Genomic DNA, 72,089 nt, shown 5'->3' with positions numbered 1-72,089 from the left:
GTTTTGACACAATGTGTACAGTTTATGCACCAGAATGCTAGAATTGTTAAAGAAAAGTGAGAGGCAAGAGAAGTAGGCATTATTGTAGCTGCTTCCATGGAGGAGAGCCCTTGGAAGACAAGGCATAGAACTGTGGTAGTTGTGGACAGTTGCTGTGGGATAATCCTTCTGTATCATGCGAATATGTATTGCTCTCATTGGTTAATAGCAAAGCTGATTGGCCTATAACAAGTTAGGTGGGACAATCAAACTGAGGATTCGGAGGAAGAAGGGCAGAGTTGAAGGAGACACCAGCAAACGGCCCAAGAAGCAAGATGCTAGAGGACAGGAAAAGCCATGAGCCATGTGGCAATACATAGATTAATCGAGATGGGTTAATTTAAATGTAAGAGCTGGTTAGAAATAAGCCTGAGCAATTGGCTAAGCATTCTGTAATTAATATAAGCTTTACTGTGTTTATTTGGGACCAGGCGGTTGGGACAAAAAACTCTGCCTCTGTTTACAGATAGTGTTTTATGACCAGCTGTAGAATCACCGTGGACAAATCTATTTCCCCAGCCTTGTATCAAAACACACATTTACTTCTAGTTGGGCTGAACTGTTCAAGATGTTGATATGTTTTTATTTTTTTCTAAATTTCACTCTACAGTAACTCATTTGATACTAATTTGACCAAAATGGTATTCAAAATATTGTGTATAAATGTCCACCTGAATTTATTTCTCCCTTAATTTCTAGCTTTTGAGGCTGAGTGAAGAGATTTTATGTTAAGGCTTATTCACACCAAGGCAGGATAGCTTTTGTTGCCAACTAGTTATGATTCAGGAGGACTGCAACCCAGGCTCTAGAGTTTTCTTTAATTGGAGAATTATTGCTTGGATTCCAATTTTATGGCTCAAGCCTGTAATAGATGAATTGCCCTACTTCTGAGGGAACACATTTCATGGAGGGTAAATCTCTATGTGGGTGTTTATTTTTTGAATTTACATAGTTCATACTTTATCATAAATGAAGAACTATTAAAATGTTGATTGGAAACTATGTCATCAAGCTTAACTATCAGAAGAATGAACAAAGGGAGAAAGAGTAGGGTGGGAAGGGAGAGGGAAAGACAAAGCAAACCAAGGATGATTATCAGCAAACACGTCAGCTTAGCTGCAGTGTAACCAATGGACTGTGTCACGAGGTATCTGACTTCTGTGCTGCATGGTAGTGTTCCATAAGTTTCTTCAAGAAAAGAGATTTCATTACCCAATGACTCTTGCCACATTTTATTTAGCAGATTTAAACACATCTAAGTATTGTTCAGATTTGTATGAATGAAATTTTTGTGTTGTAAATGTCTCGATTTTTGCTTTCAGTCATGTAAATAAATGGAATGAGTATGTTTTATGGATAAACCCTCAGCAACTCTTAAGTCTGTCTGTATTAAAAAACAAAACAAAACAAAAAACGGCTCCTACTCTTGAAGATCTAGCCATTTAGCTTGAGAGAACATCATATGTGAAAATCAGGGAATAACACAAAACTAAATAAAAGTGTGTGTGTGTGTGTGTGTGTGTGTGTGTGTGTGTGTGTGTGTGTAAATCCTAAGTCACATGGTTGAGAGTTAAGTATCTTTTGGAAATTGATAGATCATTGTAGGCTAAGTAAAAAAGTCAATGAAAACTCTACAGTTCAAGATGCACGTTGGAGTTTACGAACTAAGGTATAGGATGAGAACAGCATCCACACAGAATAATGTGAATCAAGGTATTAAATGTAACTAAACAAATTTCCAAAATGTTTTGATATGGAAAAACAATAATTAAAAGAAAATCTTAATTGGGTAGGGTAAACACATACCTGTAATTCCTGTTGCTTTGGAGCTGAGGCAGCATTATGAATTTAAGGCCAGCGTATGCTACACAGTGAGATTCTTTTTCAAAACAAAAGCATAAGCAAACAAACAAACAAACCCAAGATAGTCTATCTAACAAAACTACAGTGTCAGGAATTGGAACTTCCTGTGACTTGCTGGTCAGGGAGCATCCAAGAGACTCTCCAAACAATATAGGTTATTGCCCTTGCCTTTGATTGTCTCAGTAAGACCCTGGTGCTGAAGACAGCATCCTACTATGAAAGACACCACACATTTTGGACACAGAACTTGGAGGAATGAAGTTGGAACTGATCTGGAAGACTTTTCCCTGAAGACTAGCTCTTGTAAGACCTGAAGGTATGATGCAAGCTGACAAGGAAGAAAAAATATTCATCAGTAGTTCTGTCCAGCTGCAAAGTCTACAAACCACAATGACCAGCACAGAAAGATAAGCCCCCAATGATGCAATAGCGTTACTTCTATCTTGAGAGTAACCAGCAGTTGTCTATTGGACTTAAATACAGCTCAATAGGAGAGAATTGATGCCAACTTATGGTTATGGAACTCACAGACTCTAGAGGAGCACCTACTACTGACATTTTCCTAGACCAATATAACTCCTAATTGCATTCTAAATACTTATCCTTATACCCTCAGGTAAGTGTAGCTCTCATCCCTCATCTAAGAAGCTTCTTTTTACAACAGATGAAGATTATTAAAGAGATCCACAACCGATCGAAATGCAGAGACTAAGTGACCGTAGGGTACCCAGACCCAGTTGTATAGTTACAATGCAACCTCTGTACATAAGGCTCGGGGAACATCAGGAGAGAGGGGATAGAAAGACCGTAAGGGCCAGAGGCTAAGATTCCTGTGACAAGACAGTGTCTTCTAGGCATGTCAGGGAAGATGCACCCATTAAATCTCAGCAATATGGTTGTGTAAATAAAACCCACATGATGACAGTACTAACTGACATGCCAACTCGGATGGGTAAAATCCCACAAGGGTAGTTTTATGTCAGCTTGACACGGCAAGAGTCATCTGAGAGGAAGGAACCTCAAGTGGGAAAATGCCTCCATAAGACCAGGCTGTAGGCAGACAAGCCTGTAAGGGCATTTTCTTAATTAGTGATGGATGAGGAGAGCTTAGCGCATTGTAACTGGGGACACCACTGGGCTTGTGGTCCTGGGTTCCATAGGCAAGCAGGCTGAGCAAGTCAGTCAGCAGCATCCCTGCATGGCCTTCAAATTCCTACCCTGCTTGAGTTACTGTTTTGGCTTCTCTCAATAGACTGTGACCCAGGGTATGCAAGCCAAATAAACCCTTTCCTCCCCAAGTTGCTTTTGGCCATGGTTGCTTTATCACAGCAATAGAAACCTAAACTATGAAAGCCTCACTCCTTGAGCTGTAGACAGTCAATGGCTACTGAGAGAGTGGGAGAACCAGTTTTCTCCAGGGACCGGCTCTCTGATGTTATTCAGTCTTAAGTGGTCAGCCCTAAACAGATGTACATCTGAACAACACTGAAAGGGATCAGTGGAGTGGTTATCATCGACAAACCAAAATCAACCAGGTAGGTGAGGATGCAGAGAAATTGAGATTCTGTCACACTGGTTAATGGAACTGTAAGATAGTGTGGCTATATTGAAAATAGAATAGCGGTTCCTCCTAAATTAAAAAAATAATTACTATACAATGCAGCAATTTCACTCCCATAAATACGTCCAAAGAACTTTAAGAAACGTCTCCAAGGGATTCTGTAATCCCTTGTTCACAGCAACAGTGGCTCAAAGATGAACTGTAGTACCCAAGTATCAATCAACAGAGGAATGGATAAACAACTTTTGTTATGTATATGCCACTGTGCGGGGAGGGTGGTGGTGGTGGTGGTGGTGGTGGTGGTGGTGGTTCCCCTGACCCCACCGAAGACCTGCAGCAGATCTTGAGTGAGGAAGGGTAGTGTGCCACTGGCCCATCACCCAGCCTCCCAGTACCAGAGACAATCAGAGGCAGTGAGGAACCATGTCAAGCAGGAACTCATTTATTAAGCATCAGCACACCCTTTATAAAGCACCAAACTGCAAGCCAGCTTTCCTTCTACCAATCACAACAAAGGTCACATATCCACGAGCCTCTCCAGGCATAGCTCAGCATGATCATGAGGAGATCATGCACCTACGTCATCTCTCCTGATCCCAAGAGCCAATCATAATTTTTGGTAAACAAGTTAGGTCCCCGCCCAGCTCACTTCCTCTCAGTGCCATCCTTGGCTTTTGCAGCCTGACATGTGCTCAGCATACCTACACCACTGACTGTTACTCAGTCTTTAAAAGGAACATTCGGGACAGGTGCTACACTGTGGGTATTCTAGACATTAAGGACATTGTGCTAAGTGAAATAAGCTAGTCACAAAACACCTGAACTGTATTGTTTCATTTATAAGTGGAATCTAGATTAGCTAAAATGATAGTAATAGACAATAGACATAGAATAGCAATATGCAGAAGCTGGAGTCAAGGAAACATGACCGACTGCTTAGTGATGTTTAAGTTTTGCAAGATAAAACATTTACGGAGGTTGGTCACCGATAGGATTTCTGTTAATGTTAAATAACAACAGTTACCTCTGTGTACTATGAGAAAAATAATTTCTGTCATGTGATCATGAAGTCTCCAGAAGTTTTCCATTTTCAAAGACAAGTAAATATCTTTCAGTAAGAAAATTCTTTGGCTTTGCTCTGAGATAAATCTATCTGCAAGATTAAATGCCTTCCTTTGTTTTCTGGAACTAAATAATAGACATGGCCATCTCTTACAGGACTCATGACTACTACACACGCAGAAGTTTCCTTTTGAGAGAACTATTTCAACTCCATCTTACTTCCTAGCTATTTTCCAAATTTTATAACTTTTATTTATACAGTTTCTACTCTAGTTTTCTCACTTATTTTTTAAAGTGTGTGTGTGTGTGTGTGTGTGTGTGTGTGTGTGTGTGTGTGTGTGTATGTGCATGAGATGTGTTGGGGAATGTGTGCCATAGGACATATGTGAACAGAGAATAACTTTATGGAGTAGGCTCTCTCCTTCTGCCCTCATGTGGGTTCCTGGGATCAAGTATAGGATGCCACTTGTTGGGTAGCAAGCACCTTTAACCAGTGAACTCTTTCTCTAGACCCTTGATTCTCTCAATAATGGTTCTCAATGTTTGTCATACCTATTTCTGAGGTTACAGTGTAAGAGGAGGTTTGAGTTTTTCTTCTTGCTGTTATCTCAGAAATACCCAACTCTTAAAAACATGTCTTGCTTATTACAAGTTATTGCAAATACACATTCAGTACTATACCTATTTTATTATTGATAGAGTTGGTTTGAATTTGAAATTGTTAATCACATGAGTCTTGATCAGAAAGACATGAACTGTCATCTGAGGCTTTGACAAGGGTAAAAGATCTAAGCAAGGGTAGTAGATCATGGGTTTGTCATAACTGCTTGAGCAGTGCAAGCTATAAATTATTCAGTCTAGACACTAGGTAAGTAACAGATACGGAAACTAGACTCACACTATTTTCTTTTTTTAAAAACAGTTTTTAAAAGACTTATTTTATGTATATGAGTGTTTTGCCTGCATGTACATATATGCATCACATGTGCCTGGTGCCTGTGGAAAAGGTGTCAGAAAAGGGTGTCAGATTCCCTAGAACTGGATGTATAGATGGTTTGAGCCACCATCTGGGTGCTGAGAACTGAACACAAGTCCTCTGCAAGAGCAACAAGTGCTCTTAAGCATTGAGTCATCTCTCTAGCCCACCACACTCTTTCTTACACACATTCTAGAGTCTGAAAAAACAGAGACTGTCACAACAAGGGTGTGATAGGTACATTGGTACAGCCTGGCTTAGCATGCACAGCTCACCAAGTGCATAGTATCTGCAATAAGATGTTTCATGCATCACATTCATAAGATCATTTGAGCTAAAACTGACTTGATGAAATATGTACAGTTGAAGGAGACACTAATGACCAAGTGAAGATAGCCCACGCTGATGTCACTCTGATTTCAGTGGATCCTAACTAGTATTCTTTTCAATGATGAGATATTTTTCAAGATAATTTTTTTTGTTCGTAAAGTTCAACATCACATATTGTGGATGTAACAAATTCATATTCATGTAATATCAACAATTGTCAATAAAGTAACAAATACTCCAAATTGTGTCAGAGAGAGTGATATTTAGCAAATATTTCTCAATTTTTCAATTTCCTACCTTTATTGTCAGTGTAAGCATGAATATTTATATCCAGACAAGTGATGCCTGCTGCTTCTGTGAGCCAGATGTAGCTAGCCAATCTCTCCTCCTGAGGAGGCTGTGGTCAAGTTTACTGAGTCACCTCTGCCCTGGCTATCTCTGAGTGACTCACTATCACCACAGAGTGTGAGGGAGAAATAAAGTTTACTGTGGGAAGGTATGAAGATTTTGGATTAATTTGCTAATGTAGCATATGTAGTATATTATGGTTAATAGATGAATTAAAAAATTGGAAAAAAACAGGAAGCTCACAGAAGAAATGGTGATGACTAATAAGTGTATTAAATGATAGGCAAATGGAACGATCATTGAAATATTTTGACCAGTATAATGGACAACATGGAAGATATTGGTCCTCTGAGTCTTGGATGAGTGAGAATCAGGGGCTGTCACAGTAGAAACCAATCTAGAAGTAAACACAGCTTTTTTTTTTTTAATAATTGTATTTATTCATTTAATTTTTACGTGCCCTGGTATTTGGCCAACATGTATGTCTGTATGAGGGAATCAGAGCCACTGAAAGCTGAGTTACTGAAAGCTGCCATGTGGGAATTGAATTCAGGTCCTTTGGGAGAACAACCAACACTCTTAACCACTGAGCTGTCTTTCCAGCCCCAACACAGCTTTGGGGATATTTTGACAATATCAAATTCTATGCTCGTGCACACACACACACACACACACACACAGCATGGTACACTTTGAACAATGAATGTGATAGTCATAGCTTTGTCAGAGAGAAAAAACCCTATAAATGTTTATTAATAAATACTTAAGTTATATTAGTTTCACTTTGCACCATGTTATTAAAATATTACAGAACAGTAGGGAAAAGTTCAGGTTTTATGTAGTAGTGATTTGGAGCCTTCTTCAAGATACCAAGTTAGGTAAAAATTCAAGTTACAAAAATTACTTTTTAATTGTTCTGATTATTTGAGACAGATTCTCACACAGTAGCCCAAGCTGGCCTAGAACTCACTGTCATCCAGCCTGATTCCAATCTGGAGACATCTTCCTTCCAACTTCTGAGGTTCCTGGATGAGTCATAAACTCAGGGGAAAAAAAAAAATCAAAAAACCATTTCCCAGTGTGACTTCAAGGCAGTTAATCTTTGTAGTTACGCACATAAAGAGATATTTGTATATATTTTTGGTTAAAAGTAGGAATCTAGGACCTGAGAACTTCTCAGGCTTATTGTTTATGTTAAATTCTATGTATTAAAATTTCTTGCGCCGGGCGTTGGTGGCGCACGCCTTTAATCCCAGCACTCGGGAGGCAGAGCCAGGTGGATTTCTGTGAGTTCGAGGCCAGCCTGGGCTACCAAGTGAGCTCCAGGAAAGGCGCAAAGCTACACAGAGAAACCCTGTCTCGAAAAACAAAAACAAAAACAAAAAAAAAATAAAATTTCTTTTAGATTTTATGTGCATGGGTGTTTTGCCTGCATGAATGTTTGCCTGCACGAATGTCTTACATTGTATTTTGAATATCGTTCAGTACCTACAGAGGCTAAAAGAGAGTGTTGCATCCTAAGGAAATGGAGTTACAGAAAATTGTTAGCTGCCCTGTGGGTGCTGAGAACTGAACCTGGGTCCTCTAGAAGAGCAGCCAGTGCTCTTAGCACCACCCCTCAACTCCCCAGACCATCTCTCCAGCACTCCTGTGTTGGGTTTTGTAACAAGCCTATGTTCACGTATTACTGTGGACTCAGGAAATTAGAGGCTGTTGCAGAGTATTTGTTTTTACTGTAAAGATATGTGTCTGCCTAAGGTGCCTTCTGATTGGTTTAATAAAGAGCTAAATGGCCAATGCCTAGGCAGGAGAGAATAGGTGGGACTTCCGGGGAGAGAGAGAAACTGGGAGGAGGAATCTAGGCATGTGGCTCGACTTCCCCGGCAGACTCAGAACAAGTCAGATGTTCAGTACCAAGAAGAGGTAACCAAGCCATGTAGCAGAATGTAGATTTAAAATATATGGGTTAATTAAGTTATAAGAGCTAGTTGGGATAAAAGCCTAAGCTAAGGCCAAGCTTTCATAGTTAATAACAAATCTCCAGGTCATTATTTGCAGGTTGGCCGTCTAAAGATAGTCTGACAAGAAAACTTGCTGTCAGAGACTGTTCAAACAAATTAAAGATACTGTTTTAGTGAAAGAAAAAAAAATCTCACATGTGCATCAGCCACCATTCTGTTTTCTTGTTTTGTAGAAAGGGACACGTGATGAGGACAAAATAGAAACTATCAAACAGACCGGCAAGCAATGGTTCTCCGGGACCCACTGCCTGCTCACCCTGACTCGGCTCCCTCCACCGCTTCTGCCTTGTCTAAGCCTCCCGCTCTTGTCTAAGCAGGAACTTTCTCACTTGTACCAGTCTGCTTAGGCTGCTGGAACAGACACAACCTAGATGGCTGATCAACAGCAGACTCCTGAACGATGGAAAGTTGAAAGTTGGAGATCAGGGTATTGGCAGGCATCTGATGAGGATCCACTTCCTTGTTTACATCATAGATGGCACCTCTTCACAAGGTCCTGGCTGGCTTTCTTGCTCTACACCGTTCTTTATTTATTTCTCCAAACCCACCACCTAATACTGTCACTTGGGGGATAGGACTTCAACAGATGAAACTGGTATGTGCGTACGTGTGTGTGTGTGTGTGTGTGTGTGTGTGTGTGTGTGTGTGTGTGTGTGGTGGGGGAGGGTCACTAACATTCAGATCACAACTTCTAAAAATATCTAAGTTGTAAAAAATCTGAAAACATGGTACTACGATTCAAGATGGCGGAGACAAGTAGACACAGGTAGGCCTGTGGCAGCGGCCCGTGGAGGTAGACGGGTCTGGCGGCAGTGGCTGACAGGGACATTTAGGCCCAGTGGCAGCTGGCGGAGACATTCAGGCCCAGCGGCGGCCCACAGAGGTGGACAGGCCCTGCAGCAGAGATAAGCAGAGGGAGGTGGACGGGCCCAGCGGCGGCGGCCGACAGAGACATTCAGGCCTGGTGGCGGCCCACAGAGGTGGACAGGCCACGCGGCGAAGACAGGCGGACGCAGGTCGGTGACTTGCGGAGGTGGAAGGGCCCGTTGGCAGCGGCCGACAGGGACATACAGGCCCAGAGGCAACCAGCAGAGACATACAGGCCCCGGGGCAGTTCGCAGAGGTGGATGGGCCCCGGCAGCAGTGACAAGCAGAGGTAGGTAGGCCCACGCGGCAGCCGGCAGAGACATACAGGCCCGTTGGCCGCCCGCAGAGGTAGACAGACCCAGCGGCAGCTAACAGGGACATACAGGCCCAGCGGCGGAGACAAGTGGACGCAGGTGGGCCTGTGGCGGTGGGCCACAGGGGTGGACAGGCCCGGGGACGGAGAGGGGCGGACACAGCTTGGAACGGGGACGCCCCTAGCCCCAACACCTGGGGAAGAGGCTGTCTCCGTGGGTCGGAACCAGGGCGAGTCTGGACACTCCGTCTGGGGACAACCCAGGGTCCAACTGCTGATCCTGTGAAACCCAACAACTTGGAGGTGTTGGTGAGACTACCCTGCTCAGCTGAAACCCATCTGGGAGAGGATTCAGATGCCTACAGTTTGAAGTCTGAAGAAACAAGATCAGCTGAGGAGTTGACAAATGAACAAAACGTGACCTGGGAACACAGAAGAAGGCGCTACCCAGCCACCAAACCAGATCACGAGAATCATAAGTATATAATTCACCGACTGAAATCAGCTGTCCCTGAAGAAACAGCCCAATAGCACCAATTTAACCAAGAACCCCTACTAAACCAAGACTAAAAATTAGAACAAGAGAGGCACTCTCAGACACAGACACCACCTGCACCGCACAGAGGAAAAGATGAGTAGACGCCAGTGCAAAAATACAGGCAAAAACATAAAGACCTATATGGCAACATCAGAACCTATTGATTCTACACCTGCAAGACCTAAACATACCATGACAGAAGAAACAGAAGAGATCAACCCTAAAAATGACTTTAAGAAGATGATAGAGGCCCTTAAAGAAGAAATAAAACATTCCCTCAATGAGGAAATAAAAACTTTCCTTAAAGAGAAAATGAAAAACTACCTTAAAGAGGAAATAAAAACTTTCCTTAAAGAGGAAATGAAAAACTCTCTTAAAGAGGAAATAAAAACTTCCCTTAAAGAGGAAATGAAAAACTCCATTAGAGAGGAAATAAAAAACTCCCTTAAAGAAATGGAAGAAAAAACGAACAAAAAATGGGAAGAAATCAAATCAAGCCAAGAAAAAGCAATTAAACAGATGAAAGAAACATTCCAAGATCTGAAAAATGAATTTGAGACAATAAAGAAAACACATGCTGAGGGAATGCTGGAAATAGAAATCCTGACAAAACGAACAGGAACTACAGAAACGAGCATAACCAACCGATTGCAAGAGATGGAACAGAGAATCTCTGACACTGAAGACATGATAGAGAAAATAGATTCGTCAGTCAAAGAAAACACTAAAGACAAAAAAGTCATAACACAAAACGTCCAGGAAATTTGGGACACCATGAAAAGACCAAACCTAAGAATAATAGGGATAGAAGAAGGAGAAGAATACCAACTCAAAGGCACAGAAAATATATTCAACAAAATTATAGAAGAAAACTTTCCTAACCTAAAGAAAGAAATACATATGAAGATACAAGAAGCTTACAGAACACTGAATAGGCTGGATCCAAAAAAAAAAGTCCCCTCGCCACATAATAATCAAAACACTAAATGCACAGAACAAAGAAAAAATACTAAGAGCCGCAAAGGAAAAAGACCAAGTAACATATAAAGGTAAACCCATCAGAATAACACCAGACTACTGAATAGAGACTATGAAAGCTAGAAGATCATGGACAAATCTCATGCAGACACTAAGAGACCAAGGATGCCAACCCAGACTATTATACCCAGCAAAACTCTTAATCACCATAGGCGGAGTAAACAAAATATTCCAGGATAAAACCAGATTTAATCAATACCTGTCTACAAACCCAGCCCTACAGAAAGCACTAGAAGGGAAAATTCAACCCAAAGAAGCTAAACACATCCATGAAAAATCAAGCAATAGATAATCCCACACCAACATACACCACAGAAGAAACAAGCTGGTGTAGCTATCCTAATATCTAGAGAAAAAGGATGTTTCAAAAGAGAAGAAGTCTTGTGGCAATGACTCAGTGGTCCAGGTAACTACCAGAACTCGGAAATGTTGGTTGAATTTGGGATTGACTGGGAGGCCAAAGATTTAAAAAGCAGAAGATTCTCTCAAGACAAAAGTTGTGTGATAATAGTGTGTTTTGTGTGTGTGAATGAGAATTTGTAAATGTTGAATTCTAGGCTTCGACAATCATTGTCAGTGCAGATTAAGCTGCAAGTATTTATGCTTTAAAACTTAAATTATAAAGCTAGTTACGTCTTTCTAACAACTAGTTTTAATGTTTATGAGCATATTTTACCTACATTACCTTTTCAGGATGTTGAGAAAGATGCATCACAAGCAAAGGCTGGAGGCTGGGGGCTAGATGGTTTTGAGGAAGAAGTTTTGGTGGACTCTTTCATAGAGCAAAGGGAAGCAATGCCTTCTGGGAAATGAGCTAAGTTTTAATCTAGTCTTTAGGATTAGAAGTCAAAAACAAAAATATTAAGGAAAGGAAAACCTAATTGATCTTTGAAGTATTGTTATATGGAATTGAGTGGGACTTTTGAGGCCTTTCTTCCAGAAAACAAGGACTTGGTTGTCAGGCCTATATTAGGTCTAAACCTTGGTGCCATGTAGTTGTACTTAAATCATTTCAATGGAGAGTGTCTTAGTGATTGGAACTTCTAGTGCAGTTTGGAGTTCTTCCATTTGAAAAATGTGATATTTGCATGGGATTGTTTGAATCTTGTTTTCTAGTCCCTCCCCATCACCACCCTCATAGTCTGAAGGTAGATTTTTCTCTTGATAAAGGAACAAAAAAGGTGAACATCTTGTTTGTAAATAGGTATCTAGTAACTAGTGGTAAACTTGAAATGGTAGAATTCTTTAAAGCCTAATTCTAGATAGCCTTAAGAAAATATATCTTAATTACTTTTGAACCTGTATTCACCTTGTTTTTTTCAAATATCTTAAGTTATATTTTCTTTTTCAGAGCTGCTTCTTATTTGGGGCTACTTTTTTTTTTTTTTTAAATTGAGGCGTAATTTATAAAAGGGTATATTGTTTTGATGAGACTTTTTACAACTGTGGCTGGATGTCTTTCTTTAGTCTTCCAAGAAGGGCCATTTTACTTTTTTAGAGTTACTTTTTAAAGTCATGAGGTCAACAACTTGGACTACTATGCATGTAAGTGCTAATGCAAATTAAAGCCCAAGTTGACCTCCAGCAGCAGTTCATTCTATGTTGACAGTGAGAGAACACTTTGCCTGTTAGTATACTGTTACTCGTGGACTGAAATGCTGAAGAAACCCCTTCCCCTATTTTGTTTTTTTTGCAAAAATCAAGGTATATTCTAGGATTTCCTGGTTGACCTCAACAGATAAACTGAGATGATAGTCTTAGTTCAGAAATGATCTGAATGTAGATTTACAGTCTACGTGTACAGCTGGCTAAGTGAGATCGCTTTCACAGTTCTGCATGTATCCTATCGGCTCCCCATTAGTGACTGAACTCTTAAAACTGGTATTGTAACATTATTACAATGTTTTGTGCCAATTTTATAAACTTTACAGTACAATATGTGTTCCTTTTCTGAGGCAAACCAAAGGTATATTTCTCAAGGTTCTGCTGCTATCAGCAGTGTTGATGGAGGATTTTTTATACATTTGTAATAGATAGAAATAAACCAGAAAAAAAGAAGAAAAAAAAAGTGGTGGAGGAAAAGGTGAACACTGCAAGAATACTCAAAAGGGCTGAGAGTTGCAAACGCCAAGATTGGCTTTGCATAGTAAATGGAATAGAACAGCTCTGAACTATAGCTTACTTTTCCTGGTTTGGTCTGACAGAATGATTGAATGCTTTTGTACAAAAATCAGAGCCTTAAAAACAAGGATTTGGTGAGATTGTAAAATGGTGTGCCACTTTGGCAAAACAGTTTGGTGGTTGGTCAAAATGCAAAACATTGTTACTTTGTTACTCAACAATTCTACCCTTAGGAATATAACCTCAAACTACTGAAAATGTGCACCTATGAAACATGTACATGAAGGTTTACAGCAGTGTGTTGCTAATAGTAAAAAAGTTAAAACAACTCAAATAGCTATCAGATACTGGAGAGAAATAAAATGTGGCTTATTCATACAATAGAATATTATTAAGACATAAAAATGAATGAAAAACTGACAGATTAAATGACTTTGGTGAACCTTCATAATTTCATTTGTAGATCTTTCCATTTCTAATTTATAAATACATTTGGGGTTATAAATTATAAATGTACTGCCTCCTGTCAACATTGTATACTTCTATTTGATGATTTCTGTGTCAAATATTATATGGAAAAGTTTCCAAGTATTTTCTGTATTAACTGTGAATGAATAGAACAAAATAAATTGCCTGTGATGGAAAAAAAATAAATAAAAAATAAAAAAAATCTGAAAACATTAAAACAAAACATTCAGTGCTTGAATCTTCAATTTTACTTTTCTGAAGCCAAAGGAATTTCCTCTTTACACTTCTCTATTGATTAGGACTTAGTTTATACCTCTAACTTGGGGCAACAGGGCTCAGGTAAGAGTGTTCCTGGCCAAACCTCTATATAAACTTTTATACCTCATAGCTGGGTCATACAATTGAATCTTGAGAATTGTTCTAGGCTCCCTAGAGATTTGAATTTAGGTGACATTAAGTGATGATGGAAACCAGATCAAATGTGATCAGCCTATAATCCTAGCACTTAGGAGGCTGAGGCAGGAGGATTCTGAGTTTGAGGCCAGCCTGCACTATATACTTGAAAAAGGAAAAAATAATAAAAGGATTGATGAGATCTAGCTTAGCACACAGGGAAAGAGTGGGGAAGAATACCTTCTGAGCATATGAAAGTCAAGTGAAATTCTCTGTTTGCCTTTAGAACATCCAAGGTTAGTGTGTGCATGCATAACCCATATCCAAGTCCATGCGTCCATCTCATACATTGATTATATGGCTTTACCATTGTATGTGTGGTGTCTTAGAATTCACTCTGTTAAATGAAAAGTAGTGTTCCCAATTCTGGAGAACTAGTTTAGGTACTGCATAATGCATGGAATTTCCTTAAGGGAAAAGTTCTAGTTTCTAGTGTATTATGCTTTTATATAGAATTAGTTCAGAAAGAATAACACGCGCACACACACACAACACACACACACACAACACACACACACACAACACACACACACACACACACACACACACACACACACACACACACACACACACGGAAAGGGCGGAAGAAGCTGAGATTCTGTACTGGAAAAGCTGGGCCTTCCACAGCATCACAATAATCACTGATTAGTGGTTATTCAAATCTGGGTCCCGGTGCTGCTATTCCCCTGGGGAAAGCAGAGGTCACCTTAGCTCCCTAAGATGGTTCATCCTGTTCTGAGTTGGTTGATCTTCCTTGGAGACAATGGTAAGAGCTCTAGGAGTTCTTTCACTAGACGAGAAATCCGGTTAGTGGTTTGTGCTTGGGGATTCAGTCTCAGGTTTTAGTGGGGAGCAGGGTTGTAATTTCACAGTGCTGTTGGAGAAGGACCCTAGACTCCAGGGAAGGGAAGGGAAGGAAGGGAGGTGGGGCAGACGCACACAGGCAAGCGGGCTCCTCACTCCAGACAAATCCACTTTCATGCGGGGACTTCCCTACTTCTAAATCAGTGAACTAATTTACTGGCAAACAATCATTAATGCTTTGTTTCCTTATAAATTTTAATATTATACATTTAAAAATTAAAATTTGGTTACTATAAAGCCTTGATCATGGAATATTTCAAAGTAGTGCAATAACCCTTATTGGACACCTCTTCAGCACTTGTGTTTTAGAACAGCCGCCTCCATCCTCAGAATTATTTCTGACTCACCCCTGCCCATTTTGTTTCCTTTATATTCTGGGTATTTTGGAGCAAATTTTGGACATTGTTATTGTTAAAAAAAAAGTCGGTCCACTTAAGAACAAAATACCCCTATCAAATATCACTTCCAGTTTTCTTGTTTCTCCCCCACCTCCTCCCTTCTTCTTGTTCCACCCCCTCTCCCGCCCTCCCTTACTGAGGTTGATCCCAGGGCCTTGTGCCTGCTCAGTGAGTGTTCTACCACTGAGCTGTCCTCAGCCTTCTTTGGTTTCTAATGTTTGTTTGTTTTTTTGTGCAAATCTAGATCCAAAACGTCCTCACACTATATTTGGCTGATACAACACAAAATCCTCCTTTTTTTTTTCTGTTTTAAAAAATTTCTACATTCTTGATTTTTGTTTGCACATTTTTCAAAACGTGTTTTTTATCTACATGACTAGCTGATGAAGTAGGCAAAAGAGATGTTTATTTTTTTCACTTAGCAAATTAGTCATGGTACAGAGAGATAAAGTAAGCAAAATTACCAAACTCACTAAGGAATTGGGTCACAGGACAGGAAATCCATTTTTTAGACCAACAGTTTTTTTTGTTTTTTGTTTTTTGTTTTGCAACTGAGAATGGGGACTTTCACTTAATGAGTTTAAAGTAGCATTAAGAATCACAGAAAATTCTGAGGATCTTGGAAAAAAGTAACAATCTGATGAATATTTTAAGATTTCATATGAGGTTGAATATTGTTCTTTCAAGGTCCGTGAAAAATTGTGTTGGGATTTTGATGGGCATTGCATTGAATCTGTAGATGCTTTTGGTAAGATTGCCATTTTTATTACGTTGGTTCTACCTATCTATAAGCATGGGAGATCTTTCCGTTTTCTGACATCTTCTTCAATTTCTTTCTTCAGAGACTTAAAGTTCTTGTCATACAGGTCTTTCACTTGTTTGGTTAGAGTTATTCCAAGATATTTTATATTATGTGTGGCTATTGTAAAGGGTGATGTTTCTCTGATTTCTTTCTCAGCCCATTTATCATTTGTATATAGGAGGGCTATTAATTTTTTTGAGTTAATCTTATATCTTGTCATATTACTGAAGGTGTTTATCAGCTGTAGGAATTCCCTGGTGGAGTTTTTGGGGTCACTTATATATACTATCATATCATCTGCAAATAGTGAAAGTTTGACTTCTTCCTTTCCAGATTTTATCTCCTGATCCCCTTTTGTTGTCTTATTGCTCTAGCTAGAACTTCAAGTACTATATTGAATAGATATGGAGAGAGTGGACAGCCTTGTCTTGATCCTGATTTTAGTGGAATCGCTTTGAGTTTCTCTCCATTTAATTTGATGTTGGCTATTGTAGTTGGAAGGTTCTTCTGGTCCTGCCCAGCCCCACAGTCCTGCAGCAGCTTATAAAATAATCACTCAGAGGCTTAATATTATTTACAAACTATGGTCTATGGCAGGCCTCTTGCTAGCTAGCTCTTATATCTTAAATTAACCCATTTCTAATAATCTATGTTTTACCATGTGTTCCATGGCTTACTGGTCTGCTGGCATGTTGTTCCTTAGGTAGCAGGCCGGCATCTCTACCCAGACTCTGCCTTTCTCTTTTCTGTCTCTCTCCTTGAATTTTCTGCCTGCCTCTAAGCTGCCTTGCCATAGGTCAAAGCAGCTTATTTATTAACCAATGGAAACAACATATATTCACAGCTCACTGGAAGACATCCCACAGCAGGCTGCCGGCTTGTGTAAACATGGCATGTACTCTCTCATACGTGGATACTAGATGTAAAGCAAAGGATAACCAGACTACAACCCACAACTCCAGAGAAGCCAGGTAACAAGGAGGACCTAAGAGGGATGCATGGATGGCCCTAGGAAGGGAAAATAGATTAGGTCTCCTGGGTAAACTAGGGGTGGCAGGGTCAGGGGTGTGGCAGTAGAGGGGAGGAAATGGGGGATGAGAATATGAGAGAACGGGATGGTCCAGCTGGGGGAAGGACGGAGAGGGAGAGCAATGAAAGAGATATCTTGATAGAGACATTATGGGGTTAGGGAGAAACCCAGGAATGGTGCTAGGGAAATTCCCAGGAATCCACAAGGATGACCCCAGCTAAGACTACTAGCAATAGTGGAGAGGGTGACTGAACTGGCTTACCCCAGGAATCAGATGGGTGAATACCCCAACTGTCATCATAGAGCCTTCATCCAGTAACTGATGGAGGCAGATGCAGAGATCCGCAGCCAAGCATCAGGTTGAGCTCCTGGAATCCAGTTGAAGAGAGGGAGGAGGCATTATATGGGCAAGGGGTGGTGGTGGTCAAGATTACAGGGAAATCTACAGAGACAACTGAACCAAGCTTTTGGGAACTCACGAACTCTAGACCAATATCTGTGGAGCTTGCATGGGACTGAACTAGGTCCCCTGCATGTGGGACAGTTGTGTAGTTTGATCTTTTTGAGGAGCCCCTGGCAGTGGGATCAGGATCTATCACTTGTGCATGATCTGGCTTTTTGGAGCCCATTCCGTGTGGTGGGATGCCTTGCTCAGCCTTGATGCATGGGGGAGGAGCTTGGTCCTGCCTCAACTTAATGTACCAGGCTCTGTTGACTCCCCATGGGAGGCCTTACCCTTTTAGAGGAGTGGAGGTTGGGGGGCGGGGTTGGGAGAAGGTGCGGGGGTGGGAGGGGGAACTGTGGTTGGTCTGTAAAATGAATACAAAATTTAAAAAATTGATACATGGAAACTAGGCAGCATTCTTCATGAATGGGAGTCTGCTGAGCCTCAAGGCATGTATGGAACCTTCCACTCCATATGAGGCTTATGATGTGTTGTTGCACTGTTCAGTTTGTCATATTACATTGGATCAACAACTTTAGTCTGATTTCCATTTCACAAGTCACTACCTGATATTCAGGAGCTTTTAAGCCAGAAAACAATGCAAACCAGGGGGTCTGGATACACCAGACTGACTGATGGCAGAAAAGATTTTTTTCCCCAGTTGGAATAAGGTCTCTGCTTGGTTTTTACTGCCACCTACTGGTGCCTGATGCTCCTAATTAAAACCTACAGAGAAGCCTGTCTGAGAGACTTGGGAGAAAATAGTTAGGAAAACTGAGGAAGTTCTTTTCAAAGGAGTAGGTGCGGCTTCATAGGCATTAGATTCATTAGATTTTCTAATAAACATCTTAAAAACACTGATTGCGCCGGGCGGTGGTGGCGCATGCCTTTAATCCCAGCACTCGGGAGGCAGAGCCAGGCGGATCTCTGTGAGTTCGAGGCCAGCCTGGGCTACCAAGTGAGCTCCAGGAAAGGCGCAAAGCTACGCAGAGAAACCCTGTCTTGAAAAACAAAAACAAAAACAAACAAACAAACAAAAACACTGATTGCAATACTCTTAAGCATTTTGAGGGCTACTAATTCAACAGGAACCACCAGTGATATTTTTATTGTGACATTTGCACTTTTCTGGGCACAGCTTGTTAATTATATACAAGGAATACAGCACACCATTGTGTAAGTTAGGCAATAGGCTGCTACACCAGTAACCATTCTTACATGTTGATTTCCTGCCCTTTAGTGCTTTGAATTATATTGCAGGCTTTAAAGAAGATAACATTTCAATTATTTTGTGTGTGGGCATGCATGTGCCATAGCACACACAGGAAGACCAGAAGACAGCTTAAGGGAGTCAGTTCTTTCCTTTTCCCATGTGGGTCTGGGGAGTCATGGCTTCTCAGCAGGTACCTTTGACCCACTGGACCATCTCGCCAGCTCTCTTGTAGGATGCTTTACCTGGTTACTCCACTAAAGAACCAGAAGAAAGGACACCGTTTGACCAGCCCTTATTTGACTTCTCTAGGTCCCCCTGCCCTCCCTTAGTTTACAGAGGCACAGTGGCCTTTTGTTCTTCTGGAGGTCTTGTTACTTTTCATCAACAACTGAGAGGTGGTATTTTCCTGTCTGGCTTATTTCACGTACTACAATGAATGCTAGTTCCCCAAATGTTGCTGCAACAGACAGGACTCCACTTTTAACAGCTGAATGATGCGCCACGACACTTCTGTTTCTTTGTGATGACAGTCATTGGAACAGGTGTGTGTCCTTGGGATCGGTGGTTTGCATTGCTTCACTAGTGAGGCTGAGCAGCTTTTTATATGCTTGTTGACTACACAGAGAAGTCATATTTCCATCTTATTTTGATTTTTTCTTTATAATCTGGACATTAAGATCTTAAGTGAAGTTTGTACTTTCATATGCTACATGGTTTCCTCGGATTTCCTCTGCCACACAGCTTTTTAGCAGAATGTGATTTCATCTATTTGTGCCTTTTGCATCTTATTCACAAAATCATGGACACACCGAAGTGTTCCCTCTATATTTCCTTACAGTAATTACAAAATTTGAGGCTTTACCTTTACATTTTTAATTGACTTGTGTTTGGAAAAAGGAAAGGATAGAATTCTCTACTTCTGCATGTGTGTCCAATTTTACTGGAGACACACAGCTCTCCACTCTATGTTCTTCGAGTCTTCGTTGAAAATTAACTGTCCACATCTGAGGACAGTTTAATTTCAGGGCGCTCTCTTCCACCGACCTACTAGTTTTGTTGGTACGATGCTATTTTTGTTACTATGATTTTATAGTATATTTTGAAGTCAGGTTTTGTGGTATTTTCTAGTTTTCTTCTTTCTCTCATCACTTTGGCTATTTTTTTCATTTTGATATGAATTTTTACTTCTATTTTAGGATTTTTACCTCTATTTCTGTAATGAAGTCTTTGTATTCAGACAGGACAGCTACTATCACATATGAAATTACAATTTACTCAATAATTCTTATCACAGATGAGTTATTAGCATAGTAATTAGAATTAGAATATACTCTGGTTAATTAAAATACATGTGTACACCTGTGGGTGAAACCATGCTCTAAGCTATGGACATGGCGAGAATTATAAAGACATGGCTGGGGTGCAGTGAGAACCAGCGCCTAGCAAGGCTGAAATCCCGGTTACTAGCTCTGGGCTGAAGAAATAGGAAAGGCTGAACCAGTGATCAAAGTTACAAAGGACATGGCTGCCTTTCTCAAGATGGCTACAAACAGGACAATGACTTGTTTCAAATTAAGATATTTTAAGCTTGATAAAAACAAGATGAATTTTAAAATGCTCTTCTTCTTCGTAGTAAAATACTTCTTTTATTTTGTACTTAAGTCAATACAGCATAAACTAAATTTCCCAAGTCTTGATATGGTGATCTAGATTATGGGCCTTTTATCACAGTATTGAGTGATCTGAGAAAGTGACTGGCTAAGGTATAAACAAATCCCAAGACAGTATCTTCAATTAATACCCAGTGTTTACGGCAAACCACATGAAATATTGCTGTTAAATATGTGAAAAACACACATGGTCGACTCACTTTCCACCCATGACCAATGCAAAGCCAGATGTTCTATAAATTGTCTTTCTAAGCACACTGACATCATTCAACTATGATGTGTGTATACATTTTTTATTTTTAACCTAATGACCTGGAATAAATACTTCCATATACAGAATTCTTTGCTGGTTAATTGGCTCCCAGACCACTTTCTAGTTAATGCTACTAACATTTGCTGATATTGCCACAGAGAATTTGGCATTTCTCCTTAAATTTTCCTTTTTCTTGGTCATTGACATATAATATGCAATTAATCAGTTACTTATAGCTAAAACAAGCATTTACTCACCTTTCCCCAAGTCTGTACCTACAGTTATTTTATAAAAATACCTATCCAAATAAAATCTTCAGAAAAGCAGCTGTTTGTGGAAGAGCACTGTTTATAGTTCAACTAGCTTATGGTGGCTAACAAGGAGGTCAAGCATTTCCAGGGGGACATGCTCGTAGGTGATGCACAAAGTCGATGCAATCGGGTGGCTGGCACAGTATTTCTGGGTCAGATACTGAAGCCGGTTTTGCCTTCAGCCACGTTCTGGGTCATGACCTTCCCAACAAATCTACCCAGTTATTTGCAAAGGAGCTCTGACAGAACCTCAGAGAACTACAGTTTGTAGCTGGGTGTGCACATGTGCCAAGCCTGTGGTAGCCAGAGCTTGAGGCCAGGGGTTTTCCTCCCTTGCTCTTGATTTCTTTTGAGACCGGGTCTCCCACTGGACTTGCACTCACTAATTCAGCTCGACAGGCTGGCCAGCAAGCTCCAGGGTTCTGCCAGCACCAAGATTACAGGTGTACACCAAAGCACCAACGTTTTTACATGGTGCTAGGAATCTGAACTCCTTGTTTGTGTGGCACTTTACTGAGCCATCTCTCTAGCTTTTTTTTTTTTTTTTTTTAAATAATTTATGAGTGTTTTGCCTGCAGATGTGTGTGTGTACACATGCGCTGGTGTCCAAAGAGGTCAAAGGAAGTACTGAACGCCCTGGAACTGGAACTGCACAGTTGTGAGCTGCTTCATGGGTGCTAGGAATTGAACCCAGGCTCCTCTAGAATCGCAGAGCTTAGCCATCTCTCCAGCCTCTGGTCTTGGGATTTTAAAGAGTATCACATGCAGCCCTGGCCTAGACCTAACTGGCTTTGAACTCATGGCAACCCTCCAGCCTTGTTGAGTGCAGGGCTATGCCTGGCCAATCCAGTGTTTAAAAAAAATGATTCAAGCAAGTGAATCATAACATTTTCATGCATGATCAAAACTGCAGTATTTTACTTTGGTCTAAATTTACTACTACAAAATACAAGCTTATTCACTAAACAAATTTGGGTGTATTTTCAGGATTTCAGGATGTGTAATGTAGGATGCTATCAGAAAGAGTTGCTTCTCACTTTCAGAATTAACATTGTTGGGTATTTTGGAACATTCAAGATGCATCCTCTCCCACTTTGTACTATTTCCAGGTCAGGATGGAATGACCCTGACCTAATTTGGACACTTACCTGGCTTTGCTGGCAGACTTAAAAGGACCAAGAGTAGACTGCCACACACTGCTGCACTGTCCTCTTGTTAAATCCTTGGCTGTTATGTATCATCAAAGACTGTCCCATAAGAAACAGTGTGTCTTTGAAACAACTGTACACCCAAGAAATTCCTACTGCAAGAACTGTGGGAAAACAACTAATTTAAACTTTAGAATAATTATTACACAACCACCTCATTTGGTCTATGTAACCTGTTTTAAAATCTTGTGTGTCTATGGACAGGCACATGCACGCCACAGCATGCCTGTTTAGGTCAGAGGACAGCCCTGGACATTTGTTTTCACCTTCTGCTTTGTTTTGAGACAGGGTCCTTGGCTTCCAATCTCACACAGGGATTACATAAGTACACTAGCACTTCATCTGGCTTTAGCCAGCCTCTCAGATCCTGATGCTTGCATGGCTAAGTGTTTTACCCATGAGCCATCTCCCCAGCCACTAGAGTAATATACCCTTGAATAAAAAGGTATTAACAACCCAGGTGCCCCCAATACAGTCTGACTGGCTGTACACAGCTTGCCCCGCAGAATCTGCTCTGGTATGCTGGAGTGAGCTGCACACAAGAATGGTGTTGCTGAGGGGAATGGCACTCCACATGTGGTACTCCGCAGAGGCGTTCATATTTAAACATCAATCTGCCAGCCAGTTTTGGAAGATCCAGCAACACTGTTATGAATGGACAATGTGAATCCGAGGTGGGTCACCGTATGATCCTAGACTTGACCTGATGTCCAGCAGGTCCTAGTTTCAGTGCACATTCCATAGGCATACAGCTTAAGCAAGTAGTTACTGTTTAGTTTACTGCCTATAACACGTTTATCAAGTATAGGGCATAATAATAGCCAGCCATCTATGCACTATTTTCACGAGTTTGTGAAGGAGGGTAGTCTGTAGGCTCCCTTTGTGTTCTCTACTGCCCAGGATAGCAGTGTGCTGACTTAGCATACTTTTACTAAGTACGACTTCACTGGGCATTCATTTGGGGAATTTTGCATCAACAAGGCATTTTAAAAAGAAATTCTATGCCGGGCGGTGGTGGCGCACGCCTTTAATCCCAGCACTCGGGAGGCAGAGGCAGGCGGATCTCTGTGAGTTCGAGGCCAGCCTGATCTACAGAGTGAGTTCCAGGAAAAGGCGCAAAGCTACACAGAGAAACCCTGTCTCGAAAAACCAAAAAAAAAAAAAAAAAGAAAAGAAATTCTAGTCTTTCAAAGTTCAATATATGAAAGGCTTTTGCCATTATCTATCAGTCATGATTCAAAAAGTTGGTTAGGAATGGTAACTTACATGTACAAAACAAGATCTGAGTCAGGGAGCTGAGTGATAAACACAGGAGAACCTGACTGGATTAGAGCAGAAACCAAAGTGCATTGCTTTCCCACCAATCACACCTCTGACATAACCTTTATCAAGACAGACTACAGAGTGTGGTAAAGTGATAAAAATCTTCCAAACAACAATGATCTTCCAAAGAATTTTAGAAAAATCATTTGTCTTTATTCATTGGTGTCTTTGACCATCCCCCATATTATGAGAATTAATATAATTATAGGTCACTCAACTTTTTGAGTTGCAGGAGAAACCCTGTGACCCTTTGAGTCCAAACAACTGAGAAATGGGAAGAGTTCATCATGTGTTTGATATCAGTAAAAATAACTTCAGTTGTTATGGCAACACTTTATCGAAAAGACAGCGTTTGACAGGAATAACTGAGTAACAGTGTCATCATTGCCACATTAAAACAAATCCAAAATGACTGTTCCTATTTGAACTGTGAAGATTGAACAGGAGTAAAAACCACAGCTTTATGAATAAAATCAATATGAATGATCGAAACAGAGAACCCAGAAGGCAAATGTGTAAATATCAGGAAGACACCTCAAACAAAACAAAACAATCAGTAGGAACATCTTTATGAAAGCAAACAAACGAACGCGTGCCCTTTAAGACACGGGGCACTAGGGCTTATATTTGTGACTCCTATGCTGTCCATTTAATTGTTGTAAATACTTTTCCTTACTTTGTTCTAGAATCATAGTTTACAAGATTTTTACATTTACTGTTGTGATAAGTTAAGAACATCTCTTCAACTCTTACAAGAAAACAAAAGGAGAAGCTCTGTATATACACTGTATATAGTATGAAAAATGGGTGCATTTTTATTTTATCATATTGTGAAAGTAGTCAAAATAAAATATATGGTCAGAGGCAGAACTTTTAGAAGGGCTGACTGAAAAACCAAGTCACTTTCTTTCAGGCCCCTCATAAAATTACAAGTAAAAACCCAAATCCACTTTGTACAGTATGAAGATAACACATCCACACGTAGAGCCAGGTGTCCAAACATCAGTTCTGGTAGTCAGCAAACTAGTCCTTTGACTGGACTTGGCCTAGGGAATATTTCTATATGGCCCTGAGCTAAGAATGGTGTTTTTTATTTCTAAAAGGATTAACAAAACAAAGAACCATATGTGGCTCCAGTGTCAGATGGCGCCGCCCGGCTCTCCACAGGAAGTGTCTGCAAACTACAGAACCACACAGGTGCTCAGTCTGCACAGGGCAACTGCAAGGCCAAGGTCATGCGCATCTGCTGCCTCAAGAGCATCTTCATGTTTGGAAAACAGACCTTCTGATGTAATTTTCCAGATTCTTTTTTCTTAAAATTTTTTTCTTCAACATCATCAAAGCTCATCCTGTATTAATATAAAGGTGATTAAGAGAAAGGTATTACAAGCTAATCAATATCTTACTTTCTTTCAAATACTCAATGTTCTTACTGAATGGAGTATCACACAAAATACTCCCTGCTTAATTAACAATGGAAATGTCATAGTTCTCACCTGCATGTAGGTATGGTAACTAGTGTGTCATATTCCCTAAATGTTAACACTGTCAACTTGATGGAATCTAGAATGACCTGGAGAGAAACTTCGGCAAATGCCATGGGGGTTATCACAATTACATGATTGAGATGGGGAGACCTTCTGCCATGACAGTGTTATTTCCTATCAGGGACGCTGGACCGTGTAAGATGGGGAAGGGCATTGAACAGCAGCATGCATTCATCACTGTTTCCTGACTGGGTGTGATGTGACCAGTTGTTCCAAGCTCCTGCACACATGACTCCCCGCCAGGGTGGATGTGTCAGTGAACTGGGAGGCAGAATCACTTTTTTTTTTTAAAAAAAAACCTAAGTTGCTTCTGTCAGAGTATTTTATCACAGCAACAGCAAAGAAACTAAGATATTAAGTGATATCTGGTATAGTCTTTATCTTAATTTCAGTTATGGTATTTTGGTTTATGAGGAGTAATGCATTTAAAAATATTAAAGTAACCAAATCATTAGAAGAACATGTTTACTCTAGACACTAAGAAGACATCTCCTCTGCCCTTTAGATGGGGATAACATGATCGTGATACCACATTAGTCTTTCTCCACCTAGGTCTCCAGTGAAATGCCACACAGAACTTGTCCACAAAGCCTGACCCTCTCCAGAGGCTGTGCCTGTCTCTTCCTCTTCGGCATTGGATGAGAGAGACGATATTAAATCCTACTCAGAGCACCCAGCACTCACTCGTCTGCTTCTCAGTATGCCCAGAACAGACTCAAAGGGGACCAAACCAATCGGCTAGAGGAGAGCCCAGGCAGGACTGCAGTGCTGATGGGAAGTCACAAATTTAGGAGCAAGGGATTATGGTCTAATACATATTCCTCCTATACCAAGCACAAAAAAACCTTTGCTATCTAAAATATGCTGAAGTTCTAGAATATTCACTGCTAATAATTCAATATTTTGTTTACACTAAACAACATTTAAATGGCCATTAGCCATATCACTATTTTTAATAACATTACTGTATAATTTTCTTTTTAAAAAATTATTTTGGAGACAGGACCTTATTACTTAGTCACTGGCCTGGAACTTATGTAGACCAGGCTGGCCTCAAACTCAGAGATTTGCCTGTCTCTGCCTCCTAAATGCTGGGATTAAAGGTGTGCACCATGAAGTCCAGCTTGTGTATTTCACATACTCAAAAATGAAAGTGCAGTGGTATACTCAAGAGTTATACCACTATTTTCAGACATTTTTCTGCACTTCAAAGCCAAACTCATAGTAAGCCATTATAATTTCTATCCTCACACTGCCCTGCCAACCACTAACCTGCTTCTTAAACATTCCACACATACAGAACCATACAATATGTGGCCCTTTGTGACTGGCTTTTTTCAACTAAGCAGGTTTTCAAAATTACCATGTAGCATGGATACATTCTTCACTTTTTAGGTTGACAAGACTCTACTACATAGGTATGCCACATTTTGCTTATCTACTCTGTTTGTGGGTGACTTGTCTTTCCCTGTTTCTGTGTATGAGCGATGTTGCTATGTACATTGGAGGCCAAGTTTTTATGGAAGAAACTTGATCATTTTCTTGTTAAATGGTGAGTATACAAATTTCCAAGCATTTCATTATCTAGAGGACATAATCTTGGCTGTCATATTTCTCCAAAGTGGAAATGTTTTTGAATGTTCACTTCTTCATGGAATGCATACTAAGAATACCCTTGGCAACCTGCCAGTCACTAGTAGGCCTGGCTCTTACCTTATTTCTCTTTCCTTGGCTTTGGAGAGTTTCCAATTTTCCATAAATTAAGGCAGCAATAGTTTTTGCATCTCTGGAATTTATTTGCTCTTCCCAAATACTTTTCTAAAATTAAAAACACTCATGTTATCTTTTAAGTACTTAAATCAAAACATGACATTTCCACACAAGAAGCTTGCTTTCTTATGCCCGCAAGTTCTTTTTTTCCAAAGCTGTTTGAAATTCGAGTTTCTTCACGTTCATAATGCCGCAAAAGCAGTAACCCGGACTCAAAGGCCGGTATTAGGAGCAGTGTTATGGGAGCACAAAGTGATTTCTAGGAAAAAGGATTTTTATTTGGGGGTGTACATACAGAAGAGACTGAGCTGGGGAGGCAGAGCACTGCTTAGCCTTCGGCACCCAGAAGAAAAACAACAGGGACAAGTCTTCCATCAAGCTCCCATCCTACTTCTTTCAGGAGTTTCTCACAAATAACTGAGTAGACAAACATGTCTTCATTTGTCTTCTGAAGGATCAATGTTCTTGCTAACAGATCATGGGTCTGTTAAAACCATCTTACTACCTGGGAAGACCCTTATGTGGTTTCAGTTAACGCTTTTGCCAGCTGTAAGATGCAACCTTTGAGCCAGTGATCACAGCCCTTGGTTTGTTGAGCTTTTGGTTAGAGCTTTGGTTTGACTGAAAACCTAACACAGCTAGGCACTGTGGTACATGTCTTCAATGCCAATACTCAGAGGCAGGTGGATACCTGCGAGTCCAATGGCAACCTGGTCTACAAAGCAAGTTATCTACACAAAATCAAATCAAACTGACTAAAAAAAAAAAAAAAAAAAAAAAGTGCACATTGGTAATGGTGCCCCCAAACAATTATAACCAAGCAAAGGACCCTACTTGTAATCTAAATCCTTAGTATTCCTCAAAAAAGGCTTGGTTACTAAGTTATTTCAAAAGCATTATAAAATAATTTCCTTAAATTTTTTTTCTTGGAAGGGAACATTTAAAAAACAAGCATTGTATTAAAAAGTAGGAAATATAGAACTTTACAGAATATTACTTTGAATTCGACAACACATATTAATGTTTGGTTAGGTTTCTTTCTATTTAGAGAGCACAAAGTCTGTAAGGCAACTGACAGCAAACAGACCTCTGAGAAAACCCTTTAAGATCCCTCCACACACCACAAAAGAAGATGTTTCAATCAGACGTATTTTAAAAGATGAAGGGACAAACTAGAGAACTAGAAACCGCATAATGTTTGGCATTTGGCCTGCTAAAGGAAGGCATGGAGCAGAAGCCTGTACATACCTTTGTTCTTTCATACTGGTAAAATTTAACACTTGGGTAGGCTTTGATACCAGCTTTCTGGCATGTTTGGGGGTAAGCCTGGCAGTCCACTTTCCCAGCTTTCACTTTTCCTTTAATCATCTGAAAAACAACAAAAAAAATCCACAGATCTTGCCATTTTATCTTTGGCATAAACTATTTTGGCAATTACATAGCCAACATAATATATTTCAGATCTTTACGTATTTAAGGACTTGTTACATTTAAAACCCAGTTTAATTCTTCCAATTGAAATGAGATCATTTCTACTTTTCCCAAGCCCTTTAAGCTTCCCACTAGCTGCCATCTGTCTGATATAAACAGTCTTTGCTCAGGAGCACCTTGAGGCTTTAACTCTGACCCCTACCTCCTCCCAGCCACCCCACTTAGCCCACCACAACCAAGCATCTGTCTTTAATACTAACTGGCATTCTTTGTCTAGTGCACGGCTGACCAGAGCATCTAAACTGCCCAGGTCAGATTTCACTCTTTCTGTATTGTCAAGGTCAACTCTTACTGTTTTCCATGCCTTGCAGATGATCACAAAAGGGGTTTTCTCTCATTACCAGCATGCATACTGCCATCTCATCCCTCCAGCATCATCTTTGTGTGACGTACTCTTAACTGATCTCCACTGTTATCATTCCCATCAGCTTTAAGGCCACAGCGATCTCTCCTTGATCCAATCAACAGACACTTTCTGGAATTCTCCATTTTCTTCATGTGTGCTTTAAGCCACTGCCTATGCCTGCCTCCTGTCTTTCCTGACTTTACTTACAGTTCCCCAGCCCCACCAAGCACAGTGATCTCATTCTTTACCCTGAGGTTAGTACATGGCACCAGAGCCCCATCTTTGGGTATTTTCACTATCAACAGTCTCTCAGTGAAATCTTACATAGTCCTATGCTGATGAATCTTCCCTTGATTTGGTAATCTACTCTACTGGACTGCTCTTTGTGAATGCCTCCAATCACCTCAAACACAAAGTATCTGCAATTAATTTTTTCCCTTTGTGCTAGCCGTACCCTCGGTTCCTTTCACTTCATCTGTCTACCACAAACAAAGTTCTGCTTGTCCTCACAGCTTTCATTTATGTCCCTTCTTCCCATCACCACTCTCCTATATGATTTGTGTTACCCTTTCCAGCTCTGGGACAATCAAAGTGTCTTTGCTGTCTCTGGTTTGAGCTTGTGGCTAATGGAATCAACACAAGCAGGGAGACAAACTTTGGTTAGCAGTAGGACAACAATGTGTACACACATAAACACACATACTCATGGACACTCGTAGTTTGTCATTAAATGCTTTTAATACTAGCACTTGGGAGGCAAAGGCAGGCAGACCTCTGAGTTTGAAGCTAGCCTAGTCTACATAGGGAATTCCAGGTCAGCCAGCATTATAAAGAGAAACCTGTCTCAAGAAAGACAGATTATAGTTATAGGAACAGATTTCTCTTTTTAAATTGAGAAATAAATTTCAAGAACTAAGTTAAGAGTTAGTTTACAATGTTTTAACCAATTACTAAAACATGTATGTGAGTAAAATTTATTTATTTATCTAACTAGATAACAATACTTACTCTAGCCAAGAGTTCAAACTCTGGAGCGAAGTTCTGGCAAGGTCCACACCAAGGAGCATAGAAATCAACCACCCAGTGAGTCTTCCCTTCTAAAACCTTCTCGTTGAAAGTCTGAGGTGTTAGATCTATGGATGCTTGGGGTAAAAATCTGCAGTAAGGGGATCAAACAGCATTTCTCATTATATAAAAGCAAAGCAAGAATTCTATGGCAATACCACGAACATTCCTAAGTTAAAAATGGTTCAAAGGATAGTGATGGAATGAAGCTTGGTTCCACCATCATAAATGTTATCCTTCCCAAATATTTTAAATACCACAATCCTAACTCACAGAAAACTAGGCACATGAGAAGACAAACAGCTTTGAGTCAGTGTTAGTCAAGAATATGCATAATTACTCACCCAAGACCCCAGCTTCTCAGAGAATAAGCATCCCTATTCCAGCCATTGTAACTACTGAAAGAAGAAAAAAAATATTAAGTTGTAAACAGTATTTGCTATTACTGGATATGGTCAAGAAACTATCTTACTGTAGCAATTAAAAAAAAAAGTCTTGACTGATTAAAGTCACCTAGTATCTCTTTCCACAAAGTAAATTAAGAGTTACATAACTTCAAATATATTTTTCATGAGTCTTTGTATCCCCCTGCCCCCAAGTGGCTGGGAATTAACCCAGGACTGTACATGCTTTTGTGATTTCTCCATAGCTGATTCTTTCACTTTTCAAAGAGAAACCCATGGCTCAATTTTCACTTCTTAATCAAGAATGTGTTTTTTTTAAATATATCTACGTAGTATAGAATAGGTGGACACTAGGGCAGTCCTGGGTTCAAGTCTCCGACTCGAACCCTAGCAGATGAGCTACGGAGTCTGATGTGGCAGTCCCTTCTCTGCAGTAGGAGGGTACAAGCCCTCCCCACCCAGTGTAAGAATAGTGTAAACGATGCAGGACAGGGCTGGACGGAGCTGGGCCAGGAAGACTTAATAAACACTAGTTCCTCCTCTCAGCTTCCTGACTAGAACTTAACTAGTCTTATTGTTCAGTTTCCTCATCATCTTCTGAGGGCTCATCTACTGGTGACCTCCCAGTACATGTATGTTAGGCTAACTTCAATGTTAATTGTACAACCAAGGGATTATAATAGATGTCTTCAAATTTGAGAGAATACTTACTGATACTGATAAGCTTTATTTGACTTTTGGGGATAAAATCTTATCTCAGGGTATCTTTGAACATTTTCTTGGGTACAAAAAGAATGATACTGTTGGCAGTCCACACTGCCTACATTGATCAGTCCAGTTAATGTCTATAAAAGAACAAAAGTCAACAGATGGGTCAATGATTGAAATAAAATTATCTCTATAACTTTAAAGTGAAAAAAAAAAAAAAAGATGTGTATGAGTGTTTTGCCTGCACTTGCGCACCATGTGTGTGCACTGCTCTTGGAGGTTAGGAGAGGGCATTGCAACCCTGGATCTGGGACTGAAGATGGGCCAGAGTGTCGGCTCCTAACTGCCGAGCCACTCTACAGCCTCAGGACAAGGTTTCTCTGTGTTAAACAGTCACTGGAAAATGAGTCTTTTACTGTTCATCACTGTCACAGGAACAACGGGGAAAGATAAAAATATGCCATTTAAACTAATGACTTTGAATGTTATAATTCTGTAATTAAGAACTCCCCACAGTTATTGCAGATGAAATAACTGGCTCATTTACCATGTGGGAAAAGACATTTAAAAAAATTCAATGTTAGTAACCAAAATATAATCCAGTATTTTTTTAAAAAAATTTTTTTTTTCTAATGGAGGTAGTAAGTATTATCTCTGACTCACATTCAAAATTTTTATTAGAAGAGCATAAAAATACATAATCTTAAATGTTAAGATACAATAACTCACTTTAACTCCTGAGTTTATTTTTATCTGAGGTATAAATATGAACTATTGATTTCATTTTCCATTCTAGTATTTAAATAATTTGCTTTCATTCAGTATTTTATAACACGGTTTGTTTATAGGAAATTGATATAATGTTTTACTGTTTGAGGTTATTTTCTGTTTTTTTTTTTTTTTTTTTTTTTTTTTTTTTTTTTTAAATTAAGTTTTTGTTTATTATGGAGACAGAGCTGGGAGCTTTGTGGCCCAGGAAAATCTTGGATTCCTGATCCTCCTGTCTCAGCCTTCTAAATGCTAGCATTATCACTATGTACCACCACACCTACTGACTAGGGCCGGCTATTTTTATAACCCATATTATTATGAGGAAACAGTTATCTGCAAGCTCTAAAAAGAAAATGACAGAAAAATTTAAACAGAAAATTAAGATGACCTCAGGGCTAACCCTGGCAGTATTTTGGTCAGAAGTGTATTAGATGGTTCACTTAGTGGGCAGGGACAGTGGTGTGGTCTTAACAATTCAATCAGGTCTGTATAAATTACCCAGTTACAGGCTTATCAGGTTGGTTTCAAAAGAACTGTTACCCCAGCATTTCAGCAGTATAACATCAGACTGTGCTACTATACCCGGGCCATTCGTTTCCACTCTGGCATTAAGACCTGACAGGGATGACACCACGGAGAATAGAAATCAACCATCCAGACTTCGTCATGCTTTCTCTGTTTAACTAGTTCATAGAAGGTAGTGGGCGTAAGAGAGACCACTGAAGGGTTTCTAAGATCCTAAAAAAGAAAAACCAAAACACTATTATTATATATACCAAGTTTTTCATGTATTTCTGGCAAGTTACCAGGGTATGTCATTTAGAAAGTTCCTATTTTAGAGAAATCAAAAGACACTTAAGGATATTTAAAAGAAATCTATCATGAATTGCTTTAAAAAGTGAATTACCAAATGTACCAACTTTGGATTCTGCCAGTCAGTTTTCTTAAAAGATATATTTTCACATTAGCATTGAAATCACTGTAAGCTGGGAAAAGGGGTATCTTGGAGACTATCGGTAGATCATATAATCAAGTTCTAGGAATAATCCAGATACCTACATAAGCCACACATATCTGTTATGCTATCAGGAACAGAATGTTTAGGAATAACCATTTAATTATTAACCCAAAGCCTACTACTATTATTTTTGATATTTAAATAGAGAAGCTATACACCTTTCTTGAGATTGTATATTCCAAATGCAGTTTTAACAGAGCCTCAGCCTATATCATACGAACTAAAACATTAGTTTCACTAAGACAGCAATCAAAACACAACACAACATATTACTTTGGAGGAGGACAGAGGAATAAGATGGAGTAGAATGGACACTAGTAGACAACAATAAGCTACAAGTTTTCAGTTCTCCGGAAGCCCCTGTAATGATTCTCGTCAAAGCTGAATGAAAACCAAGGAGATGTGTGGATGCAGGCAATCTGTGCTAACAATGCAAAAGCTTTGTGCAGGATGCCTGGCCTTGATGCTGTGGATGAGAAAACATTCTTCTGCATTGAGAGAAAACAGGCAAAAGGGTGACAGACTTCATGGGAAATTACAATTCCACATATTCAATAGCAATGTCTCCCATGTACAAGACACCTTAGTAGGTTTAAATTAAAAAAAGAGAAGGCTTAAATTAAAACAAATTCTTTTCAGAAAACAATCTTCTGGCATAAAAAGAGTAAGTCCCAATACAGTCACCCAAAGTATACATATAAACAGAAAGATTTCTAGCCGTAGTCTCTAATTAAAATACCTCTATGAACTCCAAGATTTGTTCCGCAGAGTGGTGTCCTTCATACTCATGTATACTGGACTGGTTGAATACCACTGTTGTTGGATAAGCTTGAATGTTATACTGCAAGGAAGAAGACATTCCTATATCTTACCATTTGTTTCAATTCTGTACAAATTTTTTAGATATATTTATTTTTTATTTTATGTGTATGGGTGTTTTGTGGGAATGTATGTATATACACTGTGTGCTTCTTGGTGCTTGAGGAGGTCAGAAGGGGGTGTCTGATCCCTTGGAACTGGACTTACAGATTGCTGTTTCCACCATGAGGGTGCAGGGAACAGAACCTGGGTCCTCTGTAAGAGCAAAGGTGCTCTTAACTGCTGAGCCATATCTCCAGCCCCTTTAACAAGACTAAAACTCTACTATCTTCTTGGTGACTGAAGAATGCTGGGTTGGACAAGCTTAACAAAGACAATGCATTACAGCTTGTGTAATGAATAGCCAATCTTTATCTATTAAGGTCCAATGGCACCAAAGCATGGGAAGGGAGCCAGAGTAATTGGTTAGTATGCACTTCATCTTTTTGCTCTCTTCAAACTAGGAGCGAGAGCCAGTGACACAGCAGTCACTTTTTCTAATGACAGTACTGTAGTCATCCTAGAGGGTGATGAGCAGCAACATAAAATAGCAAGAATAAATGAACATGACTATATTTTAAAGAACTAAGAGCCATGCTCTAAGAAAATGGTCACTTTTATTCTTTACTCAAGACAGTTCTCATAGCATAAATGTTTCATTCCCTCTTCACAGTTAACATGGGCACCAGCCCTGGGAGCATTTCGTAGTTTTTAAAGTTACAAAGTGATTTCCCTGTCTATGGATGTGTGATCTGCTGTAGCTGATCTATGGGTCTTAAAGTTGATAAGAACTAATTATTAAATAGAAAATTTTAAGATTCATAATTCTAGAGAACTTAGCAACATTATAAGGTTTTGCAAATGTGTGAATTCAAAGCATTTATTAGGTTAAGAGACTAGCTAAAACTTTACAAGTTCTTATTGTCTGCTGAGCTCTAGCCACACACAATCTCATTCATCTCTCAGGACAATTTTGCTCAGTAGTCAACATTACAAAGCCTACTTTACGTACCAGGCCACTGAGTATTGAGGACTAAGTGACTTGCTCATGGTAAGCCAACGAGATGTGCCTGAATGAGGAATCCTGGCTTATGTCAGGTGAATGTGATGCTAGCTTTTTAATCCTTACACTTTCCTTAATTGTTGATAATGCAGTTACTTGAGACAAAATATAGAAAAACCAATGGGTTCAAGATGAACTGCCATTACTCATGATGATTTTACAACTTAGGTTGGCATCTACTTTCCAAATCACATAAAGGACATGAGACACCAATGGCTCTTTTTATTTATTTCCTTAAAACACACAAACAGCCCCCTCCAACTTACTTTAATTTCAAACACACTGAAACTTAAGAGAATAACCTCATAAATGCCTACATAGTTCCCCCTACATTTAATGACTAATAGTTTTTGGCCATACTAGCTTGTTATTGACATTGTTTTCTTTGGTTCCAATCCTCCCTAATCTGCTGAAATTAGCAGGTGTCCAATTCACTGGTATTTTAAACTTCACTACATGTACATTATCTTAAAGCAGCATACTGTACTGTTTTGAATATTTAAAGACTCTTCTCTGATTTTTATCATACTTAATTGCTGCTATGTAATATGCCGTTTTCATTTTATATTGTTTTTTTTAGTATTTACTGAAGCTGGTAAAGATTTCTTTTTCAGTGCTAGGGTTTTGAACCCAGGAATTAAACATCCAAGGCAAGTGCTGTTCACTGAGCTATATCCCTAGCCTGGCTTACCCATTTGTAGATGCTCTAGTATTTCACTGTGCCATTTCAGAATACTGTTAGATTTCTAAATTTCTTGTCAATCTGATGGGTAGGGAAGATATCAAAATTTTGATGTAACTTGTATTTTCTAGTAAAGTCAAACATTTACCTATTCTATTATGTATTAAAAAACAGGCTTTCCTTTCCATCTTTTTCTTTAACATTGTGGTTTTTGAGTTAAACATTTACCTATTCTTTATGTATTAAAAAATACGCTTTCCTTTCCATCTTTTTAACATTGTAGTTTTTGAGTTAAAACATTCCTATTACAGAAAGAAAACAAACCATTGTGTATTCATATAGCTATGATCATCATCCACTCATGGCTACTCTTATGACATTTATACCTCTCCCATGTCTGGTTTATTCTTACCCCAACATGACAAAGTTTTACATCTTATTCATAACTACCAGAGTATATTTAAAATATAAAATGTTGTCACCCACATAACCATATCGTCGCTTTCACATCTTAAAAATGAGCAATTCTTTTCAATTGAATATCCTGTCTGCTTAATTCAACTACTCAAACTGACAAGTATAAAGAAATCTAAAGAATAAACTTGCATACTGCTAAAACTAAAAAATATGTTACAAAAGTATAAAGCCTTAAATAAAATGGAAATTTATGTATTTTATGAGTCAAATAAATACATGTCTAAGTTTGGTAAACAAAGCTTGTATACAGTCAACCTTCTACAGATCTATTTACAATTCAACTACAATTTACTACTTTGTTGAAATGGTTTCGACATTACTACTATAAGTAAGTGTGCATCTGAAAAGTTGTTTTAATACTGGATGGTCAAAGTCTGTCCTGGTCTTACCATGTTGCAGAGTCCTTCATGAACTGTGCAGTCTAATGTACCAACTTTGAGCTGGCCATAGAGCAACGTTGATGCTTTCCGTAACTCTGGCAAAAGAGCTCGACATGGCGGGCACCACTGGGAAGAAAGGGATGAGCATGAGCAAATCAACAAAGGAAGAGAAGCACTACACTGTTTCTGCTAAGTGACGCAAAAGCCATTCTGCCTGTACCCTCTGTCCTGGCAGTGCCCAGGAGAAGCGGAGCCCACACAGCTCCAGTACTGATATTCAAGTTGTCTAGAAACAAATAAAAATAACTCACCGGGGCAAAGAAGTCAACAAGCCATGGTTCTTTGTCACTTGCAGGGAAGTTTTGAGGTCCAAGTGTGGTAACATGGGAATTAACACTTTCTTTGGCAAAAGCAAGAATATCATATAGAATCTTCTTTCCTATAAATTGACAAAAATTAAAATATGTACTGTCTTCTGTTTCTAGAGAAACATTCCAATTTTAATACTTAAAATATTCAAAGAACAAAGAAGGAGCTATGGATGCACTGGCTCAGTACCCTCACCTTGGCTTGCTCTACCAGGAATCCCCTTCTATTGTACACTCTTTTGTTTCTTGCACTAGTTAAACGACACGACCTCTGTGGAATGCTTTCTCACCATCGTAAGGACAATAATCCCTTTAGTATTCTCTTGAATTCAAAAATGTATTACAAACTGTCCAGTGGAAAAATGTACTTGATATTTGAAAGTTAATGAATCTGAATTAGAATGGGTCATCATCTCCAAACCCCTCCGTGTTTCTTTTTTCATAGTCTCAGAGCAAGCAACTGTTTGTTACGCAGTTGTCTAAATGAGACCACGAGAGGATTCTTGTCTGCTTGTTCCTGTCTGACTGTGTCCACCCCGTCTCTTACCTAGCATCACGCCCACTGTTACTGCTGCTGCTCAGTCTAGCCTCCTGTAACAGCTGCACTAGTATTCTGGCCTCAGCCTTCCTGAATGAACCCAGTTTCCTTCTGCTACTACAGTCACCCTTAAAAACAACAACAAAACCCAAATTTAAACGCACTTAATGATTTGCCACAGCCTAAAGAAGAACATGCTTCTTGGCTTGGCAGAAGATCTTTCTTAACTACAAGACACTCCATTTTTTCATACCTTCTGATTTATTCAATAGTCAAAATTAAGTTGAGCACTGAGTCAGATACATTCACATTGCCATGGCAAACAGAAAGAGGAAGCTCTTCCTTTTAGTGTCACGGTACAACAGAAAAGGCAGGTGACCACTATGTACATACGAAATGACAAGTGATTTTGTACTCTCCTGCCTGTTTTCTTTAGCGCTGTTTCTTGAATTGCTTCATGAATTTTTCTTGCTGACCACCCCTGAAAGGTAGTCCCAGTCACTGATTCTCTTCTCTTTACTCACATTAACTCATAGTAATGCAGGCCTTTACCATTAATATCCAACTTAATGTCTTCATTTTTGGCTTAAATTTCTTTACTGAAGCCAAGGTATGCATGCGCTGCGCGCGCGCGCGCGCGCGCGCGCGCGCGTGTGTGTGTGTGTGTGTGTGTGTGTGTGTGTATTCAACAGTGAACTACACATTCTACTTCTTGTCAACTCCTAATCCAGCATCTTCTGCCTCACTAAAGGTCCAATTACTCCAAGTCCAATTCACTAACTAAAATTAGGACACTTACCTGACTCCTCTCTGAATCCCCTACATCCTAACAAAAACTAAATTAACTGAGTTTCTAAAAGATTTTAATCCGTCTACTGACCTTTGTGTTTCTCTTGGCTACCATCATCTGTCTATGGCAGTCCTACCCTTGGTGACCATGCAGTCTCTGCAGTCCTTCCTTCCAATGTTGCCTCCCACCCACACTGGGCAGCCAGCGACTTTTCTAAAACCAATCATCTCCCTGCTTTCCCTCAGGATGAAATTCCAATGCCTTTCCCCAGAAGATCAGAGATAATCTTTGTCTTAGTCTTCTCTCAACAAAGATCTTTCTCATCTTTTAAGTGCTGTTGGTCTAAGATCAACAGGGCTCTCTTATCTCAGGTCTGTGAATAAATCTACTGGGTTTTGTGCTTGGAATGTGTTTTATCACCTCTTCTACTGCTAATCATTGTGTGTACTTTACATCTTAACATGGAGATTGCTCTTTCAGGGCTTCCTCTAATCTCAGAAGATTGTTCAACCTCAGTTTCTTTGTAAGTACAATCTACACTTACTTACTGAAGGCCAGTTCCCTTCCAAGACAGCTCAAATGAGATTTACTTTATGTAAAAGTGACCAACAGAATATGGGGCTGTGATCTCCTGTGTTCCTTCTGTCTTGCTTTCTCATTTTAAGATGACTTATTCTGGGATTAGTCAGCTACCACACTGTAAGCATCTAGAGTGCATAACATGGTGAAGAACTAAGGCCTCCTGTGATATGAAGCTTTCTGATTATCCCACATGCCATGCTGAATCCTGATGCAGTGGCTACAGCCTCGTCTTCAGATGACCTTCATCTACCTTGACTGCAGGATCATAAAGAAACTAAGATAAGTTGTTCCCAGATTCCTGAAGACCAAATAGTTGTTATTTGGGTAAAAGATACTACTTCACAGTCAAACATTTAAAATCTGTCCTTTACCTGTATGCTTTCTCTCCAAGTCTATAAAGTTTTTTAGGGCAGAGGTTAAATAGAGCTCACATTATTTTCTATTTTGTGTGTTTTACTTGGGACACAGAGATGCTGAGTGCAAGGTGCATTATAGTTATTAGTAACATAAAGGGAAGTGCTCAAAGATTTAGTGTGCTTCCTAGGGTAGAAGAATAAGTTTTCAAGGGTAATTTGAAGTTTGCTAAATATCTGGAGGAACAGGAAGGAATAATTATAATTCAGGAGGTAGAATTATGTGTGATGGCAGAAAGGAGTGAAAGAACATGGCATGCTCAAGAATTCAAAAGTAGTTGAAGCTAAGATTATTTGGAGGAGCAAAGGTGGGTGATGAGGCGAAGAAAACAGAAGAAACTGGTATGAATGCACCCTGTTCATTTAACAACTCTTCACAGAGTTCCTACTACATGCCTGACATTACTCTAAGTGTTGGAGACAGAGTAGTGAGGCAACGCCATTGCTGCTATATACTAAGGAGTGCGAGGTTCATTCTCCAGAAGACTGAAAATGCAGAACAGTGTCAGGAAAATGGTATGCTGGGTACTGAGTGCAAACAAGAGAAAGAAGCAACTGTGACAAAGGAGATGATGGATCCAAGCAAGGCAAACAGAACAGAGACGGTGTGAGGAACACTTCAGAGGCAACATCTGTACCTCCAACCTGGGCACAGTGGTGTAACACCAGTGTGTATACCTGTAACCTTAGCACTACAGAGGCCGAGGCAGGAAGACTGCAAGTTCAAGGCAGTTTGAGCCTGAGGCACAGTAAGTTCAGGCCAGCATGGCTCACAGTATAACGTACTGGCTGTGAGGCTCTAACAAGCTTAGGTTTTAGAGTTAGACACTTGTGCATGTTAAAAATCTCCTTTGTCTATGCTGGGGGCAATTATTTAACACTTTCAACTTCAGTTTGCATCTTCACTGGAAGCTGTGACTATGACAATGATTCAGCTGCACACGGCCCTTTGCTGACTGGCAAAGAGAACTTGTAGTCGGGGTTATCTTATCATACCTTTGTTCACATAGTTCCTTTAGCCCAGTGGTTTTCAACATTCCTAATGTGTGACCCTGTAATACAATTCCTTATGTTGTGGCGACCCTAACCATAAATTTTTTTTTTTGCTAGTTCATATCTTTAATTTTGCTGTTATGAATCATAATGTAAATATTTTGGGGCAGAGAAGTTTGCCAAGGGGGTCATGACCCACTGCTGTAGTCTAAAGGGCCCCACTTCTTTTACTTCTGTATTTGCTTTAAGTAGCTAAGCAGTTCATGCTCAACTCACATGTTGACCCTGACCTATGCCACAGACAAATACCTTGGATCTTGTTGAGATTTACATAAAGCGGCCACTGAGCATTTTTCATGTTTTCCCTAGAGATCTTTCTCCTGGGCCTATCACACTGCCATCCAAGCTTCTTGAGAAAACAGCTTTTGTCATTTGAATGAGAATGGTCCCCATAGGCTCACGTTTGAATATTTAGTTTCCAACTGATGGAACTGTTTGGGAAAGATTACGAGGTGGCCTTATGGAGGAGGTGTGTCATTAGGGGTGGGCTTTAACGTTTCAAAAGCCCATGCCAGGCCCAGTCTCACTCTTCTCTTTCTTCCTGCAACTTGTGGATCAGATGTGAGTTCTCAGATTCTGCTCCAGCAACATGACTGCCTATCTGCCGTCTGCTCTTTGCCATGATGGTCATGGACCAGTCCTCTGAAACTGTAAACAAGGCAATAAATGCTTTCTCTTCTAAGTTGCCTTGGTCATGGTGTCTCTTTACAGCCACAGAACAGTATCTAAGACAAGAATTCACGTCTTATAATTTTAAAACCTCATACTTAAAGCAGTGCCATAATAAGGGGATGCAAGAAAGAAGCATTTCTTGACTCAGTAGCTGTTACCTATTGAACTGCATGCCTTTCAGGACAGCAGAGACAAAGCCATTAGTGAAGTCTGAGTTCTAGGGCAGGCAGGGTTGGGTAGCTGAGAGGCTGAATGAGGCATGGCGACAGCAGGGGCTGCTTGCTTTGCCCATAAACCAATCCCCACACAGTGATGGGTCACCCTCAGATTTTTTTACTGAAATAGTTATCAAAGTGTTTTTAAAAAGACCTTTAAAAGAAGAATAAGCATAATAAAATAACTGTATGTAATGAAAAAGTCTCCCCCCATATTTGCTAGTGAAAGAAAAATTTTGATAATAATTATGTATACAAAATATAAATCGTAATTAGAATATTTCTATTTGAAAGTCAATATGCGTTTCTGTCATTTTTCCTAGTCTCACTGTGATGGGTGGTCCCTAGTTGATGGTGCTGTTTGGGGAGGCTTAGGGAGGAATGGCCTTCCTGGAGGAAATGTGCCACCAGCATGAACTTTGAGAGTTTAAAGCCTCATACCATTCCCAGTTTGTACGGTTTCCTGTAGCAGTTCGGGGTGTGAGCTCACAGCTATTCCTGCTGCCAGGCCTGCTGCCGCCATGTTTGCCTGCAGTGATAATGATGGGCCCTTCATCCTCTGGACATAAGCTCACCTAAACCCTTCCTCCTGTAAGCTGCCTTGGTCATGCTGTTTTATCAGCAAGAGAAAAGTAACTAACACACTTACCATGATGAATTTCATACTCTTTGGTTCCTTGTCCTTTAAATACTGCTAGACAGGGCTGGAAAACGTAGAGATCAGAACAGATGCCTGGTGCAGCAGAACAGTCAAACCTTCCAACCTGGGAAGCAGAACACTGAACTGAATAAATAATATCTTATACAATTTTCAAATATTCATAAAGATAACTACCCCCAAATAACATTAAAATTCAATGGGTTATAAAATGAAGGGACAGAAATGGTTCATTTATATTTAATACTGAACTCAATAAAGAATGCTTCCTAGACAGTTTAGAAACCTGCAGGAAATTTCCAAGAAAATGTGAATTTCTTTAAGAAAAATATCCTTGTAGAGAATGTAGGGGCAATTTCATCTTGTGGTAGAGCAAAAGTAACTTTACAAGTGAGGCACATCAAAAATAATGCAGAAAAAGGATAATGTTCCCAGTGTCAAGGAAAATAACACAAATAACATAAGCAAATAATAAACTAAGGAGGGAAATGTGGTGTTTAAGACAAAAGATCCATTAAAACAACAATCTGATAGACTAACATCTGACCAGGAAGAAGAATGAGCCAGCAGGACTATCAACAGAAAGTAGGTAAGAACTGTGACTCACAAATTACATTCAGGGGTCTGAGCAGACAGCTCAATTAGTAAACTGCTTGCTGTGCAAGAGGCAGATCTGAGTTCAGTAGCCAGCAGTCCTAAGTTTGAAAGACAGCAAGGAGAGGCATATGGAGTGTTCAGAGGGAGGGAAGGGAAAGAAGAAATACTATAATTATAATCTCAAAAATAAATAATAAACAACAATAAAGCCCGGGAACAGTGATTTGCACCTCTAATCCCAGTGATGGACAGGCAGGGACAAGAGGTTTGCTGGGGCTCACAGGCCAGCTGGTCTAGCTCAATTGGCTAATTTGAGGTTCAGTGAGAGACACCATTTCAGAAATTAGGTCGACAGTGATGAAGAAGACATACAATGTTGACTTCTGGTCTCTACATCCACTTATGTACATAGGACTATATTCACAATCATTACAGTTTAGTGGATGCTACTAATAAGCATCCTTTATATCAGCATTACCACAGACTATATATCACAAGCAAGTATCAACAACTTAAAACAACTAGTATTATAAGCATCTCCTCATTACAATAAAGTCAAAGTGGAAATCAAACCATGGGGAACAAATATATGGACAATGAACAAAATCATCAATGGGTCATTTAAGAAATGTAACAGGAAATGGAAATGCTCCACAACTGGGCATAGCACCAGAGCCTACAATTCTAGGAGTCAGCAGAGAGAGGTGGGGACAAGTTCCAGAACAGGTTGTACTACAGCAAGGCCCTATTTGCTTGAAACAAAGCAAATGAAAACATTATCTAACAGACCAAAACCAAGGGGACAGAGCAATGGTAAGAGTCCACAGCATTACGTCTATTACCAAAAGTAGCAGGGAGAAGACTACACATGTACTTCAAGGACCACAGACTCCTATGGGGTCCAGGCTGGCCTCTCTCTAACTAGTTCAGGATGACCTTGAACTTCTGACCCTCCTGCTTCAACAGGGATTACAAATTTGTGCTACTGCCAGGTTTAGGCACTACCAGGGAATCCAATTCAGAGCCTCATGTACACCATGTAAGCTCTACCAACCAATGGCATCCCAGACACTAAAGCTGTTTTTCAAAGAAAAAAATTGACAAACCTTGAGCCAAAGTGACCAAGGACAGATAAATAAGGACACACAGTAGCTAGGCAAGGTATACTTTTTTTCCTTACTTGAATATGCTCATTTTTAAGCAGGGTTTTCAGTTTCTTCAACTCAGGATCATTTACATTTTCATTTTTTCCAAAATGAAAAAATACGAGCCAGCGATGATGTGCCAAACGATCCTTGGAGTGAGAAAGAAACATCAGTGTCAGCAAGGGACTAAGGATCCAGTGTTTACTTCTGTGACATACAATAAAGTTTAGCTATCCTACCCATTAGTTCAAAGTCAACTGTACTCTGTATTCGTAGTAATAATGCTGTGTACAGTACACAATAAGAGATAGGTCAGAGTTAGAAAAATCCTAATGAAATGGTTGTTCCAAGAAAATAATATGACTTTAATAACTTAACACTTAGGGTAGGGCTGGAGAAGTCAAAGATTTTTTAGTTTTAATAAAATATTTAGTAAAAATACTAATCCAGAGCTAAGTGATGAACAGAATAAAAAGATTGAGTCTACTACTACCTGTGCATTTATAAACACTCTCAAAAGGTGCTTCCTAAATCCTAGTGAACAACAGGGCTGTGTAATCAGACCTGAGGTTGCTCTGTCATTCATATCCTGCCTTTCTGGTCCCCTCCAAAGCTCAGTTTCAGGGATGTGTAGGTCTTTTGAATTAGAAGCACCATAATTTCAGTAATCAGAATCAAACCCAGAATTAACTAATATATAATCCTTCGAATGCTAATTTTTAATCTCTCTAGCAACAAATAAAATATATTGTTAAAATATTAAGACCTGCTGGTATGTAAAATGAATAATTTTTTTAAAATAATAATAATAATAATAATAATAATAAAAGATAAGTCAGTTCCCAGGGCTGCTGCACACTCAAGAGCTGTAGCTCCTGTTGCCGTGTTGCTTACCTGACTGCTGGTGAGAGAGAGAGAGGGAGGGGTTTTTGTGTCCTTCATCCCACATAAATGGTAACTGCAGTGGTGACTTGTTTCTCATCAGTTAAGTACACCATGTACACATATCAAATCTCACATGGTATACTTCAACTATCTATTTTTATTTACAAATTAAATATTGAAAAGAAAACAAATATTAAGACCCGCAATGTTGCCAATATTTACTGTTATTGTAAAAGTATTACCTCTAATTTATCTGCTGGAAGCAGTTCAAAGTCTGGGAGATGATGTATGATTTCCATGTATATTTCCTTAGCATCCAATGAATTAAGAAACTAGAACAAATGAACCATACTGTAAACTTTCTAAGTAAATAGTCATTTATTATGTTTGACATCTTATTTCAGTTGCTATAAAGTTTTAATAATAAGTTTTAATAGTCATGTTAGTTAAGCAATTTTAAAAATTATTCCAAATGACAGTGTTTTAAAAGTACGCCATATTTTCGTAATTATTAAAGATATTGTATAACTGGATTTTTTTTTTTAAAAAAAAAAGTCTATTAGTATGCATGTGTGTGCACACACCTACCACACACATAGAGAGGAAGAAGTTATGTCCTATTGCCTTTACATGGGATCCACACAGCAACTCAGGTCCCAGGCTTGTGCAACAAGCACCTTTACTGAAATATCTTGTCAGTTCATTAGACTGTTTTTGGTTATGAAGTGTTAATTCAGTATGTAAAATTTTCTGTGGTGATCCTCTCTGCAATTTGAAGTGAATTCTATGTCATCAGGAAAATATGGTTGCTTAATTTCGGTTATAACCACAATACCCATGCTTCACAGTCTCATAGGATTTTTAATAGAACACTTTTAATATTACAGTATTTCTATCAATATGGACTTAGAGCTCAAAAAATGATTATGGATGTTTTAAGAAACCAAATCCCATAGGTAGGAGTTTTTAAGAGTAAAACATACGACAAAGATTTCTTCAAACATGTCTGAAAGCCAAGTTTCTTCTTTACAAAACAAAATGCTTAAGAAAGCAAACACACCGCCCATCACACCTGTAACACCCTCATCTCTGCCTGTATTTTATCCTAGAACTCTGTGCTGTCTTTTCAACGAAGTATACGTAGCAAAGAATGCAGTAAGAAAATGTACACGGTATTAACCATAGAGTTAGTATTATGTATCTTTACAGTTATCAACCATTTATGTTTAATAATTCAAATATTACTTAACTTACTAAAATCCCCTTTAAAAACCTGCAGGAACTATCATAGAATACATTTTACTAGCGCTAGGCATGAAAATGAACAAATGAATAGAAACAGTACGTATAACACTAAAACGAGAAAACTTAGTTTTCTTTTCAATTTCCTAAATGTGCCTTTATATTAAAAATTATAGCATAAAGTCTTTTTTTTTTACATTTATTTTTATGTGTTTGTTTGCGTGAATCTATGTATGTGTATTACATGCATGCCTGTTGCTGGAGAAGGCCAGAAGAGGACATCAGATCCCCTGGGACTGGAGTTACAGACAGTTGTGAGCCACCATGGGTGCTGGGAATGAAACTCAGGTCCTCTGGGGAACAGCCAGTGCTCTTAACCACTGAGCCACCCCTCCAGCCCTGCATAAATAGTCTTACATAAAATAATTTTTGGCTAGGGAGTGGGCTTATAATCTGACAATATGAATTGGAGAAAATTGCTGCAACTATTCCTTTCCAAAAAGATAACTAAAAAAATACAGAAGATGAACACACAAGATTGTACAACACTGCTCATAGCCATGAAAGTATACAAATAAATATGTCTCAAAACAGGATGCATTAATCTAAGTATGTCATAGTTAATAGATTATATTCAGAAATTACTTCTAAAAGGATGTATGGACATTTTAAAATAAAGTAATATATAAATGAATAATTAAAATAATACAAATATAGTCACAAATTTTTTTCTGATACAGTGATAAAAACTATCTACTATTTGATCCTATTTATAAAAAGAAAATCATATCTGCACCTATCCATTTCATCTGAACATACTAATAGAACATACACAAACATCTATTTGTATGTATATTGCAGGGACCACACACATGCATTCTATATATTCGGCATTTATCAGCAAATAAACTCAAACTTATAATACACAATACAATAAAGTAGGAGAAAAACAATGACAACACACATGAACAAATTATGGTGTCCCATACATAGAAGGTGTAAGGGAGAACGTGAACGTGGGAGGGAAAAGTGGTGAGGAGATAAGATCCAAACATATTATTTGCATGCATGAATATTAAATATAAACAGAAAAAGAAGAAAAAATAGGTTATCTCAGCCTCAGCCAAGTCTCAAGATCTATATATTCAACATTAAAAACTACAATTAAATGGAAACCAATGAAAATTCATGACAAAAATTTCTTTCACTGTACTTAAAATACACTACATTCCTTTGTCATTTCAAAGTATAATAGTCTTAAACATAAATGTTGGTTTGAAAACAATCCCTATAACAGATTTTAAAACTGAGTAAGAAACACCCAGAAATTGTGGCAAGTAATGAAATGTCCTACAAATTACATAAACCAATTAATTTCCTTCCACATTGCTCACAAAATATTATTACCTTTCAAGGCGTGCATGTGTCCAATTACATGTAAGGAAAGTGCCTTAAAATTACACATACCAAAACACTGGATTTGTCTCTGTTACTCAACGTGGCCCCAGGAGGAAAATAGGCAGTGGTACTGGCCGTGATGTCCAAACTCTTGCAGAGGCTGTCCTGGGTGTCACAGTCCACCCATCCCACATGAACAAGACCATCCTAAGGGACAGACAGTGCAAAGAAATAAAAACACCATGGTGTAAAGGAAAGAAAAAGGTCAATGAGATTTACCTTTACTTAAAAACTCAGCTTTTCTATTACAAAGTTAAAACTTTTAAAAAATAGTACTCTACACAGTCTTCTGTAACTTTGAATAATAAAATGTAGTTTTCTCAATATTAAATACCTACTACATTAAACATATACTCTTACTTTTTTTTGGGGGGGGGGGTGTTGTTTTTCAAGACAGCATTTCTCTGTATAGCTCTGGCTGTCCTGGATCTCGCTCTATAGACCAGGCTGGCCTTGAACTCAGAGATCTGTCTGCCTCTGTCTCCCGAGTATTGGGATTAAAGGCCTACGCCACCAATGCCCAGCCTACTTTTACATTTTTTTGTATACAAGAACTATATTTTTTTATCGTGTTATTTTAAACTAGGCTGTTCAATAGTCTCAGATTGAAAAAGCCTAAACTCTGACTTGGGTAAGCTCACCACCTTCAACTACCCTTCCATTATCATGAAGGGCATCAGGTGTTTTCTGCATCTACACTTAAATCAGCACCCTGCCAGTCCTCACCTGTTGCTGGTTGAGCTCTTGTAAAGAGCTCCAAAACCCTACAAGGCAAGTACATTGCTTGAAATGTCAAGTTACTAAAAAAAAAATTCTAGACTAGGCAAGCTGGTAAACAGAGAGAACTGACGTCTATTTAATTGGGATTCCAGAAAGACAAGAGAAAAAACAGGAAATAAGTAAAATAACAGCAGCCAAACTGAAAAAAAAAAATTAACCTACATATTCATAAAGTCCAACAGTGTTAAAGCAAAACAAGAAAATGGCACCTATGTGGTAACAAAACTTCAGAGAATTAAAGACAAATGCCCTTTGTCTTTATATAGACAGATAGAAGCAGATGGCATTACATGTGAGCATCTGTAAATAAAAATTAAATTGTACAAAAAGATACACTATTCACTGGGGAGATAGCTAGCATACTCAAAGCCCTGGGTTCAGACACCAGCACCACATATAGACACAAAGATACATTCAATTTACTGCATAGAAGACTTGTGAAAGCCCACATAGGACTAGCATAGATAATAGCAAAGTTATAAGAGGTAATGAACGAATCTACATTAAAGGACTCTTGGCCTTGTCTAAAAAAATGGATGTCAGAGACTTGTTATCATCTTTATGGTATACAAATTACAAAGAAAGTTAACAATTCTTATTTGTATTCATATAAGGCTCAAAACATAAGAAAAAGTTAGCCAAATTAAATGGAGAAATTGAAATATCCACAATAATAATGAGGCATCCTGAACACACTAGGCTTGTCTTAGTAAATTCTATGTTTCACAATGGTGAAATTGCCTAATGTATATCTCAGGGCATTATCTAATCCTTAAGCAAGAGATGACTTTGATACATACATACATACATACATACATCATATATACATACGTGTACACACAAACACAAACACACGCACGCACGCACGCACGTTGGTTGTTTTAACATGCCACCCCCCAAATTAAACAGTATAGCAATGAGGCAGATACAAACCTCATATAATTGATCTACTATGTATACAAACCACACCCAATCAACACAATCACAGCTGACAATCTCCCAGCGACAGGGGAGTTTTCAGTACTACTAAAGGATAAGCATCATTCACAGCACATCCCCCACCACAACGTGAAGTCCTCAGAAGAAACAGCAGTCTAAAAACTGAGACAACAAACTCTAATTTAGGAGGATTTTTTATACATTTGTAATAGATAGAAATAAACCAGAAAAAAAAGAAGAAAAAAAAAGTGGTGGAGGAAAAGGTGAACACTGCAAGAATACTCAAAAGGGCTGAGAGTTGCAAACGCCAAGAATGGCTTTGCATAGTAAATGGAATAGAACAGCTCTGAACTATAGCTAACTTTTCCTGGTTTGGTCTGACAGAATGATTGAATGCTTTTGTACAAAAATCAGAGCCTTAAAAACAAGGATTTGGTGAGATTGTAAAATGGTGTGCCACTTTGGCAAAACAGTTTGGTGGTTGGTCAAAATGCAAAACATTGTTACTCTGTTACTCAACAATTCTACCCTTAGGAATATATCCTCAAACTACTGAAAATGTGCACCTATGAAATATGTACATGAAGGTTTACAGCAGTGTGTTGCTAATAGTAAAAAAGTTAAAACAACTCAAATAGCTATCAAATACTGGAGAGAAATAAAATATGGCTTATTCATACAATAGAATATTATTAAGACATAAAAATGAATGAGAAACTGACAGATTAAATGACTTTGGTGAACCTTCATAATTTCATTTGTAGATCTTTCCATTTCTAATTTATAAATACATTTGGGGTTATAAATTATAAATATACTGCCTCCTGTCAACATTGTATACTTCTATTTGATGATTTCTGTGTCAAACATTATATGGAAATGTTTCCAAGTATTTTCTGTATTAACTGTGAATGAATAGAACAAAATAAATTGCCTGTGATGGAAAAGAAAAAAAAAAAAAAAAAAAAAAACAAACTCTAATTTAGGAATGACAAAGAAGCTAGTATACCACTGGTGGGATTCATACAAAATAAACATGGGAGAGCTGGAGGCGAGTTACAGTGAAAGCACGTAAACACTGACTGAACACAGCTAATGATTTAGAAGGACACTTCAAGCTAAAAATCACGTCTACCAGAAAAGAAGATCCTACATATAAGTAGGATAAAGTGTTCAAGAAACAATGAAAGATATTTGTTGTCAATTTCTAGCTGTACTTCTTACAGGGTGACAGCTTTATAAAAAAGATGGATGCTTACCAACATGCCACTAAGCCTGAGTCGTGTCTGTGACGTCAAACAATCTGAGGGAAAAATTTTATGAGGCTGTTTTAGTTTTAATTCTGATACCCACTCCCACACCCATGTTGTTTCTAAGGCAAGTAACTGAGCTGTACTGGTAAATATGGATAGGTTTAGCAGGTATATTTGGGGGCCCATCAAGTAATCTCTGTCTCACACACACCCAAACCCAATCTTTCATTCCCTCTCCTTAATTTCTGAGGATTTCCATCTATAGCAAGCATCTCTTTAGGTTTTATCCTCTTAGTAACAGTCTCCTTTGGCCAAGATACTCATGGTTTGAAAGAAATAAAATCTAACAGAGCTATTTGAAAAGGTATATGCAGGATCCTCAAAATATTATTACTCTTAATCTTAAAACAGGCATTTCACTTTTTTTCTAAAAAACAAAATCTGTTAAATATGAATTTAGGACAGGATACAATGAGGTAAGACTTGGAAGAAAGGGCATTGTAACATTTCAGAGGCTAGAGATAAATGATAACATGTTAGAAAGTTTCAAAGTTGATGTGCAGATAGAGAAATCAGTATTTGGCTTTGGTTGGACCAATGGTTCTCAACCTGTGGGTCACAACGGTGCGGTGGGGTTGAATAACCCTGTCACAGGGGTCGCATATCAGATACCCTACATTTCAGATATTTACGATTCATAACAGTAACAAAATTACAGTTATGACGTAGCAATGAAATAATTTTATGGTTGGGGGTCACCATAACATGAGAAACTATACTAAAGGGTCGCAGCATTAGGAAGGCTGAGGTCCACTGTGTTAGGCTGATATGAAACTCAATGGTGAGACACTAAATTGAAGGTTGTGTTTTCTTAATGTAGGACTTAGAGGATGGGTGAATGGCTGCCTTTAGTCATAAATCAGCACATCCCTAGCAAAGGAGCACAAAGGCAAAAGGTAATGTGTAAGAAAAAGATCTACATTGGGATTAGACACAAAAAAGTATTGACAATGGGGATTTGAATTTTTTTTTTTTTTTTTTTTTTTTTTTTTTTTTTTTTTTGAGACAGGGTTCAGGCTGTCCTAGAACTCATTTTGTAGACTAGGCTGGCCTTGAACTCACAGAGATCCACCTGGCTCTGCCTCCCGAGCGCTGGGATTAAAGGTGTGCGCCACCACTGCCTGGCAGATATTTTGTAATATTTGGAACAACTTTAAACTGATCTTACTGAACATAGTTTGCATTTTTAAAATTTGGCATGCAGGACACTGACCTTTAAATAACGACATACCCTAGAAAAGGAGACTATCATCACTAAAGACACAATCTAATGAGGGGAGAACATTTTTTATATTGTTAAGTTTCAAAGTCTGAATTTCTAAAAGTTCTTTTGGTAGTAATTATAGTTGATACAATTAATTACTTTTGCACACTGCCCAGCTTATCTTTTGTTATTTGAGGTACAATTTATCCCGAGAACTAGGCTGAAAAACTCATCCCCTAAACATGAAATTATAAACATTTACACATCACTAATTTCATTACCAGTTATGTGTAAAGAATCAAAGATATATACATTTAGTAAATGTTTGTAATTTGGGACTTAAATCGTACGCTGAAGTAACTGATTGATTACTGACAGAAAAAAAAAATCAAGTACAGTAGCATAAACTATCCCCGAAATTTAGATACCAGTCTTTTTATCCTAACAAAACGACAAAATTACCTTCTCCTTTAGAACAAAATGTGATCAGCCAGCCGATACCAGCAGCAAAAGCAGTTTCTATGGCGTTAACAAAATTTCCTTTAAAGAAAATAAAATTTCTGAGTACTTCTTACTGAATAATGAAAACACTCTTTCAAAAGTTACTTCTTTCTTTCCAAACTTAACTACTTCCAATCCTCTCTAACTATTACCCATTATTTTTAAGACATACTGATTATTTTGAGAACATACAAACAGGTAAGTCATGCCTCTTATGACCTGAGCTTTGCCTAACTATTGGCCAGCCATGTTCTTCCCACACAAGCCCCACCCACCCACTCCATTGCTGTCTTTGAGATTTGTCAAGAACTGCTAATTCCCAAATGCCCAGTGCTCTCTGAAGCCTTCCTACTTGATCATATAAGAAATTACTTGCATTTTCTGTAAAGAAGCACATTCTAACCTCTCCTCTTTTCTTCAATTGGGTTGCTTCACACCTTTATGCTTCTCTATGCTTGACTTCTAATCATAAAAGCTACTGGACCGCATTTCAGTTGTTCACTGGTATCCTGCTCACTGAAGTGAAGCTGCTGATGGCTGGGATTACATATACTCTATTACTACAAATACAGTGTTCAACACAGTTTCTAACACATAGTTGGTGCAGAATGAATGAATAAGGCATCCCTCTAGCTAGGAACTCTGTCTCATGAATACTTCATTGGATGAATTAAAAGCTATCATTTGAAGTGTTTGTGAACTTGAAATGAACTTTCTGCCTGTAGCCATGGCATCAACAATGCAGTGCTGAGAGTCAGTAGTATTAAAGGAAGCCCTGACCTCCCAGCTCACACCCCTCTACACCTGAACTCTATTAGTCTATGCAAACAGAACTAGCCTGTTCAGTGTACAGGTCAGCAGGAACCACAGCAAGGACAATTCCTTTCTAAGAAGCACAGAAAGATACTTCAATTCTTCATTATTATGACCCAAATGTAAAACTATCATTGTGAATTCAAACCATCCCTGAGAAGCAAGCAAATGAGGAAAATCATTACCCGTCGACAACTCTGTCGCTGTGCTCCTGACATGCTGCATGGCGAAGTTCACTAAGCTCTCTTTTGACCGGTCTCCATTATATTTCACTGCAGCCTGTTGGTTTACATAAACATCTTTTACTTTTTCATTTTAAAACTCTACCAGTTTACCATTTTGAATAATGCTGGAAGTTCTACTTTTTAACAACACAATGTATTTACAAATGATACTTGGAGAACCCCAACAGTACAGATCGTATAGAATACTGCTTTTAATACCATTGGTAACAATTTTAGCTTCAGTTTCATTATTGGAAATTGGGGAAAAGAAAGATGTTAGAGCCTTCTATCTCATGAGGCAGCACCTAAAATACGTTGTAATCTGCATTAAATATCCTGTAATGCAGAAACTGATGGCCCTGAGAAGTTTCACAAAGAATACAAAATGTTTATTATACATTACCTCCTAAAATAAGAAAAAGCAAGAAGCAGTCTAAAAGTTTACATCGTGTTTTCTCTAGTACTTCACTTGTTATAAAGTCTTAAAAGTGGAAACATCCCTTACCATTCCAGACCTAAAGATGAAGAGGCTGGGGTAACTGTTGACTCCTTTCATTCGGCAAAGCATCCGATCATCGCCACAGTTGACAGCTCCAATCCGAAGTAATCCATCCACTTCTTTAGCAAATTCTCTCCACTATGATAGAAAAAGAAAACAAGCATTTCTCTGGTAACGTTTCTTCTTTTGAACATACTTCACTCTACATAATCTTAAAGGAGGGAAGTCTTACTAAATAAAACCTATGGGAAAATGTATTTGATAATGATCTGATGGCTACATTGACTAATACAAATAATTTCCAACAAATTATTAAAAGAAAAAAAGGAAGCCAAATAATACATCAACTATAAAAAGGCTTTAATAGCTGGGACATTAAACATACGTACAGTGGGGGCTAAATCGTGGCAATGTGAGCATCCAGGGGAGTAAAAGTTTACAAACCACAGTTCTCCAGAATTAACAGCAGCATCTGAAAGCACATAGAACACAACGATTTATTAAAGGTTAAAGCACATTTTAATCACAAATGGTTTTGCTAAGACCAGAATGAAAAAAAAAAAAAACAAAAAAACCACCAGTCCTAAATATTCCATAGTGAGCTTATTTCCTGTGGTTTTTCCTGTAAGCAGTAGTGCTGCTTCTCAAATGTCGAGTCCATATAACTCGTACAACCCCCTCCTAAGCGTAGGCTTGAATAAGCAGCTGCCCTGCAGGGAAACTGTGGTCGTGAACCACATATGGGGTAGCCCATCAGGTGACAGCCAGGGCTTATGGCATTCTGTGCACCTGAGAGCTATAGCGGAGAGCCCGAGCTGAGACGAAAGCTCTTCTACCACCAGCAGCAAGGACCTGTGTGAGGCCAGTGCCGGTCACAGATGCGGAAACTGACTCAGGAGACATGGCATGTTGGCTTAGGCCGGCAACCAGTATTAATTCAGGGAAAAATCTTTATCAATAGAGTTAATGAAAACTGAAATAGAAAAAGCGATCATCTTATCAGTTATAAACACATGTGATGGAGTATCTAGTGCTGTGTGTATCCTTGAGTCATAAACACTTCTAATCTTTGCTATAAGTATTGTTCAGTTTGCACTGCCTACTGAGTAGTAAGATTAAAAATACATTTTCATTTCACTTATTGACTCCTAGTCATTCTGCCTCAGCTTCCCATGTAGCTGGGGTCACAGGGTAGGCCACTGTGCTGGACCAAAAGTATTTTTTTTTTTTTTTTGGTTTTTTCGAGACAGGGTTTCTCTGTGTAGCTTTGCGCCTTTCCTGGGACTCACTTGGTAGCCCAGGCTGGCCTCGAACTCACAGAGATCCGCCTGGCTCTGCCTCCCGAGTGCTGGGATTAAAGGCGTGCGCCACCATCGCCCGGCTCATGGACCAAAAGTATTTTTAAGAGTGCAGTAAGATAGTACAATGAAATGCTTTTATATAACTCAGTAACCTAAAACAGAGTAAGTATATATTTAAAAATGCAAATTTCTTTTAAATCACAGAACCAGACTATCTATTAATATCTGTACAATAGCTTCTATTGGTACAGAAAATGCAGTACTGTCTTGAGTTCCTCTTTCCTGAGCCGTTTTCAAAAGAATGCTTCAACTGTAGCCTTATTTGGTGAGGTGTTTTCTACCTTTCAAATACAACCTAGAACTTGATCACAACTGATATACTATAGTACTGTGACATATAAAAAGACAATGTGCTTACGCTTAATAGAAAATGTGATTCCTTTTTAAGAAAAGATGACAACATTACAGCTTTGAAATCAGAGCTTACTAACTACTTTTGTCCTTTCTGTATTCAGTCGGATATTTGGGGTTCCTTTCCTGGTAAAAGTGAACTATGTAATTTGGACTAAATTTCCCAGTACTAACAACAACTGGAAAACTGGACAAAATATAAGAGACCCATGTTGAAAACCTCAGAGAGGTGTAAAGCACCCCAATGTCAATATATGGGAAGGTGGAAATCAGAGCCAGTGCTGGCCACTAGCAAAAGAGATGCTTGAGAGGCAAGGAACTGGGCAGAGACTTCAATGGATTAATCAGCTAGAAAGATAAAAGGACATAAGGTACAGAAGAAGGGTTCTACAAATAGAGATGAACTGGGGCATGACCACAACACAGCATCTGCATTATTTTGTTCTATCAGAACGGAGCTCATTTCAGTGTGCTGAGGACTCTCCCCAGAACTCACTTAAAAATGACCCTATAATTATTTATGGAAAGATGAAATAACTCAAACCAATAGAAAAAAATGGCAACAGAAACTCACAAGCAAGCCCACTGGTGACATTTGTCCAAACACAAATTAGTTCTATAACCCACATTTGTCATCTTCTCTCCGCTTTTTTGGTTTTTCGGGACAGGGTTTCTCTGTGTAGTTTTGGTGCCTGTACTGGATCTCACTCTGTAGACCAGGCTGGCCTCGAACTCACAGAGATCCTCCTGCCTCTGCCTCCCGAGTGCTAGGATTAAAGGCGTGCGCCACTATGGCCCAAGATCTCTATGCTTCTTGAACTGAAGTGTCAGGATCATCTTATCTTAGTCTACTTGCATGAAGAACAGTGTAGTTTTAGTTAACTATCTCTGAATTATTGCTAAGGTTTCATGGCTGAATTTAAAACTACCATATGGGGTTCTAAGTGACCTAATTAGGAGGTCTTTTTTACACAATGACGTCTGAAAATGTATAAACTCATCTGCAATATAAAACTTAGTAAAGTCTCATTCTAGGTGGTCTCACAGAGCAGCCAGTTGCAGATTTGGTTTAGTTCTGATTCTATATGAAAGTTTCCTGTTTTCTAACCACACTGCTTCACAAAACACTTAGAGATGAGTCAGAGTCAGAACCACATAGGAGAAGCTATGGCGCTACCTAACCACATACAGTCTGTGATATAGGTATTAGTGTTATCGAGCGATAAACCAAATTCCCCTATTTCTTTTGTAGGAAAGATGTTGAAGTGTTCATATACACAACTTAAAATGGCACTATATTAAATAGTTAGCTACCATTTATACCAGAAGTCACCTATAATAAAATTTAGAGAACAAAAGGCATTCCTGCATAGAAAGGACTCTACTTAGAAATCTAGTAACTGTACCACATCTTTTATAATAACACAAAAGAAGCATATCTTTTTTGCAATTAGCATTTTTAGTTTTCTAAATTAAATGTTATCATAACATAGCAAAAGAAAACTGGAACTTTTCTGAGCACAACTTACTGTTTTGAAGTAGAACAGAAGAGGTAGAGTACTTGCCTAGCAAACTTAAGGCCCTCGGTTCAACTTCAGTGGCACATGCATGCATGCACGCACACCCCCCCCAAATCCCCTCCCAGAGACAGGCACACACATAAACATATCACACACATGTACATGAAGTAGAAAAAAATTATTATAGCTATAGAAAGGTGGAGGTAGAAGATTCTAATCTGATTTTTCTAATGCCCTAAAATGCAATGGGAATGGAGTAGGGAATTTTCACATAAGTCACATATAAAATTAAATCTGCTTCCACAATAACCACACTTATCTCAAAGATGGAAACTGCACTTTTTCTGTTGTTGCAAGTATGTAGCAAAATAACATGGACTCTAAACCTGAACTGCATATTATTTCTATTTTTACTTGGTATTCATACTTAGGCATTTTGTTAAACACTAAGAAGTATTAGTGTTTCTAGAATTTTATTTTATGTATACACATAGTTTCACCTGCATGTGCACCACATGGGTGCATGATGCCTGTAGAGGTCAGGAGAAAGTGTCGAATTCCTTAAAACATGGTTGAGAGATACCATGTGGGTGCTGGGAATTGAAAACAGGTCTTTTCAAGAGCAAAAGTGCTTTTAACCACTGAGCCATCTCTCTAGCCCAATAGTTCTTAACCTTCCTAATGCTGTGACCCTTTAATAGAGTTCCTCACGTTGTGGTGATCCCAACCAAAAATTATTTTTGTTTCTATTTCATAACTGTAATTTTTCTAGTTATAAATTATAATGTAAGTATCTGATGTGCAGATGGTCTGAGGTGACCCCTGTGAAAAGAGCCATCAACTCCCTAAGGGGGCCATGACCCACAGGTTGAGAACCACTGATCTAGCCTATACTGGTGTTTTTATTTTGAAACAATGGTCCACATGCTTTTCTGAATAGTTTAATATACCATATACATCATGTTCCTTTTTAAAAATCTGAACAATTTCTAACTTTTGATTACATTTAGACTTATGAGTTTTGGGTAAGAGACGTGATTTGCACTATTTTCAGGAAGTCATATGTCCATAAACTTACCAAATTCTCTTCTTTCTAATGTTATGATTTCAGGATCATCATCGTAAATACCTAATTTTAAAAGTGGATAAAAATCATACAATTAAAATTTCTTCATAAAAATAAATCACCACATAAAATATTATTCATGTTTGCCTTAGGTATAAAAAATCAGTTATACTGAATTTCAAACTTGAACAATACACATCAAATTAAAAGAAAAACCAACAGTAATTATCACTACTGATGACTCATTTCAAGACTGATAATGACTTGATAAGTCCTATCACAGAATAGGTAAGGCTCCTAATCACTTAATGGGATGTATGAAGAGGTTCCTAATCACCTCCTTTATTTCCCATATGAAACCTCTGTGTCTTGCTACTTTTCAAAACACATTATTTACTTCTATTTCATGTGCACTGGTGTTTTACCCGAATATAAGTCTATATGAGGGTGTCAGATCCCTTGGAACTGGAGTTACAGACAAGTCATGAGCTGCCATATGCGTGTTAGAAATTGAACCCAGGTCCTCTGGAAGAGCAGCTAGTGCTCTTAACTGCTAAGTCATCTCTCCAACCCCCTTGTTTTGCTACTTTTTAAAAATAACCACAAACTCACTAGAAGTTGCAAAAACAGCACAAATTCTTATGTATCCTTCACCTAACTCCTCCTAAAGATGACATGCTACAATATCAAAACCACAGAAAGTTACATTAATTATTAAACTACAGAACTCATTCAGATTAAGTGTTTACTACATGTTATCACTTTAAAATGTTATATTGCTTAAAATCCAATGATTATAAGATTTGCAGAGGCACATATTTAGTAGTGAATAAAAGTTTTATTTACTGTGGTCAAACTCAATGTGGGAAAATTCTCATTGCTACCTAAAACACCCAAGTAACATTTACAATGGATATATAGCACCAACAGATAACAAACTTTTTCTACAAAGGCCACTTGTAAATATTTGGGACTTTATAGGGGATTATAGGGCACAGTTTTTATGGGGTTTCTTTGGTTTTGTTTTTAAACACAAATACTCAATTCTACCCTTAAAGTCTTACAGAAGTAATAGATAATATGTAGCAAATGAGCAGAACTGTATTCTAATAAAATTTTCTTTGTAAGCAAGTAGTAAGCCAGGTCTGGCTGGTGAAAGTCTGTAGGGAATACATTATTTTCAAAAGTATATCAAGTCTTGAGCACACTATAGAAATAAATTTAAACTACTTTCTTTAGTCTAATAAAAAAGCAACACCAGTTCTTGGTCTGCATTTGAAGCAAACTAGTGATAACAGGAAACACTGGCTGTGATGCGACTGTCTTTACTTCCTCCTTCCCCTTCTTTTGTGTCTCCCTCTCTTCTGGCTTTCCTTGTCTACCCCTGTCAACATGTAAAACCAGGATCAACAAAGGTGCCGCGCCAGGAGGACAGTGTTTCTATCAGACAAGCTACCATTACGCTTACAAGAAAGTTTAGCTTTTGTTGGAACATACTCTTCATGCTCTTCAAAGTTTTGAAAGGCTTCAATATTTAACTTCTAATGTAATATACAGCACAAAACACATTGCTAAGTTAAGAGGAACCATATATGAAAGTATTAAGCATAATCTGACCAATACACTTTCATATATGTACAGTAATTTCTATATACCAACTGACTTACCTTTTCAACTCAACTTCAGAGTAAATTAAAGAGAGCTACTCAAAGTGACATATATGAACTATATATATATAAATTAAACAGCAGAACAAAACTAACTTTTTTTTTTTTACTTGTATTAAAAAATAAACTTGGGTCTGAAGACAGTTCAAATCCCAGCACAGGGAGGGAGGAGACAGGACAGCTCTCACGAGGAGCATGCGCCTTACCGAAATCGTAACGGTAGTAGCTCCAGCTCTCATATTGGCCTCCTTGATTATCTTCAAGTCCCTTTTCTCCATACTTGTCATACTTTTTCCGTAGATCTTCATCTTTGAGTACTTCATATGCTCTATTTATTTTTAAAAAATCACCATGTGCATTTGGGTTATTCTGTTAAAAAATATTAAGACACACCAGTTATTTCAAATATACAATCTGAATCTCTTCAGAAATACAGATTTAACTGATCCCAGATTTCTGAATACTAGATATCAACAGAAAAAAAAAAAAAAAAAGGGCAGTCCAATATGACATGAATCATCAAGATGAAATCAGGAAGTATTTCTAAGGAAGCATAATTTCAGAAGAAGCCTAAGTAAGGGAAATCAGAATGCACTATTCAAAAGTTTGACAGTTCTGGCAACCAGTTTCTCGTTACTGTATAAAGTTTCCAAATAAGATGAAAAATGGATAAAGATTGGTAATTCCCTTCTAAAATTGGTGAGAAAAAAAAAAGCCACTAAGAAAAAAACCTAATGGACTCTTGAAGTCTTTACTTTAAAATGTGTTACTTTTGTAACAAGGATAAATAGGTATGCATGCCATTTTCCCATTTGAGGCCAACCATAAAGTGTATCTTTCAATCTACCAGTTTATTAAATAAGAAATAATACCAGAATAACAATTCAAAACTGGACTGAAAAATGTTACTGTTTTACTGTTTCATAGAATTGGCTTCTGTAAATCACACCTAGAAATTTTAAAACAAAAACTTGAAAAACAACAAATCCCTAAATATAATATTTTGGGAAAGATAACCAACTAAGAGTTTATGATGTTCAGCTTTATGTAGTTAGGATAAAATGACCTCATTTATATAAAGTTTTCTACCTACAAAATTATCTCCATCATGTCCTCATTCATGATAAGCTAAAAATTAATAAAAAAATTTAAATACCATAAAATTCAAAACAAATTTGTTTTTAAAGACTCTTGGGTACACAATCAAATCGTTACAAACTGAAATACATTTGGAGCTCTCAAGTTTTAATTTGTAAGTTTCTAAGTCAAAAGTTTGAACTGTGTATGGAAAATAACAGTGAAAGTTAAATCACACTGTGATTAGCTACTACTGTCAATTCTGTAAGACTCTTTTGAGTTGTAAGGGAATATTTGTCTCTATTGTTAATATGAACACTGTTTCAAAGACAAGGCTTGGAGTTAACATCCTTATGTCTTCTGTTGGAAATCAGTTTATAGAGAAGAGGTAACTGCATTTGATTTTGACAAAATCACTGCACTTTGCTTCTGGTTTTAGTATGACAGGTGAACTATTAGTTTCAGGTGGCGGGGAATCAAACCTTGAACCTTGTGCATGTCAGGCAAATGCTCTTCCTCCAGTTGCCAAATATAATTTTTGACATTATTCTTAAGCATTTCAAGTGCTTATTGAAAAATAACTAAATAAGTATCAAGACATAGTAAAATAAGCTGATACCGAAAAAGAAATTTCACCTACCGGGTTTTTATCAGGATGTAACTTCAGTGCTAATTTCTTAAAGGCTTGTCTTATTTCTCTACTGCTTGCAGTTTTAGACACTCCAAGTAAACTGTAAAAATTCTGATCCGTGCCCACTACCACAACCACATACAGTATCAGAAGACAGAGACTGATCCTCTTCAAGTCCCTGATAAAGTCATCTTTGTTTAACCAGACTCCCATTCTCTTTCTTATGCCAGTTCTTCTTTAAGTGAACATTAAGATACAATGCTGGGTCCGGTGGTTATAATACACACATTTGAGAACCTCTGTCCACATTACTTCAAGGGTCAATCAAGCATCACAGAACACAGCCCCCAAAGGTTAACCTAAAGAGAGCAAACCAGGCAGTTAGAAATACTTTCAAACTAAATGGCTCTAACATAATTTGCCAAGTGACACAGTCAGCAATACAATCTCCATTGAGGTCACGTCGTGAATGGCCCTGAGTCCTACCCTTTAGAAGCAACCCCCCCTTGCCTCTCTATTCAGGTAGGCATATTTGTTAAATCATTCTAGAGAGCAGGAAAAGGGTGATGAGTGCTGGTAGCTAGCTAGAAACACATAAGCGTACTTACACAGAAAGGTTCTGACCAGCGGTGACCAGCGGGGCACCACACCAGGATAAGGACAAGGAGTGCTTCCTTCCTCTCCCGGCTCACTACCCTTTTCTAATGCCTCTTCTCTTTTAGCTCCTTCTCCATCTCAAAAGCTGTTCAACTTTATTTTTAATCTAATCTCATTTGTAGAGGATGTCTTTCCGGGAAATAAAAGGAAGCATAAAGCTTTTCCAAGGGGTTTGTACCTTTTACGTAGTAACTTAAGAATGACAGTATAAAATTAGGTAAGTTACAAAGCAGGTCACCCCAAGTCTTCTAAAGTGTTTGCACTGAGAGAAGAAATTGTTTTATAAAAAAAAAAAGGGGGGGGTAATAGTTGCAAATCGGTGCAATTTTTCTGTAAAACTCATGTCTGAAATAAACAAAACTAGGGAAAGAAACAAGAGAACCAGGCATGCTTGCCTGTGAAGGATAAAACCCCAGAATTTCACCTCACAGCTAAACTAGTATACTTTAAGATCTTAAAATGCTCGGTGTGTGTGTGACCTAACTTTCCTACCATCCTCAATTTCAATTCTCTTCATTTAAGTCCAAATACGTTTCTAAAAATTCCTTACCCGTGAACGGGCCTCACACCTCACTTCTAACCCCTCCTTTTCGTCCCCCGCACCTCCCCCCCCCCAAAATATACCTTTGTAAATGATAGTGATAGAAAAATCAGAAATCTCCAGTCTGCCAACTATCAGACAGGAAAACAAATGAAGACCAAATCTCAGTCAGGAATTTGGGATAAGGTGTCCCTTGGCTTAGGGTGGCCCTCCGCAGCGTGGGTCACAGAACAGCCCAGGGCCGGTGAGGAGGCTGAAGGTAAAGGCAATGTTAAGGATGGATGCTGCCATCTCTCCAAGAGCGGGATCGGGGAGAGGGGAAGGACAGGGCAGGGGGGAACAGGGGCTGGCCAGCGTGCGTCCCAGGTCCCAGGTCGGACCCGGGCGAAGAGACCCGAGGAAGAGGTGCGAGCAGAAGGTGGCCGGCCGAGGTGGGGTGGCCGGGGCGGTGCGGGAGGCGAGGACCCGACACAATGGCTGCGGCGCGGAGGCGGTGGGATGCGGACGGCGCCCGCCCTCCCTCCCCGAAGCCCCTGCGGTGCGTGGAGCCGGCCCGCGCCCACCTCCTCGGCGTCCGCAGCTACTGCCCCATCCTTAGGCCGCCGAACCCGGGAGCCGGCAGGACCGGACGCCGGCGGCTGCAAGCGCGCACCGCAGCAACACCGCCGCTCGGGTCGCGCCGGCGGGGCGGGGCCTGGCGCGCGGCATTGTGGGAACGGCGTGGAGGGTGGGGTAGGGAGGGGAGGGGGGAGTCGGTAGGACAGCGGCCGGCCGGGTGGGGCGGGCGGGCGGGCCGGTTTAGGTTGACGTGGCCTTCTGCGCGGCCGCGGCTGCGGCTCCCGCTCCTACCCGGAGAGGAGGGAGGCACCCGCCGCGGCCCACAGCGGTTCTGCGGCCGAGCCTAGCCGCTGGCGGAAGGAAGGCCGTAGAGCCCGCCCCTTCCGGTCTCGTTGCCAGGGCGACGGGGAAACCCGGGAAGAAGGATCCGGCTTTGCGAATCCTGTCTGGAGGTTTGGTGCCGGGGTGGGTCTCGCGGAAAAGGCAGATTTGGCGGAAAGTGGAGAACTCGCCTGACCTGACCCCGTTTGCAAGGGACTGGACAGAATAATTGCAAAACAAAACACAACAAAACAAAGTAACAAAACAAAAAAAATACCCTTCCTAGAAATAAAATTATTTACAATTGTGTGTATCAGCAAACAGTGAGCATTCTACAGGTTTTCTGGGTTTCTGAATCGTTCTTCTGACGGAGTTATTTCTCCTCTCCCATCTACTCGATTTGGTACAGAAACTGCATTTCTAGAGTCATCGCACTTTGACCATTGAAATAGCTACACTTAAAATCCCTGAAAGAGGAAACGACTGAAGCTGATGGTCGTAATTTGGAATAAGTAGAAATTGGTAATGGGTCTTCGGATAGTAAACCAGATGTCAGCTAATAATTTTATGACTTTAGGGTCTAATGCAAAACCAATAAATTAAAGGAAAGAAGAGGAAGTATCATGAACAAAAGGCAGAAATATTAGAAGCAGCCCGAAGTGACAGCTGTTGACATGTACCAGGAACTGGCCTAAGTACACACGCATTAACTCAGTTCTCCAAATAATCTTGCGAGATACGGCTGACTATTATATACATTTCAAAGTCGAGGGTGACTGGGTAACTAAAAATTGAGGAAAATGAGAATCATACCTAAGCAATCAAGTTCTGGGGTCTGTGATGATAATCATTATGCCATTCTGAACCAAAACTGCTTAGAATAAATTTAAAAGCAAAACAGAAAACTGAAGAATTAAGTAAAAGCTAGATAGTAGGTTTTTGTTACCATAGTGAATACATTCAGACTTTATCTTTTAGGTGAAAGGAAGCTTCGTAAGACTTTAAAGTGAGGAACTGAAGTGGCATTTTAGATCATTTAGCGACCACTGAAGGGAGAATACAAAGGACAAAAGCTTAGAAAAGGGAGGGCAGTGAGAAGACAACAGGCAGTTTTAAAGCAATATGTAAACCATTTTCTCATCTCTAGGATACATCTCGCTGGTAAAGTGAGCAAAGACTAACTGCCCCCAAGAAATTGGATAATGGAGAGATACATCAGCCGGTTAGTTATTAAAAAGATCCATAATTAGGAAGGAAAAATGTTGCAACAAAAAGGACCACAGACTACAGCAAGTCAAAAGAGTCAATAAAATAAAACTGATAAGTAGTCAAGACCACCCAACATCTTGCAGCTCACTTTAAATAGTTTAAAAAATTCCCTTTTCCCAATGGGAAGCTGAAGAAGAGTTTTATGAACTATTATTATATAATGATGACTTTGCTTAAATTTGGAAATGATCTCAAAGTTACAAAAATTAAGTGTGTAGTAAAAATAACTTTGTTTTTCTCACTAATTGGGGAGTAAGTTGATTTCTCCCATTACCTCCCAAAACTAGTGTATATTTTCTCATAGATGGGCTACTTCCCTTTATAAGCACAACCTTTAAAACCAGGAAGTTAGTGTCAACACATTATTATTGTCTAATCCACAAACACCAGATTCCTGTCTATCCAATCATCATTAAGTCTTCATAGAAGGATGTAGTCAAGAGCTTTTTCCCCCATCTAGCACACTAGTGCTTTAGACTCTGTTAATGGGAAATATTTTTCTAGTTTTTTTTTCTAGATTTCAAGGCTTTACATTTGTAAAGAATACAGGCAAGTTCTTTTATAGACACCTTTCTTTTTTGGTTTGACAGAAGGTTCTTCATGATTAGATTTAAGTTGTGTACATTTGACAGACATGTAACAAAGGACACTGTGTTCTCACTGCATCTTATTGGATGGTCTCAAAATTTTATTTCTTCCATTTTGGTAGTGTTATCTTAGATAACTTGATTTTTTCCATCTAAAGTTACATTTTTCATTTAATAAGATGTCCTTTGTAGGGAGCTACTTGGAGACTATAAATATAGTCTACTTCTTGTTCAGCTTTCAGTTTACTCATTATATCCTTATGGATTCATGGATTCCTGTTTCATGAAATGAATTGAATCTGTTACTCTCATTTATTTAGATACTTAAGTAGTTTTAGATTTGGCCAATTGAAATTCTTTTTTTTTTTTTTTTTGGGGGGTTTTCGAGACAGGGTTTCTCTGTGTAGCTTTGCGCCTTTCCTGGAATTCACTTGGTAGCCCAGGTTGGCCTCGAACTCACAGAGATCCGCCTGGCTGAAATTCTTAAAAATAAGATTTTGTGTTATTTTATCAATCTTACCATTCTTTAAGCATGGGTGCTTTAGTACACAAAAGGATTTTTTAAGGCCATCCAGGACTTTTCCCACTTCAGCACTGACAGTAGCTATTTCTCCAAGAAGTCTTGGTTTTTTGAAAATGTTATTTGATTACAAGATCTAAGGCATACTCCTTAGTACTGTAGTATTTATTGTGTCTTAGTAGGCAGAGGTAGAGACTGTATGTAGATTCACACTAATATTCATGTTTATGTGTTACCATGTTATATCAGTAATTTCAACGCAATTCTATGTGATTCAGTATTTATTCTATATCATTTTTTTCCCTTATCAAATCCTCCTCCCCCTTTTTGCTGATGGTGAAAAGCCTGGTTTCCCTTATCCTTGATAACTCTATTCATTGAGTTCCTTCATGATACCCATCTCCCATTACTCATGTTGGCTCTCCCCCTCTATAACCACCTTGGATTCCCTATTACATTCTGAATGGCTCACTTGATGGATGCTCTACTTACTCCCATCAGGTCTAACCTGTGCTAGGCTGCCTTCTCACAATGACACTTTCTTCAAGGTGACAGAATCCTAAGATAGAGTGACACACTCTCCCCATCCCCCCATACAGGCAAGTCTCACCTTCATTGATGTATGACACTGCATACCTCTCATTGAAAGGATTTTGGTATTCTGAATTATTTAAGATGAGATTATTTAAAAATTTTGAAAAAGTAGATCTATTTATTTTGTTTTTCGTGTATACTTGTTTTGCCTCTGTATATGCGTGTACATCACAAGGGTACTTGATACTCATAGAGGTCAGATCCTCTGAGACTGAGTTATGAATTGTTGTGAGCCATCATGTGCATGCTAGGAGTCAAACCCAGATCCTCTGCAAGAGCAACAAGAGCTCTTCCCCGCTGTGACATCTCTCCAGCACCAGGACATTTGTATTTTAAATTAACCATTTTAACTACAGTGTGAAGAACATACTTAAGGAGAGAAATGGTTGATCAAGGACAACTGGAGGAGAGCAATGAACTGGTCCAAATGATAGATGATGATGGCATGGACTAGGGTGGAGTCAATGCAGATGTAGAGAAATGACCAGATTCAAGAAAAAAGTAGCATTCCCATTCTACCATTCATAAAGACATATACTGAATGAAATTATCCTGCTGTGTGATCATGCTTATCTATAGAATCTTAAATAATGGAAGTAAAAAAAAAAAAAAAAAAGAACAGTGGTTCCCAGTATCTCAGTCATAAAAGATGGGAGGAAATATTGGCCAAGAGGAACAAATCCCAGTTAAAAGATGGATATATTCTAGGGCTATAATGTAATGTTGACTATAGTTACTATATTGTTTACCTGAACCTTGATGAGAGTAGATTTTTGTGTTCTCAGATACATATATATGTATAGTAACTATGGCTCGTGATAATTATGGACATGTTAAATGTTAATTGACTCAGCTATAGTAATTAGTGTACTGTATACATGCATACATATATATATAATTTTAAAATTTATTTTATGTATTGGACATTTTATATATGGACATGTTCATTAACTGAGCTAATTAGTGTACTATATGTATAATATAGAAAAAATATAAATTTAATTCTTGTATATGGTAAAAGTATATGGCATAGTTTTATATATATGTATATTTGCATATAAATACACACACATATATTTAAGACTGTGGTGATATATTGTGTACTCTAATAAATTTGCCTGAGGATCAGCGGACATAGAGGTCAGGCAGTAGTGGCACACACCCTTAATCCTATCACTAGGGAGGCAGAGATCTGTCTGGATCTCTGTTAGTTCAAGGCCACACTAGAAAGAAAGCCAGGCAATGGTGGCACACACCTTTAATCCCAGTACCAGGAAGCACACACGCCTTTATTCCTAGGAAGTGACATAGCTGGGTGGTGATCAGCATATAAGGCACGAGGAGAGAGAAACTAAGGCAGTTCAGCTGAGACCCTCTCGGGTGAGGGCTCAGAGGCTTTCAGTCTGAGGATTCGGGGAAACAGGATCCATTGAGGAGTTGGCAAGGTGAGGTTGGCTGTGGCTTGCTCTGCTTCTCTGATCTTTCAGCTTTCACCCCAATATCTGGCTCTGGGTTTTTTATTGAAAGGCCTTCTAAGATTCAAACAACATAAGATCATGCTATATACTTTTACTATATATAATAATTAAATAATTTTCAATGAAAGAAAAATAATATAGATGATTTGGTAATGAATTGGTCATGATGAAGAGAGATATTTGAAGACATATATTAATGTCAGATAACTAACAAAAAAGGGTACCCACTTTAGGGAGACTAAAACCTTTATTGTCTGAGTATAAGTATCAAATCTCAATATCATAACTTCATCATTTATGCATGAGACACTATAATAAGAGGGTTACTTCTTTTTAGTTTCTGGGGAACTACATAGCTTTCAAGATCTAGTACGTGTTTCTTCTGAAGATATTTTCTGTGTACTACCACAGTGTATTTGACCACTTCATCTTCTATTATTACATTAACCATAACATATTGCAAGAGCATTTTATTGGTTGGTCTACTGTACTAATTCTTTGAGATCAGACATTTGGTTTTGTTTCTTTCCCCAATGCCTCATTAGAAGAGAGCTTGGCATCTACTCAACACATGCATTAGGGTGGAATGAAGAATCAATATTTGATTTGTACAAAGAGGAAAGAGTAGCCCTTTGTTCCGAAAGTTATTTATTGGGGCTGGGTAAAGAGCACATTCACAAGGCAAAAAGAAGTGACAAATGACTGATATAAACAATATAGTCTATATGGTGAATTTTAGGGTGAAGTGCTCAGAGAATTAGAGGAATGCAGTATTCTAATAAAAAGAATTCTTTGAAGTATTTGAACTTTGAGAATTGGATAGGTTTTGGAGTCATCACCTCCATTCCTTCAACTCACAGGAAGATTTTGAGTGATTTGTCAAAAGTTACTCAAAGGGATGAAATGGGAGTACAGTCTACATCCTCTGCATTCTTAGTGTGAAATGGCAATTATAACTAAAACTTACATATATTTTATATGTCTCGGGAACTATTTAAAACACTTTACCTACATTAATACATTTAATTATCACAACAACTCTCGGAGTTAAGTGTTGTTCTTGGCAATTCTTTTCAAAAAATACTTTATTCTTTATTTATAACTATTATGTGTATGCATGTATATCTGTGTTTGGACATGCATGGGTGACTTTGGAGGCCGAAGATGTCAAATCTCCCTGGAGCTGCTGGAGTTACAGGCAGTTCTGAACCCCCCAACATGGCTTGTGAGAATCAGACTCAGGACCTCTGTGAGAGCTTACTGGCTGAGCCAGCTCTCCAGGCACTGCTGCAGTTCTACTCAGGAGGAAACCAAAGCAAAGAGAAGGTTAAGCTTCATGCCCTCATCACATAGTCAGGTAGTGATAGAATATAGATTCTAACATAGGTAATCAGAAGTCCACCAAGAATATAACAATTAACCGAAATATTTTTGATAGTTATATTTGATAGATTTGTTTAATGCAGATGAGGTGCTCTTTCCATAGACTGTTTCACTGAATCATATATGCTTCATTTGGGACATTAGAAATGTTTTATTAGATAAGACCGCATTTGCAAAGGCATTGCAAATTATTTGCTGGTATGATGTTGTGGAATAATCTTTTTGTACACTGTGAAGATGTGTCTTTGCAAAGGCATCTTCTGATTGGTTTAACAAAGAGCTGAATGGCCAATAGCTAGGCAAGTGAGGGTTGGTGGGACTTCTGGGCAGAGAGAGAGGAAGGGGAGATGAATCTAGGCACAGGGGAGATGTCAGAGGACATGGAGAGGAAACAGGAAGTGCAAGATGGAAGAGAGTTAAAGCCATGATGCAAAATGTAAGTGAATATAAATGGATTAATTTAAGTTATAAGAGCTAGTGGGACAAGCCTAAGCTATAGACCGAGCTTTCACAATTAATAATAAGTCTCCATGTCATTATTTGGGAGCTGGCAGGAAAGTCTGACCACAGTATGTAGAAATCACCCACAGTATCTACCAATGGAGTTGGTGTTTGTGGTGATTTGAATGTGACACCCTCTGTAAGTCTTGAGCACTTGAGTGTTGATTGGGAAGGATTAGGAGGGGTAGCCTTGCTGGAAGAAGTGTGTTACTGGGGGTAAGCTTCAGGTTTCAAAACCCTTCCAGCATCTCCAGGGAGCGCCCAGCTGTTGTGCAGCATCACTGTTGTCACGCCCTCTGCCCACTGCTGTGCTCCCAACCATGACAGTGACGGACTCCTGTCCCTCGGGAACTGTCAGCCCCAAATAGAGCCTTTCTTCTGTAAGTTACCTTGGTCACGATGTTTTATCACAGCAATAGAAAAGTAACTAATACAGCATTGGATGCATGTGTTGATTTCAGCTCAATTTGCAGAATTGTGTGCATTGCTTTACCTGTAATTTCATATTTTCCACCTTCAATTAATAGATCTACCAATGGCTATAACTAACAACACTTTATGCTTACTTCTTTGTATCTCAAATATTTTGACACTATAATTTTCCATGCTAAAGTGTTACATGGTAATTAATCACTCAATCTAATAAAAGTTATTGAAGCAGTATGCACATATATGTAAGGATATACACATGTATTTGCATATATCTTGTGCACCTTGGCTTTTCTTAGCAATCATTCTATTTCCACGCCCCCCCAAGCTCTGGGATAAGTGTTCAAAATACTTTTGAAATTTGTTTGTAAAACCTGGCTTCTGGGGTTGGAGCTCAGGTTTTGTGACAAGCACTTTGTGGACTGAGCCACCTCCCCAGTCCAAGAGTTTATTGTATAGAAAAAATAATTTTACATCATGGCTGTTGGAAAAGAAATACCCTCAATGGGCCAGAGGCTTTTGAAAGTTGCCTGAAATGGGGCTGACAGAGGTGTTGAATTTACAGAAGTACTCAGTGAGCAAAGCGAAAGGAGAAGAATGCTACCAGTTGTGAGAAGGGCTCTGGATGATCTTCTACGGAGCAAGAGACTAAGAAGGGGAGGCTGAGGTCACGGCTAGAGCAGCAGTGGACCTAGGGTAGATTTATGATTGGCACCAGTGTGGTTATCGCCGCCACTACTCTCATGTTTGGTGATTCACTAGAATGGCGCACAGGACTAAGACTATCCTTGCTATGCCCAAGATTTGTCACATGGAAATAATACAAGATGTAATCTGGAAGGCAAAGGAGTCTGGGCACAGTTTAGAGGAGATCAGATCTAAGCTCCCAAAGTCCTGACCCTTGGAACAGTGTAGAACTCACCATTCTAGAAATCAGCTTCGATGTGTACTGTGTGTTGTGTTGTGTTCTGGGCAGTGTAGCAAACAAAGGCTAAATGCCTGAGGTTTTATTGGAACTAGACACAAAATCATTTTCTGCTTAGCAGTTAGGAAAGTTCCAGCCTCCCAAAGGAAAATAGGTATTCAGCTCAAACCACACTGTAGAGTTCAGGTGCCGTGGGCCAGTCTTATCATTTAAGGAAAGTTTTATAACATGGGAGGAAACTATTGACCAGCTAAGTTTCCGGATGCCAGCCAAAGGCTAACACTTCTAGAACAACTCCTAAGGGCAGCTGTCCTGCTTGTGGTGAATGCTTTACTGTGTACCCAGAGTCACTCCCACCTCAACCTCTCACCAACTGGGTGGTACACAGAGCCGGGGGGCATCTTCAGCCACAGATTCAAGGATGACATGAGCTTTGTCTGAGATGTCAAAGAATAGTTCTGGTGGGAGGAGATGCTAGACTTGGAAAACTAATTACTGACACACCCCTTTCTTTGTGAACATTAAAGTGAGTCTCAGGACACAGGAGTAGTATATATATGTCTTTGGCTGAAGTATATACTTAATTATAGACAATATTTGACTGCTGTTTGGAAATAACATATTCTTCATATGTTGAACTAGTCAGGGTTCTCTAGAGGAGTAGAACCCAAGGAATGAATATATATTTTGCTCTGCAAAAGGAAAAAATTACCATTGTGTTTAGTAAATGTTAACAAAAAGAGGGTTTATTAGATTTTTTTTTTTTGCAGGAACAAGGTCTCCTTAGCCTAGGCTGACTTCATACACTAAGCTATATTATAAGATGTGATAAGTTTTAAACTTCAAAATTCAATTAAAAATAGATACAAGGCTATTAAATGTATTTACTAGTTTTTAAAAATTTAAAATAATTATATATTGAGAAAAAATTTGGGGAAAATAGTAAAGAGAGCTCTCCTGAGGACCTTCTCAGTTTTTTTTCCCATGGCTGTGTTTTTAATAACTACAATCTGGTGTTGAAACAGAAAACTGGCATTGTCCCAGAGCTTGTATCTTTCTATTCCATTTATCATACATATAGATGTGTGTGACCATTACAGCCACAGAACATTTACAGAACCATTACAGAACCATCATGGCACAGGTCCCCTAATGCCAATCTTCAGTCACAGATTACCCAACACAGGCCCCACTAACCCCACCTCTGGAAGAATAAATATTTTTCTGTCTTCACAATATCATCATTGATGGTGTTATGTAAACTACTATACAACATTTTAAGATTTCCTTTTACTCAGTAGAAAACCTTTGCAATTGTTCCATGTTTTTGCAGGTCCATTATTTTGAAACAGCATTCCAGAGCATATACATATCATAGTTTGTTTAACTTTCCTCCTATTATGTAACATCTTAATTGTTTCCAGTTTAGGACTATGGCAAATAGTGTTGCTTTGAACATTTGTGTGTAGGTTGCAGAGTGTTTATGTGTTTACAGATTTTCATTTCTCTGCAATAAATGCCCAGGAATGTTGCTGTTGATTGCATGGTAAATGCATGAATTAGTTATTAAAAGAAAGTAGTAAACAGTTATCAGAATGGCTATACTAATTTGCATTTCCACAGGCAATAAATGAGGTTCCTGTTAACAGAATTGTGGTCTGATCACAAA

At 38.8% G+C, this 72,089-nt stretch overlaps 1 protein-coding gene and 1 long non-coding RNA gene across 3 annotated transcripts in view; one reads left to right on the top strand and one right to left on the bottom strand.

Moving 5' to 3' along the window:
- Nucleotides 1–23,646: 23,646 nt before the first annotated feature.
- Nucleotides 23,647–62,810, bottom strand: Dnajc10 (DnaJ heat shock protein family (Hsp40) member C10). Of its 2 annotated transcripts, none has more exons than XM_006997455.4 (23): nt 62,419–62,810; nt 60,667–61,016; nt 59,156–59,318; nt 57,295–57,345; nt 53,374–53,456; nt 52,991–53,122; nt 52,447–52,540; nt 51,410–51,487; nt 49,690–49,733; nt 46,721–46,858; nt 44,254–44,343; nt 43,162–43,275; nt 41,376–41,490; nt 36,407–36,534; nt 36,105–36,221; nt 33,375–33,476; nt 32,200–32,355; nt 30,850–30,983; nt 30,079–30,132; nt 29,678–29,825; nt 28,081–28,200; nt 26,776–26,880; nt 23,647–24,864 (listed from the first exon to the last, which is right to left on the bottom strand). In XM_006997455.4, exons 2-23 carry the CDS (start codon nt 60,868–60,870, stop codon nt 24,853–24,855), a joined length of 2,382 nt encoding a protein of 793 aa, XP_006997517.2. In that variant the 5' UTR covers nt 60,871–61,016; nt 62,419–62,810; the 3' UTR covers nt 23,647–24,852. The 2 variants fall into 2 exon arrangements, with proteins under 2 accessions (XP_006997517.2, XP_042131486.2); XM_042275552.2 differs by having other exon boundaries at nt 62,705–62,804.
- Nucleotides 62,811–71,918: 9,108 nt separating this feature from the next.
- Nucleotides 71,919–72,089, top strand: part of LOC102919375 (uncharacterized) — a 7,526-nt gene continuing 7,355 nt past the window's right edge. Inside the window, exon 1 of the long non-coding RNA XR_013050558.1 lies at nt 71,919–72,089. This exon is cut by the window's right edge and continues 203 nt beyond it. This is a non-coding gene — a long non-coding RNA (uncharacterized LOC102919375).

Source organism: Peromyscus maniculatus, chromosome 4, assembly GCF_049852395.1.
Source record: "Peromyscus maniculatus bairdii isolate BWxNUB_F1_BW_parent chromosome 4, HU_Pman_BW_mat_3.1, whole genome shotgun sequence".
Lineage (NCBI taxonomy): Eukaryota > Metazoa > Chordata > Mammalia > Rodentia > Cricetidae > Peromyscus > Peromyscus maniculatus.
The sequence above is the reverse complement of the archived record's forward strand: the minus strand, read 5'-3'. Positions and strand labels throughout refer to the sequence as shown.

Bases quoted from the DNA above. Each gene is read 5' to 3' on its own strand.
- Dnajc10 (XM_006997455.4), bottom strand. From the start codon at position 60,870: ATGGGAGTCTGGTTAAACAAAGATGACTTTATCAGGGACTTGAAGAGG. The intron at 52,541-52,990 runs GTAAGGGATGTT...GTAAACCAACAG, and splicing joins TCATCTTTAGGTCTGGAATG to GCTGCAGTGAAATATAATGG. The intron at 36,222-36,406 runs GTGAGTTATTTT...CTTTCTTCCCAG, and splicing joins TTGTTGACTTCTTTGCCCCG to TGGTGCCCGCCATGTCGAGC.